This window comes from Erinaceus europaeus, chromosome 4 (genome assembly GCF_950295315.1).
Source record: "Erinaceus europaeus chromosome 4, mEriEur2.1, whole genome shotgun sequence".
Classification (NCBI taxonomy): domain Eukaryota; kingdom Metazoa; phylum Chordata; class Mammalia; order Eulipotyphla; family Erinaceidae; genus Erinaceus; species Erinaceus europaeus.
In genome coordinates, this window is record NC_080165.1 from 44,091,139 (window position 1) to 44,163,227 (window position 72,089).

Sequence of the window (72,089 nt, forward strand, 5' to 3'; positions counted from 1 at the left end):
CACCAGGTTTCAGATGCTAGCATGATGCCGACCAGACTTCCCTGCACAGACAACCCCATCAATGTGCCTTGGAGCTATGCTTCCCCAGAGCCCTTCTCCACTAGGGAGAGAGACAAGCTGGGAGTATGGATCAAGCTGTCAATGCCCATGTTCAGGAAGGAAGCACAGAAGCCAGACATTCTACCTTCTGCATCCCACAATGACCCTGGGTCCATACTCCCAGAGGGTTGAAGAGTAGGAAAGTTATCAGCAGAGGGGATGGGATACAGAGGTCTGCTGGTGGGAATTGTGACAAATTGTACCCCTCTCATCCTATGGTTTTATCAATATTTCCTTTTTATAAATAAAAAACTTTAAAAAAATGGCAGCTTCATGTTTTTAGCCCATCTTGAATGGAGCTTGAAGAAATCATGTTAATTGAGATAAGTCAGAAACAGAAGAATGAATATAGGATGATCCCACTCATAGGCAGAAGTTGAAAAACAGGATCAGAAGATAAAACAGTAAACAGAACTTGGACTAGAGTTGGTGTATTATAACAAAGTAAAACACTCTTGACGGTTCAGGTTCTGGAATATAAAGGCATAGGATTCAATGGGGTTGTATTGCTCATAATATTGAAAACTGGAAAATGTTAATGCACTTACAAACTATTGTATTCACTGTTGACTGTAAAACATTACTCCCCCAATAAAGAAAGAAAAGAAAAAAACAGACCATGTGGTCTGGAAGGTGGCACAGTGGGTAAACCATTGGACTCTCGAGCATGGGGTCCTGAGTTCAATCCCGGCAGCACATGTACCAGAATGATGTCTAGTTCTTCCTCTCTTTCCTTCTTTCTCATTAATATCAAAAAAAAAAAAAGAAAGAAAGAAAGAAAGAAAGAAAAGAAAAAGACCTAATTTGGGGGTGGTGGGTTTGGAGACTTCTATCATAGGAAAATGAAAACTAAGTGCTGGATTAGTATCTATGCAGTGAGTATAGTGACTTTATCACCAGTGAGGTTGTCAGGAAAGACTTTATGTAGAAGCAGGAGCTGGACTGAGGATTAAAGATCTGAGAAGTGAAAAGGGTTAGTGGTAACAGTTTAATAGTATTGATAAGTGATGTTAATAATATGTCTTCTTTACTTCTCTTAGTAAGGAAATGTTCCAAAATCAATCAAATAATTGGGCCCCAATTGATGCATACCAATAGAAAAATTAATAACATTGCTGTAATTCTCTTCCTTCTTAGCTCTCCAACTGTCATTAACAGAATCCTTAAACATATGCTTAATCATGCTTTTAGTTACTTCTCACCCACTCTAATGTGTTTTCTTAAAAGATTAAGGCAATTAGACATTTCCCCCCTTACTTCCCAATTATTTGATTCCTTCGATACAAATGTAGTTTCCAGGGCCAGGTGGTGGAGCACCTGGTTGAGCACACATGCTACAATGCACATGGACCCAGGTTCAAGTCCTCAGTCCTCACCTGTAGTGGGAGTGCTTCTTGAGTGGTGAAGCAGGGCTGCAGATGTATGTCTCTTTCCCTGTCTCCCCCTGCCTCTCAATTTCTGGCTGCCTCTATTCAATAAATAAAGATAATAAAAATTTAAAAAGAAGCTAGGAAATCTAAAAAATATATACTTTCACATCTAATAACTACCAGGAAATCATTTTAGGTATGAACTTAATGTCTTAGAATTTTTAGATGAGATAGTATTTTTCTAGCTCTCTGAAACACATGCAATTTATCTCATAAGGACACTTCTCTCATAGGTCAGTGAAGCTAAGGAGGCATTTAGAGTTCTATAACCCCTCATTTACTATACTTCTTAGTTGTGCTCATATTTACTTCTCATTGTGATTCCTAGAATATTATTTATTTTCACATCTTTCATAAGCTATAATATGTTTAGCAATTATGATCACTGAACTCAAAATCACCCATATGCTTTTACATTGAAGCATTTTCATCAATTACCTTCCTATGAACTACCTTCAGAAAGCTATTCTGGAGAACATCCAATTTGTAAACTCTACTCTCATCTGATAAAGTCTCATTGCTATTATTGATTCTGATTTGCCACTTAAGAAACATATATACCCTATTTCATCAATATCCTTTTACTTTCTCATGAATATTCCATGGGCAAATTATGTCTCTGACATGCAAAGACATAATTTTTATTAATGACATGTCTCAGATTCTAGCCTTTATTGTTTTGTATGAATAGATTGCAAGAAAAATCTATAAAAAGTAACAGTAAGACCTTTTGGGAAAATACATATACTTAGAGATACCATTTATGTAAGTCAGTATACAGTAGATTGTTAAAGTATATTATTTTGGAACATTAAGCACTCAAGAAGAAAATTTATAATGCCATTTTGGAAACAGAATACAAATAGGATAAAACTTAATGAACCTTTATTTTATGTAAATGCAACTAAACATTGGATTTACAGAACTGATAGCATCAGGAAATTCATTTAATTTTATAAAGCCCAAGATCTCAAACTTAAGTAATTTATCTGCTAAATTATTACTTTATTAAACAAAGGGCCAGTAACTTTGTAAAAATTGTATGTCAGAAAACTACCCCTGAGTGGCAAGGAGCAGGCAGAAGTTTCAGCTAATGTAGGCCTGATAGGGCACAATGCTTTTCTCATCGGCAAAGATGGGCTCACTTGCAAAGATTTTCAGACTGTAAACACGGAAAGGGACATAGGAATTTTCCATTCTTTTAAAATAGATCTCTTCTTTTTTATTTTTTAAACTTCAGTTATTTTATTTGATAGAACAGAGAGAAATTTAGAGGGATAGGGAGATAAAAATAAAAAGAATACTGCAGGAAAGTGAGGCCCACCCTAGAGGTTTCAGGACTATGAGGAATATGGAAATAAATTTCTTTATAGAGAAAGGGGAATGTTCCTGTTGTCTTGGGCTTTAAGAAGGCAATGGCTAGTTATAGGTATACACAAATTATTAGACAATTGGGTTCATTTTTCAAATACCATTGTTAGGATTTGCTGTGGCATAAAAGACCTCACCATAACTTATGTTCCTTTATGCTATTTACATATATTTGTATCTTATAAAGGAATACCACCAGTTGCTTCTGTTCTCCCTGGTCTAAGCTTTTAGGAGATTTAATATTTCAAAGAACCAATCATTATTAAAAATATATTAGCAACTTGAACCTACTGTTAAAATTCAATCTGGTTGCCTATTTGAAATCTTAAGTGCTTAGATTGAAGAAATATATACTCAGAGCTATGGTCTATGCATCAAAAAGTTTGAGACATTCAATCCATTTTTCCCCTCTCATATAAATTCAGTAGTGGTTTGTGAGACTATAAGTTAACAGTAGTGTATATTAACACCATTACCACCACTCAGCAATAATACATACCAACTGATACCTAACCTGCTGATCCCCACCCAATCAAAGCAACCAGTAGCACCTCGGCATATTTCACCTCAGACTGCATCCAGAGACATCAGGCATGGAATATCAACTCTTCAGCTTCATTACTCTGTCACTGTTGGAGGATGGGTCCACTGTCCTGGAAAGTCCAGGCCATTGTTTCCATGAGGTCTGAGCAGGTTGACCTCAGGCTCTCCCTCCAAATTGAGACAAGGGCAGCTTCCCCCAACCTAATGAACTAATGATGGATGGCTTCTCCAGAATGGGGGCTAACTTCCTGCACATGTCCCTCCTCTCTTCCTAAAAGAAAGGCCATGAATTACTGTACATTATCTTTGGCCAAACTTGAAAAACCACCAGAAACTCCTATTACTCAGCACGCCTCCTCCTTCCCTCACCCTGAGGTGCCTGTAATTTACCCCCAGGGAAATATGCATTGTGAAGCTTGTGATCAAACTTTGTACGGTAACTTTCTACTTGTGATTAAATAGTTTGCAGGTCAAACTGTGACTATGCATTGTGTTGCTTTATGTTTGGGTTAATGATTACCTTGACTTCTCCCTGGGTAATGGGTGTATGTACATGCTTTCTCTTTCAATAAATGAGTTGCCCCACTTAGGCTTTCCCAGAAATGACTGCTTGTCTCTCTGAGCACTTTGCCCTTGGCATGTGGGGCTACCCCAGGACTCCCAGGGGGCCATTCTGACATCCATCACCCAATGGCCTGGGAGGTGAGAGACTCAGAGTGGCAGCCCACATGCCACCAGGGTCCAGACACTATCATGATGTCAACCACACTTCTCTGGGCAGACAACCCTGCCAATGTGTCCTGGAGCTCCACCTCCCCAGATCCCTACCCTACTAGGGAAAGAGAGAAGGCTAGGAGTATGGATTGACCTGCCAACACCCATGTTCAGTGGGGAAGAAATTACAGAAGCCAGACCTCCCACTTTTTGCACCCCATAATGATCCTGGGTCCATACTCCAAGAGGGACAAAGAATAGGAAAGCTTTCAAGGGAAGGGACTGGATACAGAGTTTTGGTGGCGGGAATTATATGGAATGTTCCCCTCTTATCCTATGGTCTTGTCAATACATCCATTTTATAAATAAATTTTAAAAAATAGAAAGAGAGACATGTGCAGCACTGCTTCACCACTAGTAAAACTTTTCTCCTTGCAGATGGGGACTGGGGACTTGAACCTCCAGGTTCATGTGCCTGGTAATACATGCAGGTGCACCACCACCCAGCCCCTAGGAATTTTTCATTCTTTATGAACTAAAATTTTTCGGAAAGCTATCTTTAATACCACAAAGAAGATTCTAGGAGATGCTGGGCAGTGTAAAGGAGATAAAACCATTTCAAACAAGATTGAACACCGGTAGAGAAGATAACATCACACAAGAATGAAACCTGGAGTTGAGGGTAACGTACAAAGCAAAATAAACAAGATGTAAAGGTAAATGACAGAGCTGAAGACATAATCAGAAGACAGAGTTAGAGCATTGTTCAAAGAGAGCAATACTGCAAATGTATGGAGCAATGATTCCAGTAACTTCATACTTTTTTTTACATGATGGACCTAGACCTCTAACAGATCCCTCTTTCCATCATCACTGGTTACTTCTATCAGATACATCATCATAAGCACTCTTGTGGGCCTCTACAGGAGCTTATTCTCAATGTAGAACAGCAATGGTAAGGAATCCCCCACTCTCTGAAGGGAGGCTGTGTCATCATACTCCACTATTCGAGGAAGACTGGTCCTGAATTGAGTACAGCCTTGAATGTCCCTAGCTGTGACCATATTATGAGCCCTAGGTCAGACTGATGGGGTTTATAGTTAACAGTATTTATATACTTTCCTCATATTTAGGAGGTACTCTCTGCCCTGATCCAGCTCTCAAGTCCTATCCCAAATCTAGCACCATCATCCCAGACAATACTTTTGGCCTACCTGCCTGTTAGCTATTGGGCTTAGATTAAAAACTACTAAAGTCACAAGTCCCTTGGAATATAGCTAAAATAGACTTTCTAGCTTCTTCCCACATAAGTACCCTTAGTTACATCTGCTGTACCCTTACATTTAGTTTCCTAATTATTATTTATTTTATTTTATTTTATTTATTTTTTATTTAAGAAAGGATAAATTAACAAAACCATAGGGTAGGAGGGGTACAACTCCACACAATTCCCGCCACCCAATCTCCATATCTCATCCCCTCCCCTGATAGCTTTCCCATTCTCTATGCCTCTGGGAGCATGGACCCAGGGTCCTTGTGGGTTGCAGAAGGTAGAAGGTCTGGCTTCTGCAATTGCTTCCCCGCTGAACATGGACGTTGACTGGCCGGTCCATACTCCCAGTCTGCCTCTCTCTTTCCCTAGTAGGGTGGGTCTCTGGGGAAGCGCAGCTCCAGGGCACATTGGTGGGGTCTTCAGTCCAGGGAAGCCTGGCCAGCATCCTGATGGCATCTGGAACCTGGTGGCTTTTCCAGTAGATGTAGTTTCCTAATTATTAAACATTTTGTACTGCTTTATATATTACTGCTTTTCAGCTACCAAGTTGCAGATGCTACCATGACACCATATGACCTCCTTGGGAAGATAACCTCAGCAGTGTGTCCTGGAACCTCACCTCTCCAGAGCCTTTCCCCACTAGGAAAAGATAGAAACAGGCTGGGGATATGGATTGACCTACCAACAACCATATTCATCAGAGAAGCAATTACAGAAGGCAGACCTTCCACTTTCACACCCCATAAAAAAATTTTGACCCATACTCCCAGAGATAAAGAATAGGGAAGCTACCAATAGAGTGGGTGGGTTATGGAACTCTCTGATGGTGGAAATTATATGGAATTGTATCCCTCTAACTGTACAGTCTTGCTAATCACTATTAAATAATCAATAAAATAATAATAATAAAGAATCTAGTAGCATTGGGTCCAAGAAGAGACACATGTCACATTAAAACTGGTGTGATATAATGGAAGGGGTAGTAACAAACTAGATACCAAGTGGGCAGGATGTAGGAAAACAACAGAAGAGAGTCATTATCTCTTCTGGATAGAATAGAATAAGAAACAGGAGCACATGGGTACTTAGAAGGGAAGAGTAGGGATCAGAATACAGCCTTGAGACTGTATGCTGAGCAACACAGACCAATTTGAAAAAACTTTTCAGGGAGGAAGATAGAAAAGTAAATACATTTCAGTCTCCTCCCACCAGCACTCATCTTTGACTGAGTTTAACAAGACACCTAAGGGCATAGGAGATTAACTGTTGGTTAGGAATCAATCAACTTCCCATTACATAAGCAAAGTGAAAAAGAGTGAAGAACAAAAATAGAGAATATAACTGACACTGCTTGCCTTAAATAGAAGGCTCGCTTGAGAAAGCCTGCTATCTACTAAGAGGAAAAACCCAAAATATACTAGAGTCACCAAAACATCCCAGGAGCAGTCTTGTCATATTACCAGGTATATATTATTAGATAGCCAAACTGTAATATTATCTCAAACCACCAAAAAATTAAATCTGCACTCAATACTAGAAACTGAAGAGTCTGACATTTTTCTTGTGTCCGAGAAACTTTAAAATCTAGGTTGTTCATACGATGAAATATTTGTTGGATTTCTAACATTTTTCAGAACAGAGATATTACATGTAATTTTTTAAAGACAATACAAAATTTTATTCTTTAAAATTCTTAGAGAACGGTATATTGCACCAAAGCAAAGTGATCTGTGGAGGTGGGGCCAACTTTCAAGTTCTGGTGCATGTTGGTAGAGGAGGATCTAGACTGGGAATGAGAATGTTTTGTAAAAAATTGAGAATTTGTACCCATGTGTCAACAGTTGTATTTACTTAAACCACTAACCCCGCCTAATAAAATCTTAAGTGTTAAAAAGAAAAAATTTGTTATTTAATGAAATGTTACTACTTCTAAGAATATTATGAGTTCACCTAAGAGAAGTAATGTGGGGACAGGAAGGAAATATCAGTTCTAAGATACTTGTCTTGATTCCCAATCTGTTGTTAGGAGCTATGACTTCAATCAACACTTTGAAAGGCTACGTGGCAGAATATATACTTCTGAGTGAGTCCCTGACCCATTCATCACAGACTTCACATATCTTTGCAGCTAATGTACATAAAGACAGTTTGCATAAAGCAAATTAGGAGAAAAAAATGCACCACAGAATATAGACCAATTAGGAAACTGGACCTTATTCACAGTGGAATCATCCACATATTTGGAACTTTATTTGACAACCACAAGACAAGCTAGGAATGTCATTCAATCTATACCTCTTGACTTGGGCCCCTTGTGGCAGGAATCACCTACAAATAAATGACAGTGTTACATTCATTCATGCATCATGCATTCAAGAAATATTTACTGAGCTGGGACTTGGGGTGGGGCCAGAGGTCCAGACAGACAAACAGACCTGGCCAGTCAAGCTGCTTGAAACCAGGAAATTCTGAATGAGGGCAAGATTTCCAGGCCACTGGTGAAGGAAGTGTGCAAGAGAGATCAGAGTGGAGCCAAAGAAGAGAGCACCAGATCACATACAGGCTGGAAGGAGCTACAAAAGGAGAAAGCACGTTGAGCTGAGCTTCTGAAGTTTCTATGAGTTAAAATTAGTGTCTTTATGGAGGGTGGGGTGGGATGCACCACATCCCCCTCACTCCAGACAGGTAAGGGAACCAGTCACAGACAAAGAGGCAGCCTGTGGAGACAACCTCATTCTCAAGATTCCAGACACAGCAGGGAACCATCAGAAGGAGCTGTTTTTTTTGTTTTTCTCCTACTTCTCTCCATAAGGGGGCTGGAACACTTTCTGATCTGTCAACTTCCTTGACCAATCTTTTGCCTCTTCTAGGGTCAGAACATTCTACTCTAGCCTTTTTTTTTTAAAAAAAAACTCTAGCTCTTTAGCTTATTAAACTAATGGCTTTTTGCAATTAGTTTTTGCTTCATTTAGGAAGGTAGAGAGGTTTAGGATAGAGAATTTGGAGGTTAAACTGCAGACTGATCTTTAGGTGTCTTTTATTTTTGTGTCTTTTTTTTGGGGGGGGGCTGCTGTTAGTCAGATTTTTTTTTTATTGATATTAGTTTACTTTCCCTTCTTATCCCTCTGACCAAAATCAGCTTTGGCTGTTGGTGCGTTGCATTGCAATTACTGGTTGTGCTCTCTGTTGTGGTAGTAACATTTTCTTTTTTCTTTACTCTCTCTCTCTCTTCCCCTCATTTCTTTTTCTTTCCTTCTCTCTGATTTGGAAAATCTTAGCCTTTGTCTCTGTATTTTCTGTATTCACTTGAGCATATCTGTGACCTTTCTTGTGAAAGAAGACTGACATGGTAAGGTTTTTCTTTATTTATCTCTCACTCAATCTCTTCCTTTATTTCCTCTCCCTTCCCAAAATCTCTTAAATTTGTGTTTGATAGTGGATAGATAGCTTTACCAACTACTTCTGCAAAACCTTCAGAAAACAGTTAATACCTATACTTTTAAAGCTCTTCCAAAAGATTGAAGAAACAGGAAAACTCCTTTCCACTTTCTATAAAGACAACATTACCCAGATACCAAAAGCATATAGGGACAGAACAAAAAAAAAAAAAAAAAAGGAAAACTATAGACCAATATCTTTGATGAACATAGACTCTGAAATATTGAACAAAATCTTAGCCAATTGGATACAACAGTATATCAAAAAGATTGTTCATCATGACCAAGTGGGATTTGTCCCAGGAATGCAAGGCTGATTCAATATACGTAAGTCAATCAATGTCATTCACCATATCAGGTATGGAATGTCAACCCTTCAGCTAAATTACTCTGGTAAAACCTTTCCTAGCTCATAGGACTCCTTAATTCTATTTTGGGTGGCACATTTATTAACAAAACTTCAGGTAGTCAGGTGGTAGCACAGCCCGTTAAGCACAGGTAAAATTCAATAACCACCGTGAAGGATCCCGGTTCGACTTCCTGGCTCCCCAACAACAGGGGAGTGTTGTTAAAATTTCGAAAGGCTCTTGCCGGCAGGTTGGCTTCACGGGCGGGTAACAGAGACGCGGAGACAACGGCTGGGCAGGGAAGCTGTATTTCTTTATTCAGGAACAATGATTCATAAACTAAGACAAACTAATCACCAAACAGAACTCTGCTGTCTCTTTGCGGCGGCGCAAGCACTCTCTCTCTTACTCTCGAACTCAGGAACCCTCCAACTCTGGCACTCTGGAACTCTTGTACTCAGGAACCCTCTGAAAGTCTGGCACTCTCGAACTCAGGAACTCTCTCTCGGGGTTCCTTCGGGCGGGGCCAAGCGGGCCCGCGAAATTAACTGGACTGATCCAATTCTCTTGGCGGGGGAGGGCTAGAACAAACCAATGTAAAGCATACGACAGGGGAGTCATTTCACAAGCAGTGGAGCAGGTCTGCAGGTGTCTGTCTTCTCTCCCCCTCTCTGTCTTCCCCTCCTCTCTCCATTTCTCTCTGTCCTACCCAACAATAAATGGCATCAGTAACAACAACGATAATAACTACAACAAGGGCAACAAAAAGGAAATAAATACAATATAATAAAACTTCAAAATCTAGATATATACCAGGCCCCATGAGATAGGGAATATGTACATGTATTCACAAGTTATGGGGAAATATGTACCTTAAAGCAAAGTGCATAATAGTTTTCAGTGAATCAATAAATGAAGCAAGCAAGTCGAAAGACCTAAAAAGATACCTTAATGTACCTAATGGAAAAGTTTCTACATAGAGCTAGATACCCTCCTCACCTACCTCCTATTACACATCCCTCAGTCAATTCAAAGCTAACTTTGTCAGACAACGTAAGGACTACAAAAGCTGAATAAGGGCAAGAGACTGGCATACATTAATGATGAATCTTTAGTCACTACCAAGCCACCCCATCACCTGGGGTCCTAGTCAGGAAGTCCTGGGATTCCCACACAGACATGATGGGCCTAGACCTCTAATAGACCCCTCTCACCACTGTCACTGGTAATCTCTACCAGGAACAACATAACAGACTCCTTTGTGGTCCTCTGTAGAATCTTACTCTCAATGTGGATCAATAGTCGTAGGGTATCTTCCATTCTCCGAAGGGAGGTTGAACAACATAATCTACCTACTACCCGAGGATGCAGCCTGGAATGTTCCTAGCCATGACTACAGAATGTGAACTCAGACCTCAGACAGGGATGCAGAGGTTACATAGGCTCCTGTGCTATGTGCCCCAGATCAAACTGACATGGTTTACAGTTAGCAATATTTGTAAACTTTCTCCATAATTGGGAGCTACTCTCTTCTCTGATCCAGCTTCCTAGTCCTTTTTCCAACCATGACACCATCTCCCCAGACAATAATCTGGGTCCACCAGCACATTAGCTGCCAAGATAAGGCATGAACTGGTAAAGTCAATGTTCCTCTGGAATATACCTAAAATAGACCTACTATTTCCAAAATGAAGACTCCAAATCCTATCTGCAATATTCTTGACTTTAGATTCATTATTAGCCAACAACTTCTTCTGCTTTATATCTTAACTCTTTTTCCAGGTTCCGGATACTACCATGACACTGGACTTCCCTGGGCAGACAACACCACCATGTGTCCTGGAGCCCCCCCTCCACAGATCCCTGCCCCACTAGAGAAAGAGAGAAACAGGTTGAGAGTTTGGATCAACCTGCCAAAGCCCATGTTCAGCTGGGAAACAATAACACCAGACCTTCCACTTTCTGCACCCTACAATGATGCTCAGTCCATACTCCCAGAGGGATAAAGAATAGGTAAGTTATCAAGGGAAGGAACTGGATATGGAGTTCTGGAGGCTGTAACTGTGTGGAAATGTACCCCTCTTATCCTATAGTCTTGTCAATATTTCCATTTTATAAACAAAAATTAATGAAAACAAACAGAAAAAAAGAAATATTTACTGTGTTTATATTACATATTGAGCTCCACACTTGAGCTTAGGGCAGCAATAAATAACTATGGATTGAGTAATCATAAAATAAGCTTTAAATTAGTCCTAAAACAAATCCTTTCAACATAAATTTTCAGCTACCAGAAACATGAGAATAAGATTATCAACAAAGGGCCAGTAAAATAGCTCACTTGGTTAGTGTGATGCTTTGTCATGTGCATGACCAGGTTCACTTTCAGCCCCCACCACACTGAAGGAAGCTTCAGTCCTATGATCTCTCTTCTCACTCCTCCTCATCCACCACTTCCTCCCCCTTTCTTCCCTCCTCCACCTTCTCTTCCTCTACCACCTCCACCTCCTCATTCTCTTCTTTCTCTTCTTTATTCCCTTCTTCCTCTAACTCTTCTGTCTAGATATCTTTCTTCCTTTTCCTGAAAAAGCCAACAGTGAAGCTCTGGAGATGATCCCTCCCATCAACACCAAAAAAGAAATTAAATAAATAAAAAGAATAAGTCACTGAGTGCTGGGAATACTGTGAGAAACAGGTTGAGCCTGGTGAGGCTTTTCCCATTGAAAAATGGGGAACTGAGGAAACTAATCTCACTGTCAGACTTGCTAAGATTGAGCTGGGGAGAGGTACGGACCTCAGTTTTTGCTTCCTTGTCAGTTACTCTCTGTCTCCAGAGACCCTGCATTTTTCTGCCTTCAGGGGCTTAGAATTCCTTAAAACATTAAGCCAGCTCCCCTGCTTCACACTGCATTCCTTGATACAATGGCCTGCTATCTTATTATCTACATATCAATGTTCTGTTTTGTCTAACAAATGACTTAAGGTTTCCTCCTTATAACCCCACCCATTCTTCTCATTTGATATATTCTCTTTCTACCCTCAAGGCCCTCCCTACCTGTAGGGTATTATTAATCCTACTGTTAAACCCCTCGCAACAGTTGCCAAGGAAGTTCCTACCTTTCCCAGCCCCTTTCACCTTTCTTCACCCCTTTCCTAACCATGTAAGGTATTGTCAAGCCATTTCCTTTCCGACTTGCCAATTCCGTTTTATAGCCTTGAAGAGCACAATCACTTGTACTGTGATACTTAAACTGGCCCTTGGGCTTTGCGCCATGTGTGCTTAACCTGCTGTGCTACTGCCACACTCGGGGTCACTCGAATGAATAAAGATTTGAACCACCTCGCCACCACCAGGTTGGTTCCTGAGTCATCTCTCTCACTTTGCTAGCCTGAGAACTGAGATTAACAGTAACTACTGTGAAGCTTTCTAAACCAACTAATTTTCCTTCTGTAGGAGATTACCCTCACATTCCCAGAGAGATGTTTCCAAATTCTAAAGCTATGGGCTGCTTTATGACTACATTCTGTTTTGTACTCTACATATGTTTGTGAGCCTTCTATGATTGTGAAGAAAAGATACTTTGAAATTCTCCCCACTAGAAGTGAAGCATGGTGCAGAATCTTGATGTGGGTCATCAGGGAGGCAATTGAGAACAGTGGTTTGGAGACAAGATACGCTGCCATATGGTCTTCTAAAATATGTAATGGAAATGGAGACTGCAGGCTTAGATTTTACATGTGTCCACATTACTTACTTAAACTATATTGAGGAGTGACTTTTCTATGCCCCAGTTCCCTTATCTATGTAATGAGTTTAGTTCGATTATCAAGAGCTCCTTTAGTTCTCCTTTTCTGTGGCTTTCTTATGATTAGAAAACGAAACTGTGATTTTTATAAAGAGAGTGCCAGACTTTCTATTTAGAGTATTCTCTAAGTGTATCTGTAACTGTATAATCATTACTGTTTTAAGTTTTGTCCCCCGTTTCTAAAAATCAAGCACCCAATGTCATTTTCTCGATTTTTTGTATAGCTGAACTTCTACTTCTCTGACTTACATACTCCCCTCAGTGAGAGGGTTTTCCCTCTTGCCCTCTAAGCCACCTGCTAATTGGCATGTGATGGAGCATCCCACCTGTATGATGCCGCTCTCTGCTAATAAATGACACAAATTAAAATGATCACACTTACCACTTACACATATATTCCACTTGAGGTTAAATAAGGGAATTTTTTATTCCATGTAAGTATCTTCCAGCTGTAGGAAGAAAATGTTAATCAGACATTAAAGATGTCAAGAAAAATAAATTCAGTATGTAAATAGCTACTTTGAGTAATTAGCTATTTACTATTTAATAAATGCTAAATAAGATCTCCCAGTTCACCACAACACTGGAGAAAAGTACTTTGAAGGGCACCATAATAGGTTAGCATTGACAAGAGCCTATAGTCCCAGTGAAATGTTTAAAAGTTGAATAAGGTTCCTGTGGCATCACCCAACATCAGAGCATGAAGCAAGTAGAATCAGTTCAGGTGCTCAGAGAGAAATATAGTGAAATAAATTTTTAAAAACCAATAGTGAAAACTTCAAATACTTTATGAAAAGTTACACCTAATAGCTAAAGGGGACAATAATAGATTTAAACCCTGATAACAGATTTTTACTTGGGTGTGCAAGGCAAGTTTTACTTATATTGATTAGTTTATCCAGTCTCACCTTTTTGTTAAGACACTGGTATTTGCTGATAATAACATTTCAGGTGTGACGATTACTGTTGTTTGTCAACTTGATTAAGCTAAGTGTGATTAGACCAGTGATGAGCATTATTTCTAGTTGTATCTATGAAAAGGTCTCAGGAAGAAATTGTTTGAATCAAAATATCAAGTAAAGAGCTAGAGTGTTCACTGGATAGGGAGTATATTTTCTTGTCATATTTGTATCCCAGGTTTAAATACCAGCACCACATAGGATGTAGCATGGAACTCAGTATCTCTAGTGCTATGGCATCTCTCTGTCTTTCTGAGCAAAATTTATACCCAGGGCCATGAAACTACACAAGATATAGTACACACCCTCCCTTACCCCCTCCCCGCTCCATACACACACACTAAATGTGGTAAAGATGATTGCCTTCACCAACATGAGCATCAGCATCTAATCCTTTGAATAAGGACTCTAAAAAAACAAAATAAATAAGGGAAATTTTATGTTTACTCTGAATCCATATCCAGCTTCTGCCCTGGACCATAGGTGCTACCAATGTAGAATTCTCAACTCTGATTAGGATCTAAGTCCTCAACACACCCAGTTCTAGACCTTAAAACTAGAACTAACTTGTATGACTAGATTTCCAGTTTCAGGTTTCCAGTCTTATAGACAACATCAATCATAAGACTATTTGACCTTCTCAACTGATTTCTATAGCAAAAACCAATTTCTGTAGCAAATCTATAAACAGACTAATAGGGTGACAGATACAGATGGTTATATCTATTGGTCCTGTTTCTTTTAATAACCCTTGTAGATGCACTGGGTATCAATAAATTGCAGGTAAATGAAACAAAAGTATTAGGACAATGGTTTAACTAGAAATTTGCTACACAAGGAACTGGTCTAGGGATTGAGGAGGTTTTGTCTTACCAGTCAATTTTGGTGCCACATTTTCATGGAAGATGAGGACCTGGTGTCTATGGATCACCTCGAGGGTGAAGAGATTTTTGTTCAGTGACCTCATCAAGATAAAATTCTCACTGAGTATTTGTTACATCAAAAGGTATTACATATAGTTCTTACTGACAAATTATACACTTTTAAGACATTTGTATGACTAACCCTAGATGTATATATCTCCTTTGCTCATCTTGTTGAGCCCATTCTTTTTTAGTTTATTAGTGACATAATATTGATTTACAAAATTATAAGATAATGGGGGTATAATTCCAAACTCTTCCACCACTAGAGTTCTGTCTTCCCATTCCCTCTATTTGAAACTGCAGAAGTTCTCCCAAAGTCACAGATATTATATATATTGCCCATTTCTCTGTGCTCTTGCCTTCTTTTCCTTTCTAAGTTATACCTACTAATGAGTGTCTTTACTTTTTAAAAAATATTTTATTTATTTATTTATTTATTTTAATGAGAGATACAGAGAGAGGGAAGAGAGATCAGAGCATTGCTCAGCTCTGGCTTATGGTGGTCCTGGAGATTGAACCTGGGACCCTGGAGCTTCAGGTATGAAAATCTCTTTGCATAATGATTATTCTGTCTCCCCAGCCCCAACCTCTTTTTTTCCCTCATCTTTCTTTGGGTCCTAATAAAATTGGAGCTCAGAGCCCTCTGGTCATTTCCCTCTAACATTTCTCTCTCTCAGGGAGTATGGACCAAAATTCTTTATGGGGTGCAGGATATGGGAGTTCTGGCTTCTGTAATTGCTTCTCCACTGGACATAGGCATTGACAGGTTGATCTATACCCCCAGCCTGTTTCTATAATTCCCTAGTAGGGTAGAACTCTGGAGATGTGAAGTTCCAAGACTCATTGGTGAGATCAACTGTCCAGGAAATTCAGGATGGAATTATAGTAGCATCTGGAACTTGGTGGCTGAAAGGTAATATGATATAAAGCAGGACAAAATAATTAATGAACAGGAACAAAAAGGTAGTAGTAGAGCAGATGAACATAGGGATCTTATAGTGAAAAGAAGGTAGGAATTCTATTTTAGGTGTGATCCCAGGGGCCCACGACTTTAGTAATTTTTGCTTGAGCTTGAGATCAACATGCAGGTGGACTAAAAGTATTGTCTGGGAAGATGATGTCAGAGTTGAAAATAGATCTATAAAAAAGGATTAGAGCAGGAATAACTACCAAACTTGAAGAAAATGCATAAATACAATTATCCCATTTATGTGTGCTAGGGCCTATATGTATTCACACTGAACACAGGAGCCTGTGTAACCTCTGAGTCCGTGTCTGTCTGAGCTTGCAGTCCATGGTCACAGCTGGGAATGTTCTAGGCTGCACTCACTCTAGGACCAGTCTTGAATGGCAGGGTAGAATGACCCATGCTCCCTTCAAAGAGTGGTACAGTTCCTACCATTGCTACTTTATAGTGAGGGCATGGTCCTGGTTTATGATGGCACTACTGATTGAAGTGACCAGTGATGGTGAAGAGAGGGATATATATATAGAATTCTAGGCCTATCATATGTGTGGGAATCTAAAGATTCTCTAACTAAGGTCCCACATGATGGGGGGGGGGGTCTGGTATTGACCAAAGTGTCCATCATTAATTAAATTAGCCAGTCTTTTGCCCTTATCCAGCTTTTGTAAGTCCTTTCTCTATCTGACAAGCTTAGACTTTCTCTCCCACTTATAAAAGCATTAAGTGTCATTTGTTGTATCCAAACTGGTATTAGGTTTATGGGCTCTGGCCTTGCTGAGGCCATTCTGCTTTAATATTGCTTATGGCCATGGGAAACAGACTTATTTACATATTTAATTATTTCAATCTAAATGTTTTTTTAATTTTAATTTAATTTCTTTATTGGGGGATAAATGGTTTACCGTTGACAGCAAAATATAATAGTTTGCAAATGCATAATATTTCCAGTTTTCCACATAACAACACAGTCCCCACTAGGTCCTCCTCTGCCATCATGTTACAGGACCTGAATCCCCTCCACTCCATCCCATAATCTTTTACTTTGGTGCAATACACCAACTCCAGCCCAAGTTCTGCTTAGTGTTTTCTCTTCTGATCTTGATTTAATTTATGCCTATGAGTGAGATCATCTCATATTCATTCTTCTGTTTCTGACTTATCTCACTTAGCATGATTCCTTCAACGTTCATTCAAGATGGAGTGAAGAAGCTGAATTCACCATTTTTAATTGCTGAGTATTTTTCCATTATGTATATAGACTACAACTTGCTCAGCCACTCATCTATTATTGGACACCTGGGTTGCTTCAAGGTTTTGGGTATTACAAATTGTGCTACTATGAATACATGTGTACACAGATCTTTTTGGATGGGTGTGTTGGGTTCCTTAGGATATATCCCCAGGAGAGAAATTGAAGGGTTTTAAGACAGGCCCACTTCCAGCCTTCTGAGAGTTCTCCAGACTGCTCTCCACAGCCATTGGACCAATTGACATTCCCACCCGCAATGCAGGAAGTTTCCTTTGCTCCCACAACCTCTCTCTCTCTTTTTTTTCTTCATTTTTAAAATTTTATTTATTTATTTATTTTATTTAAGAAAGGATGAATTAACAAAACCATAGGGTAGGAGGGGTACAATTCCACACAATTCCCACCACCCAATCTCCATATCCCACCCCCTCCCCTGATAGCTTTCCCATTCTCTATCCCTCTGGGAGCATGGACCCAGGGTCATTGTGGGTTGCAGAAGGTAGAAGGTCTGGCTTCTGTAATTGCTTCCCCGCTGAACATGGGCATTGACTGGTAGGTCCATTCCCAGTCTGCCTCTCTCTTTCCCTAGTAGGGTGGGTCTCTGCAGAAATGGAGTTCCAGGACACATTGGTGGGGTCTTCAGTCTAGGGAAGCCTGGCCGGCATCCTGATGACATCTGGAACTTGGTGACAGAAAAGAGAGTTAACATACGAAGCCAAAAAAATTGTTGAGCAATCATGGACCCAAAGCTTGGAATAGTGGAGAGGAAGTGTTAGGGGGGTACTCACTGCAAACTCTAGTGTACTTCTGCTTTCAGGTATATATTTTGCAGTAGTTTATGGATACGTGTGCAAATAAGCTCTCTCTCACAGAAACTGGTGTATATCTAGGTTTTGGGACTTTGTTAGAAAGTGAACCACCTGAGATGGAATTAGAGAATACTATGAAAGGAAAGGTCTCACCCGAGCAATGAAGCTGAAGGGTTGTCATTCCACACTTGAAGTCTCTGGACACAGTCTGAAATGAAGCATGTTTAGGTGGCAATCGTTGTGTTGGTTCGGTTGTGATCGGCAGATGCAATATTATTTGATATGGATTGGGAGAGGCATACGGGAAAGTGGGCCCTATCCAAGGGTTCCAGGACTGGGGGAAGTAGGGGCTCTATAGTGGAGATGTGAGGTTCCTGCTCTCTTAAGGTTCCAAAAGACAATCGATAGTTAATGTTATCATCACAATATTTGGTAATTGGGTTAACTTTGAAAAGTCCTTTTGTTATGGTTTGCTGTACAGTACCCAGTATCTTGTATATAACTGTGCTATTGGTTGCTTCTGATATACTTGGTCTAGGCTTTTGAGAGAGTCTGCATATCAATTACACAGCCTATATATTAAAAAGATTCAGTTTGTGTTTTGAAAAACTTCAAGACATACAATTAATTTTCCCCCTCTCGTATTAATTAACTAGTGATTTATATGACTACAGTTTACTAGGAGTGTACATAAACACCATTCCCACCACCAAAAGACTGTGACCCATCCCTCCCACCCACTCTCACCCCCCACTGGCCCAGGAGGCTGCATGTCTACCCCTCACCACACGGTTTTTACTTTGGTGCCCTACTTAGAATTTGGTCAGGTCCTGCTTTTAGTTTCCCTTTCAGATCTTCTTAGTCAGCTTCTGTTGATGAGTGGGATCATCCCATAGTCATCTTTATCTTTCTGACTTAGTTCACTTAACATAATTCCTTCTAGCTCTGTCCTAGATGGATCAGAGAAGGTGGGTTCATTGTTCTTGATAGCTGCATAGTATTCCATTGTGTATATATACCACAGCTTTCTCAGCCACTCGTCTGTTGTTGGGCACCTGGGTTGCTTCCAGGTTTTAGCTATTATGAATTGTGCTGCTATGAACATAGGAGTACACACCTCTTTTTGTTTGGGTGTTATGGAGTGAGTCCTTGGGGTATAACCCCAGGAGAGGAATTACTGAATCATATGGAAGGTCCATGTCTAGCCTTCTGAGAGTTTTCCAGACTGCTCTCCACAGAGGCTGGACCGATTTACATTCCCACCAGCAATGTAAAAGGATTCCTCTGTCCCCACAACCTCTCCAGCATTTGTTGCTGCTGTCCTTTTTGATGTATGCCATTCTTACAGGAGTGAGGTGGTATCTTAGTGTTGTCTTAATTTGCATTTCTCTGACAATCAGTGATCTAGAGCATTTTTTCATATGTTTGTTAGCCTTTTGGATCTCTTCTGAGGTGAATGTTTTGTTCCTATCCTCTTCCCATTTTTGGATGGGGTCATTTGCTTTTTTGGTGCTAAGTTTGCTGAGCTCTTTATATATTTTGGTGATTAGTTTCTTGTCTGATATATGGTATGTGAAGATTTTCTCCCATTCTGTGAGGGGTCTCTTTGTTTGTTTAATAGTTTCTTTGGCTGTGCAGAAGCTTTTCAATTTGATGTAGCCCCATTGGTTTGTTTCTTCTTTTGTCTTCCTTGCAATTGGGTTTGATTCATCAAAGATTGGATGGTAGTTTCTTTTGCTTATGAGTTTGAAATTGTTTCATGGGGGGTGGGAGGATCAGAGCACCACTCATGTGTATCATCATTGGAGACCAAACCTAGAGGCTCAAGCATGAAAACACTGGATTTATTGATAGAGACTTAAAAAAATTATATTTATTTATTCCATTTTGTTGTCCTTGTTGTTCTATTGTTGTAGTTATTATTGATGTTGTTGTTGTTGTTGGATAGCACAGAGAGAAATGGAGAGAGGAAAGGAAGACAGAGAGGGGGAGTGAAAGATAGACACCTGCAGACATGCTTCACCACCTGTGAAGCAACTCACCTGCTGGTGAGAGCCAGGGGCTCAAACTGTGATTCTCACGCTATCCTTACGTTTTGTGCCATGTGCACTTAACCTGCTGCGCTACTGCCTGATATTTTATTTTATTTCCTAATGTGCATTTCTTAAAACTTTTCTAGGTACATGTTAAATTCCTACTTAGAGTTTTTACTTGGCTGCTGCTGTCTTGTCAGCCTCTATTAACAATAGTTTTAAATACTATAATAAGCTTTAGATATGATGTATCTACCAGTGTTTAATTTTATCTAGAATGCATATCAACTTTGACTGATAGATTGCAGCTTTCCAAATGCTACCTAGATTTTCCTGAATTGAGAAGAAAATTTAGATATACCCCACACTTGTGGTAAACTAATTTATAACAAGAAGATCCAGACCATAAATGATGGAAAGTCTCTTCAACAAACGGTGTTGGGAAAATCGGGTTGAAACTGGCAGATGAATGAAGCTGGACCACCACTTAAATGCACACAGTCAATTCCAAATAGATCAGATATGTGGACATTAGACCAGAAACTATAATATGCATAGAAGAACACTGACAGAAAACTTCATTATTTATGCTTTCAAAACAATGCCTTCACAGACTCAAATTTAATAGCAAGGAAACACACACACAAAAATAAACCAATAGGACTGCCATCACCAAATCAGAAAGACACCCTAGAGAAGGGAGAATATTTTCATAAAGCATAGATCAGATAAAGGGCTAACAACCAAAAGACATAGAGGTCACTATAATTAACACACACACACACTGAGGACATGGACAGAATCTTCTCCAAAGAAGAGGTCAAGATACAGAGGGCCATTAGATAAATGAGAAAGTGCACAAAGTCACTGATTATCAGAGAAATGCAAATAAAGAAAACAATGAGATGTCACTTTAATCAGAAGAATGGCATATGTTAGAAAGGACAGAAGCAACAAATGTATACAGGGATGTGGAAATAAAGGAACTCTTCTACAATACTGGAGGGATTTTAAATTGAATCAACCCATATGAAATTAGTCTGGAGATTTATAACACAAGAAATGTACACACCCTATGACTCAACAATTTCTTTCCTTCAGATTTATCCAAAGGAAACAAAACACCTACACAAAGATATTTATGTACAGCTATGTTCACAGCATCTCAATAGCCCAAACTTGAAAGCAACCTAGATGACCAATGGCAGGCAAGTGGCTAAGAAGATTGTAGTGTAGTTACACAATGGAATACTACTTAGCTAATAAAAATGAAGTTATCTTCATTGCTTTATCTTGGGTGGACTTGTGGGAATTATATAAAGTGGGATAAACCAAAAGAAGGACAAGTATTGGATGATCTCACTTGTGGGTAGAACTTAGGAAACAGGGAAAGAAAGAAATCACAGAGTGGTACTTGAACTGAGTGTGATGTACTGTTGCAAAGCAAAGAACTCTGTGGAGATGGGAAAATGGATTTGTAGACAGGGTAGCAGGGTCCTGGTATATAATGGTGGGAAAGGACTAAAGTAGAGGTTAGAGGGTTTTGCAAACATCTATCATGGGGAAGTGAGGAGTGGTATACATGTGTAAACAACTCTACTATAAATCATAAATCTTTCAATAAAATCATTAAAAATATAATTTAGATATAATTACGTGAAAAATAGAATTTCAATTATGTGAATTTAGGGAGCTACATTTTTTTTTAAATTACCCTGTGACTGGGGCCCTACCAGCTATTCTTAAATATTTAAAACAATATCTCCAGAGTTACCCTGGGAATCTAAAATAAAATGAAGATTTTTTTTTTTGTAAGGAAGTGCTCCACTCTAAATATACTAAGTCAAAATGCCTGTGAGCAAAGTTTAATTACCTGTATTCTTTATCAAGTTTGATTTTTCTTGGGAGTATTAATAATCCTGTCACATCTTGAGTCCTAAGTAAACTGAGAAATATGAAAAAATATTCAACATACTATATTGATTGCTTTTAAGATTTAGATTGTTCTGCACAACAAAAGAAATCACCACCCAAACAAAGAGAACTCCCACAGTGCCGGGATAGCCTGAGGGTACTTCTTCCCGAGCTAGTGCTCTCTGGCTTGGAGAGAACTCAACTGGAGCTGATCTAGGCTGTTGCGTGGGAGAGGGATCAGGAACTCGTGCTGCACTAACTTCCGCAGGAGATACACTCTGGAACTCTCGGAGCCGGAAAGCAATTTCCAAGTGTCTTTAATCAGAAGAGCAGCTGTTTTTATATTCTCCAAGTAGGGTGGAAACAGGATGTGATATAGAGAGGGTGGAGAGAAAAGTGACTGGTGAAAATCAGAGTGTGACAAGGAGGGGGCGGAACAGGCGAGAATCCTATCACTGAACCACCAATGCCCTGGAGGGAGTGCTTTATGTAAATGTAAAAGTGATTTATGTAAATAGACCAAAGCTTTGAATGGGTTCAGTAAATCCCTATATAGGCATATGGTTAAGCAGAAGCCAGGGGGAGGTGGCATACTACCCAACACCACAGAGTGGGAGAATATCTTCACATGCCATACATCAGAGAAGAGGCTAATAACAAAAATTTATAAAGAGCTTACCAAAATCAGCAACAAGAAAACAAATGACCCCATTCAAAACCGAGGAGAGGATATGAACAGAATATGCACTCCCTGGCCAGTAGTTGCAGGGTATCAGAGCATCCCCTGGGGTGGCCCCTGGTATTGAGGGTGATGTGTTCAGAGAGGAAGAAGCAACACCAGCTCCAGGAGAAGCTTCTGAGGGACAACTTGTTTATTAGGGGTGTTCAGGCAAGCAGATATACCCATAGTACAGAAAGAAGGTTGAGGTAATCATTAACCCAAACACAATGCAACATAATGCATAGTTACATTTTGACCTACAAAGTATTTGATCACAACTGGAAAACTACCATACAAGGCTTGGTCATGAGCTCAACAATGCAATTATCTCTGGGGGAAAATTACAGGTACTTCAGGTTGGAGGGAAGGGTGCAACTGAGTAAGATCAGGACATTTGCGGCAGTTTTCAAGTCAGCCAAACACAATACACAGTAATTCAAGGCCTTTGTTTTAAGGGGACAGAGTGACATGTACAGAAAAGTAACCCCGGACACAGTCTGAGGTGAAGCATGTTGAGGTGGCAATCGTTGCATTGGTTAGGTTGTGATTGGCGGATGCAATATTATTTGGTATGGATTGGGAGACACATACGGGAAAGTGGGCCCTATCCAAGGGTTCCAGGACTGGGGGAAGTAGGGGCTTTATAGTAGAGATGTGAAGTTCCTGCTGTCTTAGGGTTCAAAAAGACAATCGATAGTTAATGTTATCATCACATTATTTGGTAATTGGGTTAACTTTGAAAAGTCCTTTTGTTAGGGTTTGCTATATGGTATCCAGTATCTTGTATATAGCTGTGCTATTGGATGCTTATAATCTATTTGGTCTAGGCTTTTGAGAGAGTCTGCATATCAAATACACAGCCTATATATTAAAAAGATTCAGCAACGATTGCCACCTCAACATGCTTCACCTCAGACTGTGAACAGAGACTTCACGTGTGGAATGACAACCCCTTAGCTTCATTACTCGGGTGAGACCTTTCCTTTTATAGTACACTCTAATTTCATCTTAGAGTGTACTATAACTTTCTAACAAAGTCCCATAACCTAGATATACACCAGTTTCTGTGAGAGAGAGCTTATATTCACACGTATCCATAAACTACTGCAAAATATATACCTGAAAGCAGAAGTACACTAGAGTTTGCAGTGAGTACCTCCCTAACACTTCCTCTCCACTATTCCAAGCTTTGGTTCCATGATTGCTCAACAATTTGTTTGGCTTCGTATGTTAACTCTCTTTTCAATCACCAGGTTCCAGATGCCACCAGGATGCTGGCCAGGTTTCCCTGGACTGAAGACCCCACCAATATGTCCTGGAGCTCAGCTTCCCCAGAGACACACCCTACTAGGGAAAGAGAGAGGCAGACTGGGAGTATGGACCGGCCAGTCAACGCCCATGTTCAGCGGGGAAGCAATTACAGAAGCCAGACCTTCTACCTTCTGCAACCCTCAATGACCCTGGGTCCATGCTCCCAGAGGGATAGAGAATGGGAAAGCTATCAGGGGAGGGGGTGGGTTATGGAGATTGGGTGGTGGGAATTGTGTGGAGTTGTACCCCTTATGGGTACAACTACCTTATGGTTGTACTCCTACCTTATGGTTTTGTTCATTAATCCTTTCTTAAATAAAAAATTTTTAAAAAAAGAAAGAAAATTAACCCCATCTGGAGAAGCCATCCATCATTAGTTTGAGAGGTCAAGGGGGACCTGCCATTGTCTCTACCCGGGAAGGGGGAGAACTTGGGGTCTACCAGCTCAGACTCTCATGGAAACAATGGCCTGGACTTTCTGGACAGTGGGCCCACTTCCCACAATCTATGTTTGAATTAAGGGTTCCCTAACTAGGGTCCCAGATGATGGGATGGCCTGGTAGTGACAAAAAGCGCCATCATTAAAGTATGCTAGTCTCTTACCCTTATCCAACTTTTGTAGTCCTTACTTTATCTGACAGGGTTAGAGTTGGAGTGATTTAGGGAAGCGAAATAGGAAGTAGATAAGGAGGGCATCTAGGTCTAAGTAGAAATTATTTGATTAAGTACTTTATGTTGTCTTTTTAAAAAGTCTTTCTATTTGCTTGTTGCACTTATTGAGTCACTGTAGACTATTCCATACTTTTACTTTAAGGTATATATTTCCTCCTAACTTGTGGATACATATGTGCCCTATTCATGTACCCTGGTTTATATCTAGCTTCTGTAACTTTGTCATTTTTAATTGTTGAGTAATATGCCACTGTCTATATATACCACAACTTTCTCAGCCACTCATCTGTTGTTGAACATTCCATGTTTGTGCTATTGCAAACTGTGCTGCTATGAACTTAGGTATACACAGACCTTTTTGGATGGGTGTGTTTGGTTCCTTAGAAGAGGAATTTCAGGGTCATAGAGTAGGTCTATTTCTAGCCTTCTAATAGTTCTTCAGACTGCTCTTCACAGGGGTTCAACCAACTGACATTACCACCAGCAGTGCAGAAAGGTTCCTTTACCCCCACAACCACTCCAGCATTGTTGTTGCTATGACATTCTCATCAGGATGAAGTGGTATCTCATTGTTGCTCTTATTTATTTGCATTTCTTGACAATCAATGAATGATGTGGAGAATTTTTTTTTTTTTTTGCCTCCAGGGTTACTGCTGGGCTCAGTGCCTGCACCAGGCATCCACTGCTCCTAGAGGCCATTTTGCCATTTTGTCACCCTTACTGTTCTCATTATTATTGTTGTCATTGTTGTTGTTGCTGGATAGGACAGAGAGAAATCAAGAGAGGAGGGGAAGACAGAGGGGGAGAGAAAGACTGACACCTGAAAACTTGCTTCACCACCAGTGAAGTGCCCTCTCTGCAGGTGGGGAGCTGAGGGCTTGAACCAGGATCCTTATAACCCACTGTGCTACTGCCTGGTCCCAACTTGGAGCATTTTTTTATATGTTTGCTGGCCTTTTGGATCTCTTATTTGGTGAATATTCTGCTCGTATCCTGCCAATTATTTATTGGATGGAGAAAGACACAAATCAAAAAGGGAGAAAGAGAAAGGGAGCACCTGAAGCATTGTCAGTAAGTCATGAAGTTTCCTACCTGAAGGTGAGGACCAGGGGCTTGAACTCAGGTCTTGTTCATTCTAATATATGCATTTAACAAAGTTCTCCACCTCTGGCCTCCTTTCTCTCCCTCTCTATTCCCCTTCCTTCTCAATTTATCTCTGTTATTTAAAATTAAACAAAGTATAAACACTCTATACATAAAATAGAAAACCACAATATTGCAATTGTGTTCGTTTGATTACAGTTACTCCCACTTAAAGAAGTTCATAGGTAGTATGTTTTCTCCCTATCTGAGTAAGTATAGGTTGACCTCTGAATAAGGAAAAGGAGTAAAGTTTTTCTACCTTTACATCTTCTCATAAGGTGGTATAAAATGTTATAAAAAATGAAAGCAGAACATTTGTTATGATATTGAAAAGAAAGAGGCCCATCAATATATTTCTAAGTTCCTAAGTAAAGAAAGACCCCCAAACAATGTCTCTGATTCAGGGCAGGTAAAGTTACTACCATGGTGGCCACCAGGGCCTTGTTAGTGAGATAATGTCTGACTACTCCCCAACCGTGTTAGTCTCACTCATTCTGTCTCAGTAGCTTCTTCTAGAAGTCACATCTGGTTATTCAGGATCTTCAGGCACAGACACCTCAAAAATCAAGAATCATCTTTAGATAAATGAGCTCTCCTGATAATATCAATCTATCAGACACACACTCTGCAAACTCTTATTGCCTCTGGGAATCATGAATTCCCTGCCCAGGTCTCCACCAATACATTCAATCTAGTTTATGATATTAAATGGCTTCAAAATACTACTACTACACATGTTGAAATTCAGTCACTTTTATGAGTCTGATCAAGATTTGGATTTTACATGCTCGTTATCTGCACATCTAAATGATACATTATTTTTCAATACTTCCTGATCCAGTTCTTGCACCACCCTTATTGTACTGATGAAACAGCATTGCATGTTACACTTCTGAATACTCCCACATGTGATATGTATTTTTCCTTTGTTGATAATATACATTTTCCCCCACCTGTGACCCAATGGGTTTAAGTTGTTTGCTTGCTAATTGACATGAAATTCTTGTCTACTTAACCCTGGACATGACCCTCCACTGCCTCATGTGCTAAATCCTAATCATTTCCCTTGTGTTCTAGTTACAGCATGCACCTGGTGTTTCCTTTATTACCAGAAGCTTCCTAGCATCATAATCCTGTGCTACATTCAAATGCCAAAATTCAACATGCTTTAAGGATAAAAGTCAGGTAGTCACAAAATGTAGAATTCAAGAACTCCCTGTCCTTCCCTGCCATACCTATCCACACAGAACACCTTGCGTGTGCTTTTCCTGACAGTTTTAAGGGGCCTTTGAGGTTTAATCAGTAGATAGTAGCAAAAGGATAACACAGAGTTCATAGTGGGAATTCTTATCTCCCTGCTCCTGCTGGCCAAATACCAAAGACTGCATGCTTTGCAGTTTACTTAGCTGTAAGAAATAAGGGCCAGGTGATTCCTGGGTTACTACATATAAAAATGCAACTTCTTCAATGCAAAAGTGATCTATAGGCAGTATGGAACAGAAACTTGTAAGAAGATCAAGGTAAAATATTTCTGCAAAGAGGATCTATACTTTCCCTCTATAGTTACTATATATAATAAGTTATATTATAATAATTCCCAATCTATAAATCTCAATCTTTTATTTTTCCATCAATATGTGTATTTTACCAAATCATAAATGCTATTTACTTCAGTGATCAAAAATAAAAACTTTAATCTCTACTGATATACCAGAATAAAAAAGTAATAACCCATGATTTGTAGTGACTAGGCAAATACTGATTTTTAGAGCAGACCTAGACATATAAACACAATTCAAACATTCTGTGAAAATTCTGACCTAAAATAATACAAAATCATATGTACCTAACATGTTTACATGATATATTTTTTACATAACTGTTCTTTAGGCCTATGTTGGAAGCCTTTATTAATTATTTTAGCATTTTAAATTATTTGAAAAACACTAAAAGTTGCTTTATTAATCAGTATTGTGGGTAATGCAGATATACATGAAAATGAAATTTGGGAGACAAACACAAAAGTTTTGTAGTCCTATAGACAAAATCTCAGATTCAATATTTATGACTTTTGACTTTTAGACATGCTTCAAATTTCTATGTCATATTGCTTCATAGGAAAAAATATGGTAATACATATTACTGAGTTGTAAAACATATAGAGATTTAATTAAAATAATATCCAGAGTTCTGACATTTTTTGATGCATATTTGTTACCACCTTCCTAAAAGTTTGGGTTGCCTAAATCAGACATAGGGTAATCTCTGACTCTGAAAACTTAATCTGTGTTTTTCCCCCCTTGCTTTCTTATTTTAAAATTATTATTGTGATATTTTATGTGGGTACATTAATTTTCTATAGGACACCATCTTAACCTTTATAGAAAATGAACAAAATTAACACAGGAAATCCAATCCTTTAGATAGTAGTAGGGAAAGATCTTTATAACCCTGGGTCCATACTACCAGAGGGATAAAGAATAGGAAAGCTATCAGGAGAGGGGATGGGATACGGAGTTCTGATGGTGGGAATTGTGTGGAGTTGTACCCTCTTATCCTATGGTTTTGTAAATGTTTCCTTTTTATAAATAAAAAATCAAATTAAAAAAGAAGTAGAGACTAAATGTAACAACCAATTTTTGTTCATGCATGCTATAAAGTGAGTATTCACTCTGCACCATTTATTCATTCATCAGCTATTCCGTATTCTATACCAGATACCTAAACCACAGCAGAGTTTTAAAAATGCACTTTTGCTCCCTTTACTCAACAGGGTATTGTAGGATCTCACAGGGCCCCAATTTGGTTTTAGGCCTGTAGAGGGAGTAAATGTCATTCCCCATAGAGAAGAAAGGAGTAGATGGGCCATAATGCACTGAGGTAGGGATGGCTTAGAGAGGAGCAGAATCAAGCCTGAGGCTCTGCTGCCAGACAGCTCTTCCCAAATGAAGTCTGATCTCAAGAGAGCTAGAGGAATCTCTAGAATTCTACAGGGCCTAGCAAGGGAGTCTGAGATGAGAAACACTGGGTTGCCCTGTGAGCTCCAGGTCTTATCTCAGACTACATGACAATGAGTTTGGCTCATTCTATAAACCTCACAAAACAAACACCCTTCAAATCTCTGGTCCCCTCCCACTGACCACAGTGCCATGCAGGATATACTGACTGAAGAAGTCAAAGCAGATTTAACATTTCTCAGTTTTCCACATAAGAATCTAACCCCCATCCCAACCCCCAGATACTCCTTTGAAGATACTTAATTTCTGTTGTGTTAAGCCACTGGAATTTTGAAATTGTTGATTACCTTTCACCATTTTTCCTTTCCTCTAGATAAAGGGTAAGAGAGGAAGAGAGACACACAGAGAGGTACAATACGGCACAACTCCACAGCTTGTGAAGCTCTCCTTACCACACACTTTCACTCCTACTACCCTCCACCCCCACCATTGCATGTGGTGGCCTTTATGTGACAACTTAAAGGCTAGGCCCTGTGGAATTCTAGAGATCCCCCTAGGTCTCTTGAGATCAGACTTTATTTGGGAAGAGCTATCTGGCAGCAGACTTTCAGGACTGGAGCCTCAGATATGGAAATTTTTTGCATCACAAGTGATCAAAGTACTCAAAGTCAGCAGAAGTAAAGGCTGTTATCACTTGCAGACATTTTCTTCTACCTTTTTTTTTTTTCTTCAGAGCTTGGGATTTGCACATTTATGATTTTTCTACTCCCTGGCCAACATTTTTTTTTATTCAGACAGAGAGACAGAGAAGAGAGACAGACAGACAGAGAGAAGAAGGAAGAGACACTAGAGTGCCAGACCGTCCTGTTGTGCCGTTGTAGTTCCATGTGGTGCTGGAGCTTACACCAGGCACATGCCATATCCAGTGAGCTACCTCCACAACTCCCTAAGTTTTATTTTGAATAGATAGCTATATGTAACTGAATACAGAGTTTGCATTTATAATCATATTTTACTTTAAATCAACCCATCACTCTATGTGTGTTATTTCAGTTTCTTGTAAGAAAGACAGAGAAACCAGAGCATCACTCTATCATTTTAGGCCGTGCAAGGGATCAAGCTCAGGGCTTCACCCATTCTATAGATGCACTCTATCTCAACTAGTTTTGCCATTCATTTGCAACTGTCTTCATTAATTCTTTTAACATATTATATATAGAGATATTTTCCAGTCAATGCTGCAGATCTAGCTCATAATTTTCAGCAATAACTTTGGAATGTAGAAATGCCAAAATATTTCTTATATGGTGAATTTCTAGTTTGCATATTTTTTAATTTATATACATTTTGATCCTATAGTAACTGGTGTTATTTAAAAAGGTAGAATGTAAATCACTTATCCTTTCATTTATGAATTTGAATTACTACTATTTTGTTTTCTTTCTACTCTATGTTCAGAAATAACAATTTGGCTACAGTGTACCTTGAGGTGGTTTCCTTTTAATTTAGTGTGTATGAGAAATATAAATTTTTTAATTTATTTTTTATTTAAGAAAGAATAAATTAACAAAACCATAGGATAGGAGGGATACAACTCCACACAATTCCCACCACCCAATCTCCATAACCCACCCCCTCCCCTGATAGCTTTCCCACTCTCTATCCCTCTGGGAGCATGGACCCAGGGTCATTGTGGGTTGCAGAAGGTAGAAGGTCTGGCTTCTGTAATTGCTTCCCCGCTGATCATGGACATTGACTGGTTGGTCCATACTCCCAGTCTGCCTCTCTCTTTCCCTAGTAGGGTGGGGCTCTGGGGAAGTGGAGCTCCAGGACACATTTGTGGGGTCTTCAGTCCAGGGAAGTCTGGTTGGCATCATGCTGGCATCTGGAACCTGGTGGCTGAAAAGAGAGTTAACATACAAAGCCAAACAAATTGTTAAGCAATCATGGACCCAAAGCTTGGAATAGTGGAGAGGAAGTGTTGGGTGGGGGGGTTCTCACTGCAAACTCTAGTATACTTCTGCTTTCAGGTATATATTTTGCACTAGTTTATGGATACTTGTGAACATATGCTCTCTCTCACAGAAACTGGTGTATATCTAGGTTTTGGGACTTTGTTAGAAAGTGAACCACCTGGGATGGAATTAGAGAATACTATGAAAGGAAAGGTCTCACCCGAGTAATGAAGCTGAATGGTTGTCATTCCACACCTGAAGTGTCTGGACACAGTCTAACCTGAAGCATGTTGAGGTGGCAATCATTGCATTGATTAGGTTGTGATCGGCAGATGCAATATTATTTGATATGGATTGGGAGAGGCATGCGGGAAAGTGGGCCCTATCCTAAGGTTCTAGGACTGGGGGAAATATAGGCTCTATAGTGGAGATGTAAGGTTCCTGCTGTCTTAGGGTTCAAAAAGACAATGGATAGTTAATGTTATCATCACATTATTTGGTAATTGGTTTAACTTTGAAAAGTTCTTTTGTTAGGGTTTGCTGTATAGTACCCAGTATCTTGTATATAGCTGTGCCAGAGAAATATAAAATGTTAAAGCATTTAATCTGATGCAATTAATCAGTCTTAGAAATTTTCATGCTGTTTTTTTTTACATATTTTCTTTCTTTTTATAATCACATAGCTATTTTACTTTTATTTTATTGCACATGTCATATATCATATAAAATGCAAATACACATAGTGATTTATTATTTATTTACAAAATTATAAGATGATAGGGGTACTACTCCACACCGTTCCCACCACCAGAGTTCTATATCACCCTCCATCAGAAGCTACAGCAGTTCTTCCAAGGTTGTAGATATGGATTAACTATTACTTCTACAACTGTCTGTATTTGTATATATTTGCCCATTTTTTCCATGTTCCCATCTCTTTCCCTTTCTAAGTCACAGCTACACCTATTACTACTTCTGAATGTCCCTCCCTTTTTCTTCTTCTCTCTCTGGGTTAGGATGGAATGGAATTAGAGAAGAATCTGTTAGAGGTCTAATCCCATCACATCTGTGTGGGAATCCTGACTAGGGCCCCAGATGAAGGAGTAGCCTGGTAATGACCAAAAGGGCCATTATTAAGGTGTACCAGTCTCTTACTCTTATCCATCTTTTGTAGTCCTTACTTTATCTGACAGTGTTAGACTTAGAGGAGGCTATCTAGGTCTAAGCAGAAACTATTTGATTAAGTACTTTATGCTGTCATTTTTAGGACTTTCTACTTGCTTGCTGCACTTATTGAGTCACTGTAGACTACGCACTTTTACTTTAAGGTATATATTTCCTCCTAACTTATGGATACATATTCATATGTGCCCTATATCATGTGCCCTGGTCTATAAATAGGTGCTGTAACTCTGCTAGAAAGTGAGCCATCCAAAATGGAACTTAGTCCTATAAGCTAGGAAAGTTCTCACCCATGTATTAGAGCTAGAGGGCTGACATCCTAGGCCTGTTGTCTGTGGACACAGTCCCAAGTGAAACATGTTGAGGTGGCCCTGGTTGCATTGATTTGGTTGAAATAAGCAGATGTAGTTCCAAATGGTCTGGATCAGAAGAAGCATAAAGCAAAATGAACAAAGCTCTAGAGGTTCCATATAAGACCTCCCCATGATTGATGCCATTTAATATTATTTACAAAAAATTATATCTTATGTACCAACAAGACTGCTTGCTTCTGGCCTCCCTGGTCTATTATATGTGACTTAATATTTAAAAAAAAAAGAAAGAAAGAAGTTATTATTAAAAATGCATTGAGGGCAGGGGTAGATAGCATAATGGTTATGCAAAGAGACACTTGCACCTGAGGCTCAGTCCCCAGGTTCAGTCCCTTGCACCACTATAAGCCAGAGCTGAGCTTATGTGCTCCTGTAAAAATAAAAATAAAGGTTTTTAAAAAATGCATTGGCAATGTGAGCTCAGTGTTGAAATTCAATCAGTTTACTAATCTGAAAACTTAAGTGCTAGGATTGAAGGAATATATACTCAGAACTGAAGTCTATACATTAAAAAGCATAAGACATTCTATTTTCCCCTATCATATTGATTAAATAGTGATTTATAGATTATAAGTTAGTAGGACTATATATTAACACTATTCTTGCCACCAAAGATCTGTGTCCCTACACCCACCCCTCTACAGAAGAGCTGCAAATCTAAAGGTCTTACATTCTCTTAGAAGTAGTTCATTTATAGGTCTTTTCCTTTCTTGTCCTTACCCAAGTATAACAGTTTGTCAAAGTGTTAACTTCACCTCCTTGCCATAACCAGCTCCATGAAAATGATTCATAATTTAAAATATGCCCAATATTTTATTACTTCTCTCCCAGAAACCAAATACAGTATTTGATGTTATGATTATAGACTCACAATTTACATGTTTTGTCATTACCATTCACCACATACCTTCATAGTTGTACACAGAACAATACTTGAAACATACTGATATGAAAGAATTGAGTTTGAACTCTTGTTTCTTTTGTGATCTGAGCTAATATTGCATTAGTGGAAATATAGCATTATCTGACAGAGGCCTTTTTGTATTCTGACTATGAACCCAAACAAATTGCAATGTGAACCATCTTATTTATACACAATTAGCATTGGGTTGACTCACTTAATTGTCCTTGAACATGCTTCTGAATACTTTTATTTCAGTGTTTGTAGAAAAGGTACATTGTGTGATGCAGGCAATCACATTTACTTGAAAATGACCTTGGTTTGCTTATTATGTTCACGGAGATGAGGATAGGAAAACACCTTCTCGCATCTCCTGCAACCTTGGAAAGAAAATCAAAAGTAATCCACAGAAACTTCTTTCAATAGATTTCCACTGCAATATTCAGTGTCATATGTTTGGTTACTAAAGGGAAGATTTGACCATGCATGAGCATGTGAAATGTATCCATAGCTTAGTCCAGTTTAGCTAAGATCTCAGGAGTTGTGTCTAGTTCAAATTTAAAATATGCTTATTATGGTTTACTCATATCCCATGTGCTGTGGGTGGTGATAATTTCTGAAAAAGCAGTTCTTCTGGCAGATTAAGAGAATAGTTTGCTTTTGCCTCAGGCCACTAACATTTTAATGAAATGGCCATCAACTGTGATAACAGTTTATCTTCAAGGGACTTTGTCTATTATTAACCCCATTAAATAACAAGTTTACTATTGTCGACATGTAGATTTTCCATCCCTCATCAAATATGTGCGTCATTTCATTTCTCTTTCACTCTCTTAAACATTCTGGTTGAATTTAACTGAATTTCTGTGCCAAGTACATGTTTACAAGTTTGTTGGTTTGTTTTCCTTTGGAGTAATTTGAAAATGATTTTTGTTTCCAATAACAGTTCATTAAATAGCTAAACACACTTTATGTGCTTTTTTTGAGGAAAATAATCTCTTACACAGGAATAATTTACTACCTTTGACCAATTTTGGTGAAATAGATAACTGTATATCTTTAAAAAATGCAGTTTAGGAAAGAGTAGATCAAAAAATGCAAGTTAAATTTTATTTTCATATGGAAATAAAGTCATAAAAATATGCAATCACATGTCTCACCATAACTGTGATGCCAAAATTTCTACTAAACTAATCATAGACATCCTGTGTAATTCATAAGTAACAAAGGAAATCCTTTCAGCTTTTATCTTCTAAAATGTGTATAGAAGAAAACAAAGTGTTTGATAATTATCCATTACAATGAGAATCAAAGACAGGGACAGGAAGATTACCTAAAGTGTAGGTTAAAGTATTATTTGGGGACCAAATTTGAAATAAACAAAGTCATAAATATTTAATCAAAAGTAAGAGGAAGTCAGGAAGGAAGCACTGATTAATTTATGTTAAATAGGGGAAACTTTGATTAGATTGGGGTTTTAAAAAAAATTCTGCAGAAATATAGAAAGTCAGCTTTGGCTGTAAAGTCTCAGAAACAGGTAAACTTTGTGGAAAGCAGTCACAATATATTATGGTTAGAGATGCTAAGGATATAAGTTTAGGATACAGCGTAATAAGAAGACAAATGATACATTAAGTTAGAATTTCAGAAATTGGTAAAGATGAATAATGGTGATGAGAAAAAAGTCATCTGAGATTTTCACTTTAAATGATTGTATATTGGATGTTGTCATCTATGACCAGTTATGACAAAAACTATAAATACATTTTAATGAAAACTTACTGACTTCTGTTGATTTATGTGTATTCTTGGAATCTGTAATTAATAACTAGATGCTATAACATTTCTTCTTTTTATTAAACTATCTCTATTTATTAAATAGAGATAACTAGAAATTAAGAGGGAAGGGGGAGATAGAGAAGAAGAGAGAGAGAGAGAGACACCTGCAACACTGCTTCACCACTCCTGAATCTTTCCCCCTGCAGGTGGGAACTGGGATCTCAAATCTGGGTCCTTGCACATTATAATATTTGCACCACCAGCTGGTCCCCGATGCAACAAGATTTCTACTCTAAGAGTGAAAATAAATGCAATATTTGCATTTCTAGGAGTCAGCAAGTGTGGGTCTGATGTGTGCTTGAGCATTTATGGCTGACCCCCCAGACGTTCATCTGTTAGTCTCCCCTTGGCATCCCAGCCTTGTGGTCGAGTGAGATGTGACAAGAGTAAGGGGGAGCTCTTTTTTTTGAGCCGGAAGATGCTGGACTGAGAAGTCGCTAACAGCGAGCGCTCGGATCGCATCGTCGGCAACGGTAGGGTTTTCTGCCTTTAGCAGGCCAGTTAATAAGGGGTGACACCAAAAAGTGAGTACAATTTAATTTGGGTTAAGAATTAGAGTAAAGGTGACACGGACTAGCGGGGTTCCAGAATTCCCAGGCTGAGCCTGGCAAGGCGAGTGCGCCGGGCATTGTCCTCCGCCCGCCCAGGAAGGCGGCTCCTTCGCCTGTTGCAGAGCACTGCGGGCAGAGGACCCGGAGAGAGCACTTTAGCTCGGGGGCTTTCTCTTGGGAGTCTGCAGGGTCCACCGCGACCCTGAGGGCAGATCCAAAGACTCCTTGAGTATAGCTCTCATTGGATCAAAGGACTTGGAGCTAGTTTTCATTTTTGAGAAATCCTTTAAAAAAGTCTGGAGGGGGTGGTTTCCCGGAAGATGGAGGACTGAGAAGTGGCTAGGCTTTGAGCTCCGGACACATCTTGTGTAAACAATAGGATTTTCTGCCTTTAGCAGGCCAGCCAATAAGGGGCCATAGCGGTAACACCAAGGAGGTGTCTATAACTTAATTTGGGTTAAGAATTAGAATAGGGGAAAAAATTCTTTTTTCTTCCTTTTAATTTTCAAGCATACATCCTTCCCGCCGCCCCCCCCCCCCCCATAAGCAGTACCTGGGACCAGCTACTAGCAGGATACCCCATACCACCAAACAGGGTTTTTTTTTTTTTTTTTTTTAACTCACTGATACACATTTGGGAAGTTCCTCGCACTGCTCTTTAATTACAACCCTTCTTCTTATCTTCTCCCTTTTCTCTCTCTTATCTCTCTCTATCTCTTTTTTTTTTTATCTTGTCATACACTTCTTTCTTCTTTGCCTTTCTGAATTTGTGAATTACTTTGGGGAAGAAATCTGACCCAGAGTGGACTCTCTATGTGTGTATCTCTGCTCTAGTTCCCTTTACACTCTTGTTACCCCTAGAATATACACTGGATAGTAGATTTGCATAACTGTCTATTCTTGCTATCCTCTCTTTCTTTTCTCTTTCTTCACTGGGATTTGGTTACTATTTTTTCACGGACTGGAGAAATTTTTTGGCTAACTGGTAACGATTAAACTCCTTCAATACTTACTTCAGTTGCTACTGTAATTCCGGAGGTTGGTGAGTGTAATTGTCATAAAGGTATTTAGTACAGTGTTACTTGTGCTCAAAACACAACAACTGAGGAACAACGGAGCATTAAAAAAAAGAGAGAGAGAGAGAGAAACACATAAATAAAAAAAAATGGGTAGATTAAAAACAAATAAAACTGCTACCCCAATGAATGAAGACAAGAGCCCAGAAGAAACCACAAATCAGTCAGTAGTAACCATAGATAAGAAAAGTATGCAAGCAATAATAAACTTATTAATCACAGAAATGAAAACAACATTGGAGGAAAGGAATGGCAGTATTAGGGAAACAACAGTTGAGACCCCCAAGGAAAATACTGATTATCTTGAGACAATTAGAGAACTGAAAGCTGAAATAGCTGTAATGAAGAAAGAAGCTGAGGCAAGGGAAAGCAGACGAACAGAAGCAGAAAACAGAATTAGTCAGACAGAGGTTGAGTTAGAGAAAACGAAGAAAGAGGTGAAAGAGCTTAAAAAGAGATTGAGAGACACTGAAAACAACAACAGAGACATATGGGATGATCTCAAAAGAAGTAACATTCGTATAATTGGCCTGCCAGAGGAAGAAAGAGAGGAAGGGGAAGCAAACATTCTAGAGGAAATAATACAAGAAAATTTCCCAGACCTGAATAACAGAAAGGATATCAAGGTGCAAGAGGCCCAGAGAGTACCAAACAGAATCAACCCAGACCTGAAAAAACCAAGACACATCATAGTCACAATGAGAAGAAGTAAGGATAAAGAAAGGATCCTAAAGGCTGCAAGAGAGAAACAAAAAGTCACATACAGGGGAAAACCCATAAGACTTTCTGCAGATTTCTCCACTCAAACTCTAAAAGCCAGAAGGGAGTGGCAAGATATCTATCGAGCCCTGAATGAAAAAGGGTTTCAACCAAGGATAATATATCCTGCCAGACTTTCATTCAAGCTAGATGGAGGGATCAAAACCTTCTTAGACAAACAACAGTTAAAGGAGGCAACTATCACCAAGCCGGCCCTGAAAGAGGTACTAAAAGACCTCTTATAAACAAGAACATCACTAACCTAGATATACACCAGTTTCTGTGAGAGAGAGCTTATGTGCACACGTATCCATAAACTACTGCAAAATATATTCCTGAAAGCAGGACTACACTAGAGTTTGCAGTGAGTACCTCCCTAACACTTCCTCTCCACTATTCCAAGCTTGGGATCCATGATTGCTCAACAAATTGTTTGGCTTCATATGTTAACTCTCTTTTCAATCACCAGGTTCCAGATGCCACCAGGATGCTGGCTAGGCTTCCCTGGATTGAAGACCCCACCAATGTGTCCTGGAGCTCAGCTTCCCCAGAGACACACCCTACTAGAGAAAGAGAGAGGCAGACTGGGAGTATGGACCGACCAGTCAACGCCCATGTTCTGCGGGGAAGCAACTACAGAAGCCAGACCTCCTACCTTCTGCAACCCACAACGACCCTGGGTCCATGCTCCCAGAGGGATAGAGAATGGGAAAGCTACCATGGGAGGGGGTGGGTTATGGGGATCGGGTGGTGGGAATTGTGTGGAGTTGTACCCCTCCTACCTTATGCTTTTGTTCACTAATCCTTTCTTAAATAAAAAATTAAAAAAAAAAAAACAAGAACATCACTATAATACTTGTAATATATGGAGTAAACAAATTGTTTTTTAGAACAATGGCACTACAATACATTAAATCCATAATATCAATAAATGTCAATGGCTTAAACTCACCCATCAAAAGGCACAGGGTGGGGTGATGGATCAGAAAACATAACCCAACCATATGCTGCTTGCAAGAATCCCATCTGTCACAACAAGATAAACACAGACTTAAAGTGAAAGGATGGAAAACTATCATACAGGCTAACAGTCCACAAAAAAGGGCAGGAACAGCCATTCTCATCTCAGACACGATAGATTTTAAATTAAATAAAGTAATAAAAGATAGGCAAGGACATTACATAATGATTAGAGGATCAATCAGCCAAGAAGACTTAACAATTATTAACATCTATGTACCCAACGAGGGACCATCTAAATACATTAAACACCTGTTGAAAGAATTTCAAAAATACATCAATAGTAATACAATAATAGTGGGAGACTTCAATACCCCACTCTCACACTTAGACAGATCAACAAAGCAGAGAACCAATAAAGATACAAGAGAATTGAATGAAGAGATTGACAGACTAGACCTCTTGGACATTTTCAGACTCCTCCACCCCAAAAAACTGGAATACACCTTCTTTTCAAATCCACACAACACATACTCAAGGATAGACCACATGTTAGGCCACAAAGACAGCATCAATAAATTCAAGAGCATTGAAATCATCCCAAGTATCTTCTCAGACCACAGTGGAGTAAAACTAACTTTTAACAACAAACGGAAAATTATTAAAAGACATAGAATTTGGAAACTAAACAACATGCTCCTTAAGAACCACTGGGTCAGAGACTCACTCAAACAGGAAATTCAAATGTTCCTGGAAACTAATGAAAATGAAGACACAACCTATCAAAATATTTGGGACACAACTAAAGCAGTACTGAGAGGGAAACTTATAGCCATACAATCACATATTAAACACCAAGAAGAAGCCCAAATGATCGACCTTACTACACACCTCAAGGAGTTAGAGGAAGAGGAACAAAGGAACCCTAAAGCAACCAGAAGGACAGAAATCACTAAAGTTAGAGCAGAAATAAACAACATCGAAAATAAAAGAACCATACAAAAGATCAATGAAGCCAAATGTTGGTTCTTTGAAAGATTAAACAAAATTGACAAACCCCTAGCCAGACTCACCAAACAAAAAAGAGAGAAGACTCAAATTAATAGAATTGTAAACGATGCAGGAGATATCACAACTGACACCACAGAAATCCAGAGAATCCTGCGAAACTTCTATAAAGAACTATATGCCACCAAGCTAGAGAATCTGGAAGAAATGGAACAATTCCTAGAAACCTATGCACTTCCAAAACTGAACCAAGAAGAACTACAAAATCTAAATGCACCAATCACAGACAAAGAAATTGAAACCGTTATTAAGAATCTCCCCAACAACAAAAGTCCTGGACCAGATGGCTTCACAAATGAATTCTACAAAACTTTCAGGAAACAGTTAATACCCATTCTTCTTAAGCTATTCCATAAGATTGAAGAAACAGGAATACTCCCTTCCACCTTTTATGAAGCCAACATCACCCTGATACCAAAAGCTGATAGGGACAGAACAAAAAAGGAAAACTACAGACCAATATCTCTGATGAACATAGATGCCAAAATATTAAACAAGATCTTGGCCAACCGGATACAGCAACACATCAAAAAGATTGTTCATCATGACCAAGTGGGATTCATCCCAGGAATGCAAGGCTGGTTCAACATGCGTAAATCAATCAATGTCATTCATCACATCAATAAAAGCAAAGCCAAAAACCACATGATTATCTCAATAGATGCAGAGAAAGCCTTTGACAAAATCCAACACCCATTCATGCTCAAAACTCTACAAAAAACGAGAATAGACGGGAAATTCCTCAAGATAGTGGAGTCTATATATAGCAAACCTACAGCCAACATCATACTCAATGGACAGAAGCTGAAAGCATTCCCCCTCAGATCGGGGACTAGACAGGGCTGTCCACTGTCACCGTTACTCTTCAACATAGTATTGGAAGTTCTTGCCATAGCAATCAGGCAAGAGAAAGAAATCAAAGGGATACAGATTGGAAGGGAAGAAGTCAAGCTCTCACTATTTGCAGATGATATGATAGTATACATAGAAAGACCTAAAGAATCCAGTAGAAAATTACTGGAAGTTGTTAGGCAATATAGCAAGGTATCAGGCTACAAAATCAATGTACAAAAATCAGTGGCATTTCTTTATGCAAACACTAAATCTGAAGAAGAAGACATCCAGAAATCACTCCCATTTACTGTTTCAGCAAAATCAATCAAATACCTAGGAATAAAGTTGACCAAAGAAGTGAAAGACTTGTATACTGAAAACTATGAGTCGCTACTCAAGGAGATAGAAACTGATACCAAGAAATGGAAAGATATCCCATGCTCATGGATTGGAAGAATAAATATCATCAAAATGAATATTCTCCCCAGAGCCATATACAAATTTAATGCAATACCCATCAAAGTTCCACCAGGCTTCTTTAAGAGAATAGAACAAACACTACAATCATTTATCTGGAACCTGAAAACACCTAGAATTGCCAAAACCATCTTAAGGAAAAGAAACAGAAATGGAGGCATCACACTCCCAGACCTTAAACTATATTATAAAGCCATCATCATCAAAACAGCATGGTACTGGAACAAAAATAGGCATACAGACCAGTGGAACAGAATTGAAAGCCCAGAAGTAAATCCCAACACCTATGGGCATCTAATCTTTGATAAGGGGGCCCAAAGGATTAAATGGAAAAAGGAGGCTCTCTTCAATAAATGGTGCTGGGAAAACTGGGTTGAAACATGCAGAAGAATGAAATTGAACCACTTTATCTCACCAGAAACAAAAATCAACTCCAAATGGATCAAAGACCTAGATGTCAGACCAGAAACAATCAAATACTTAGAGGAAAACATTGGTAAAACACTTTCCCACCTACACCTCAAGGACATCTTTGATGAATCAAACCCAATTGCAAGGAAGACCAAAGCAGAAACAAACCAATGGGACTACATCAAATTGAAAAGCTTCTGAACATCCAAAGAAACTATTAAACAAACAGAGAGACCCCTCACAGAATGGGAGAAGATCTTCACATGCCAGACATCAGACAAGAAACTAATCACCAAAATATATAAAGAGCTCAGCAAACTTAGCCGCAAAAAAGCAAATGACCCCATCCAAAAATGGGCAGAGGAAATGAACAAAACATTCACCACAGAGGAGATCCAAAAGGCTAACAAACATATGAAAAACTACTCTAGGTCACTGATTATCAGAGAAATGCAAATCAAGACAACACTAAGATACCACCTCACTCCTGTAAGAATGGCATACATCAAAAAGGACAGCAGCAACAAATGCTGGAGAGGATGTGGGGACAGAGGAACCCTTTTACATTGCTGGTGGGAATGTAAATTGGTACAGCCTCTGTGGAGAGCAGTCTGGAAAACTCTCAGAAGGCTAGACATGGACCTTCCATATGACCCAATAATTCCTCTCCTGGGGTTATACCCCAAGGACTCCATAACACCCAACCAAAAAGAGGTGTGTACTCCTATGTTCATAGCAGCACAATTCATAATAGCTAAAACCTGGAAGCAACCCAGGTGCCCAACACCAGATGAGTGGCTGAGAAAGCTGTGGTATATATACACAATGGAATACTATGCAGCTATCAAGAACAATGAACCCACCTTCTCTGACCCATCTTGGACAGAGCTAGAAGGAATTATGTTAAGTGAACTAAGTCAGAAAGATAAAGATGAGTATGGGATGATCCCACTCATCAACAGAAGCTGACTAAGAAGATCTGAAAGGGAAACTAAAAGCAGGACCTGATCAAATTGTAAGTAGGGCACCAAAGTAAAAACCCAGTGGTGAGGGGTAGGCATGTAGCTTCCTGGGCCATTGGGGGGTGGGAGTGGGCAGGAGGGATGGGTCACAGTCCTTTGGTGGTGGGAATGGCGTTTATGTACACTCCTAGCAAAATGTAGACATATAAATCAGTAGCTAATTAATATGAGAGGGGGAAATCAATTGTATGTCTCAAAGTTTCTCAAAAGACAAACTGAAACTTTTTAATATATAGGCTATGTATTTGATATGCGGACTCTCTCAAAAGCCTAGACCAAGTAGATTAGAAGCTTCCAATAGCACAGCTATATACAAGATACTGGGTACTGTCCAGCAAACCATAACAAAGGGACTTTTCAAAGTTAACCCAATTAACAAATAATGTGATGATAATATTAACTATTGATTGTCTTTTTGAACCCTAAGACAGCAGGAACCTCACATCTTCACTATAGAGCCCCTACTTCCCCCAGTCCTGGAACCCTTGGATAGGGCCCACTTTCCCGTATGCATCTCCCAATCCAAACCAAATAACATTGCATCTGCCAATCACAACCTAACCAAAGCAACGATTGCTACCTCAACATGCTTCACCTCAGAATGTATCCAGAGACTTCAAGTGTGGAATGACAACCCTTCAGCTTCATTACTCGGGTTCCTGATGCCACCAGGATGCTGGCTAGGCTTCCCTGGATTGAAGACCCCACCAATGTGTCCTGGAGCTCAGCTTCCCCAGAGTCACACCCTACTAGGGAAAGAGAGAGGCAGACTCGGGGTATGGACCGACCAGTCAACGCCCATGTTCAGCGGGGAAGCAATTACAGAAACCAGACCTTCTACCTTCTGCAACCCTCAACGACCCTGGGTCCATGCTCCCAGAGGGATAGAGAATGGGAAGGCTACCATGGGGGGGGGGGGTTATGGGGATTGGGTGTTGGGAATTGTGTGGAGTTGTACCCCTCCTACCTTATGCTTTTGTTCACTAATCCTTTCTTAAATAAAAAAAATAAATAAAATTAAAAAAAAAAGAGTAAGGGGGAATTTCAACCTTCCTATCAGTCTCGCCACCTCACCCACCCCTCCCCCTTTCTGGTGGGTTTTGCCTTCCTTATATTTCTATTTCCCTCTTCCTGCATCACCCATCCATACCCTCTCATTACTTTGCTCTCTTTTCCCTTATAAGGAGCTATTGACCTCATTGGACAGCTGGCTACTTCCCCTGCACAGCTACCCCTTTATAAACTTGTAACTGGCTCAATAAAGATGTTCTGTTCTCTGCAATAGGACCCTAAAGAGGTCTGTGTATTGTCCACTGCCATGGTATGCTAGAAGACCCCTTTATTGATCTCACTCCTGCCTTGTTCCTCTTGACAATTCTCGACATCTGACACCCAACGTGGGACACTCCAACAAGCAAGTCTAATACCATGGGTTAAATCCATTTTGTATGCTTGAAATCTTTATAGGACAAACTTTCCCAACTTGGATTTTTCCCAGCTTCTATTCACTTTATATTTTCCTCTTCATCCTACCCAACAGAGTTGTTCAGAACCATTTTCTGTATGGTCAAATACAAAAGGCACTCAACTGGCCATCCTACTTTCACTTGTATCCCTGTTGTATATATTTACCAAACTACTTACTATCAAAAGAATTTTTACAGAGTGAAAGTATACATGTCACAATAATGTTACCTCTTGACTGAATATTTACATACCTAAATTAAAAATCAAAGAAAGATCTTATATGAATAATCAGTGAATGTTTATTTTAAATATCTATAAAACAACATAAAGTAATGAATAAAAGTAATTATATATATGCATATATATTAATAAATAAATTGGGGGTCAGGTGGTAGCGCAGAGGGTTAAGCGCATATGGTGCAAAGTGCAAGGACTGGCTTAAGGATCCCCATTTGAGCCCTTGGCTCCCCACCTTCAGGGGAGTTGCTTCACAGGTGGTGAAGCAGGGCTGCAGGTGTCTGTTTTCTCTCTCCCTCTCTGTCTTCCCCTACTCTCTTGATTTCTTTCTATCTTATCCAACAATGAACGACATCAACAACAACAATAATAGCCACAACAAGGCTACAACAACAATGGCAACAAAAGGTGGAAGAAAATGGCCTCTAGGAGCAGTAGATTCATGGTACAGGCACCAAGGCCCAGCAATAACCCTGGAGGCAAAAAAAAAAGAAAGAAACTGTCATTCACCCATAAATATAAGACACCATCTGGCATACATGAATTAATAAATGAATTAATAGATGAATTAATAAACCATTACCCATGCACATGACTCAGCTTCAACCCTGGTCTTTACTACATTGGAGGTAAAGACCTTCTCTCTTCTCTCAGTCTCCATGTATTTCTATCTACAGTATTTACACCTATGGCCATGAAGGCCTGGTTGATGACAGAAACAAAATTAAATACAGTATTGATTACTGAATATATATGGGCTCCCACTGAATAAATGAACAAATGTCTGTGTAGATATGTATAATGCAGACACACTTCTATGTACAACACTGTAATTAATATAATTTATTTAGAAATATATAAAACTTATGGCATGGGAGGTGATGCAGTGAATGAAGTGTTGGATTCTCAAACATAAGGTCCCAAGTTCAATTCCCAGCATTATACATGGCAGGGTATTGCACTGGTTCTCTCTTTTTCCTCCTGTTCTCTCTCAGTCAGTTCATCAGTTGATCAATCTAATCAATAAATCAATCAGTCATATATACTTTTTGGGCTAAAACTATCAATAGCTGACATATCAGGTCATATCTGTGACCTGGCTTTGAGCCCCAACATCACATAGAAGTGCCATGACACTATCAGAATCTCTGGTATTCGTGTCTCTATCCTTCTCTCTCAGCTCCTCTTAGGTCCACACATGCATGAGGTCCTAGTGCCATATTCTTTCTTTCTCTCTTACACATATGCTATATAAAATGAACAATCTCACACTGTAGTTGCATTCCTGGCATATGTGATGTATATTATAATAAAGTGTATGAGCATAAGTGTGAAGTAGATTTGATGGAGGTTTAGTTCTTAAAAGTTCAGCTTTAGAGTAAATGAGTGTCCACCAAAACATTTCAAAATTTCAAAAAAGGATTATAACAGCCTGCATTATTTGTGGGAACAAGTCTATATATTGCAGGGAGTATAATAACAGGTTCTCTCCTTCTACATGATGTGAAATCTTAAAATTCCTCTACTGAAAGTCAGATGACCGCATTATAAGAACATACTGAATATTTCAAAGGTCTTACAAGTTACAGAATAAGGGTTTAATTTTTTCCATTATATGATGTGTCCTAAAATTTGATTCCAATTGCTTTTTTCATAATTCCTATATAAACTTTCATGTCCAAATCACATATAATTTTTATTCAGGTTAATTTTTTTCCTATATGAACCATTATGTCTAGAGTGATTATAGTTATAAAACCGATATTTAAATAGCTAGTATTTACTATCTCCACATGTTAAATAATCAGATATTTCTTACTTATTTTTCCTTTTCTTATTTCATTAGTGATTTAATAATAATCAACTAACTGTGGTATAAGAGGTATACAATTTGATTTTCCCCCGTGTCTGAAATCTCGTATGCAGGCAGATCCAAGTTATTGTCTGGGGAGATGATGTCATTGCTGGAATAAGGAACAGAAAGCTGGATCAGAGAAGAGAGTAGCTTCCTAATATGGGAAAGGGGTAAAAATAGACTGTAAACCCCGTCGACTTGATGGGATGTGGGTCCCATCTTCAAGTTAGGAGCCTATGTGACCTCTGCATCCCTGTAGATCCCAGCTCACATTCTGTGGTCATGAGTAGGAACATTCCATGCTGCCCCATCTTCCTCAAGTGTAGCATAGAGTATGCTGTCCATCCTCCCTTTGGAGGATGGAACATTCTCTACCACAGTTGATCCAAATTGAGGGAAAGGTCCTATGGGGACCCACAAAGGGGTTTATTTTGTTGTTCCTGATAGAAATGACCGCTAACAATGGAGAAAGGGATGTATTTGAGTTCTAGGCCCATCAAGTCTATTTGGGAATCTCAGGACTCCCAAGCTGATGGGGTGGCCTGATAGTGACTAAAGAGTCATCGTTAAAGTATGCCAGTCTCTTGACCTTATTCAGCTTTTGCAGTCCTTGCTTTGATAAGGTTAGCTTTGGAGTGAGTGAAAGAACTGTAATAGGAAGTAGATAAGGAGGGTATCCAAGTCTAAGTAGACACTATTTTATTATGAACTTGATACTGACTCACTACAGAGTATTGTGTATTTTTGCACAATAGTGTATTTTGTGTATTTGTTGCACCTAATCAGTGCAACAAATACCACCTCAGCATGCTCCACTGCCAACCCTTCACCCTCATTACTCTGGTGAGACCTTTCCTTTCATGGTATTCTCTAATTCCATTCCAGGAGGTTCACTTCCTAACAAAGTCTCAAAACCTAGATATAGACCAGGTCCCATAAGATAGAGCATATGTTCACATGTATCCATAAATTAGGACATAATGTATACCTGAAAGCAAAAATACACAATAGTCTGCAGTGAGTCAGTATCAAGTTCATAATAAAATAGTGTCTATTTAGACTTAGATACCCTTCTCACCTACTTCCTATTACAGTTCTCTCACTTACTCCAAAGCTAACCTTATCAAAGCAAGGACTGCAAAAGCTGAATAAGGTCGAGACTGGCATACTTTAACGATAACTCTTTTAAAAAAATTATTTATTTATTTATTCCCTTTTGTTGCCCTTGTTGTTTTATTGTTGTAGATATTATTGTTGTTGATGTCATCAATATTGGATAGGAGAGAGAGAAATGGAGAGAGGAGGGGAAGACAGAGAGAGGGAGAGAAAGATAGAAACCTGCTTCACTGCCTGTGAAGCGACTCCCCTGCAGGTAGGGAGCTGGGGGCTCGAACTGTCATCCTTATGCCTGTCCTTGTGCTTAACCTGCTGAGCTACCACCAACTCCCATGATGACTCTTTAGTCACTATCAGGCCACTCCATCAGCTGGGGACTTAATCAGTGATTCCTGAGATTCCCAAACAGACCTGATGGGCCTAGAACTTGAATAAATCCCTCTCTCCATTATTACTGGTCATTTCTATCAGGAACAACAAATTGACACCTTTGTGGGCCCCCATAGGAACTTGCCCTAAACTATATCAACAGTGGTAGAGAATGTTCCGTCCTCCAAAGGGAGGATGGACAACAAACTCTATTCTACACCTGAGGAGGGTGGGTCAATATAGGGGCAGCATGGAATGTTCTTACTCATGACCACAGAATGTGAGCTCAGATCTAGAGGGATGTAGAGGTCAAATAGGCTCCTAAACTAATTATGGGCCCCAATCACATCAAATAGATGTGGTTTACAGTCAACAATACTTATACCCCTTTACCATATTGGGGTGCTACACTGTTCCCTGGTCCAGCTTTCTGGTCCTTTTCCCAGCCATGACATCATCTCCCCAGACAATAACTTGTATTCACTGATCCACTGGCATATCAGACTTCAGGCTCCGGGGCAAAAAAAAAAAAAGGGGGGGGGGAGTAGTATAGCCACAGACCCTTTGGAGTATAACTAAAACATGCCTAGTTCCTATCTCCAAAATGGAGGACCTCCAACTCTTCATCTGCACTATTACATCCCTTAGGTCCATGATTGGTCAACAATCTGTTTGGCTTTGTAACTCTCTTGTCAACCACCAGGTTCCAGATGCTGGCATGATGCCTATCAGATTTCCCTGTACAGACAACCCCACCAATGTGTCCTGGAGTTCCACTTCCACAGAGCCCTTCCCTGCTAGGTAAAGAGAGAGACAGGTTGGGAGTATGGATCGAACTGTCAATGCCCATGTTCATTGAGGAAGCAATTATAGAAGCCAGACCTTCCACCTTCTGCATCCCACAATGACCCTGGGTCCATACTCCCAGAGGTTTAAAGAAAAAGAAAGCTATCCTGGGAGGAGATGGGATACAGAGTTCTGGTGGTGGGAACTCTGTGTGGAGTTGTACCCTTCATATCCTATGGCTTAGTCAATGTTTCCTTTTATAAATAAAAAAATTATTTAAAAAACTGGGGAAAAAAAGGTGTACAATTCCATAAAACTCCCACCACCAATGTTTTCACACCCCATCCCCTCCATTTGAAGCTTCCCTATTCTTTATCCCTCTAGTGGTATGGACCAAAGATCTTTATGGAGTGCAGAAGTTGGGAGATGTGGTTCCAGAACTCATCAGTGAAGTCATCTACCCAAGGAAGTCAGGTTGGCATCATGGTAACATCTACAACTTGGTGGCTGAAAAGCATTAAGATATAAAGCAGAACAAATTGTTTAATAATCAAGAAACTACAGGTAAGATTATATAAGGTAAGATTTGGGGTCCTTATGCTGGAAGAATCTAGGAAGTCTATTTTGGGCATATTCCAAGGGGCCCATGACTTTACTATTATTTGTCTAAGCCTGATAGCTGACATGCAGTTAGGCTGAAAGTATTGTCTAGGAAGATGGTGTCAGAGTTGGGAATAGGATTAGAAAGTTGGATCAGGGAAGAAAGTAGCTCCCAAATCTGAGAAAAGTATATAAATACCTAGGACCTATATCTATCCATACTTAGTACATGAGCCTGTGCAATCTCTGCATCCCTATGAGTCAGCGTACATTCCATGGCCACAGCTAGGAACATTCTAGACTGCACTCATTTCAGGACTCATCTTCCTGAAGTGGCAGAGTCTGTTGACCCAGCCTCCCTTTGAAGAGTGGGACAGTTTCTACATTTCTACCATTGTTGTTCTACAATGAGGGCAAGGTAATGTAGAGGCCCACAATAGGGTTTATAATGTTGTTCCTAATGGATATGAGCAGTAATGGTGGAGAGAGGGATCTATTAGACATCAATGCCTATCATATGTGTGTGGGAATCCCAGGATTTCCTGATTAGCAGCCAGTCTTGTTAGTATTATAAGATATAGTTATTTGTAAATAGCATTAAATGTCATAAATCATTGTAGGGACTTGTATGGAACCTCTGGAGCTTTGCTCATTTTCCTTAATGCTTCTTTTGATCCAGACCATTTGATACTACATCTGCTGATCTCAACCAAATCAATGCAACCAGGGCCACCTCAACATGTTTGACTTGGGACTGTGTCCATTGACAACAGGCCTAGGATTTCAACCCTCCAGCTCTAATACTCAGGTGAAACCTTTCTTAGCTTATAGAACTCCTAAGTTCCATTTTGGGTGGCTCACTTCCTAGCAGAGTTAAAGAACCTATTTATAGACCAGAGCACATGAGATAGGGCACATATGAATATGTATCCATAAGTTAGTAGGAAATATATACCTTAAAGTAAAAGTGTGTAATAGTCTACAATGACTCAATAAGTGCTGCAAGCAAGTAGAAAGTCCTAAAAAAGACAGCATGAATTACTTAATCAAATAGTTTCTGCTTAGACCTATATAGCCTCCTAATCTACTTCCTATTTCATTTCCCTCAATGATTGTAAGGATATTCCTGTCAGGTAAAGTAAGGACTACAAAGGTTGGATAAGAGTAAGAGACTGTCAAACTTTAATGATGTCCCTTTTGTTCACTATCAAGCCATACCAGCTTTCAAGGTTCTTTGTTACTTTTTAAAAAATATTTTCTTTAATCATTATTTTTTATTTATTTATTTTCCCTTTTGTTGGTCTTCTTTTTTATTGTTGTTGTAGTTATTATTGTTGTTGTTGATGTCGTCGTTGTTGTATAGGAGACAGAAAAATGGAGAGAGGAAGAGAAAACAGAGGGGGAGAGAAAGACAGACACCTGCAGACCTGTTTCACCCTCTGTGAAGCGACTCCCCTGCAGGTGAGGATCCGGGGATCCAACCAGGATCCTTACTCTGGTCCTTGTGCTTTGTGCCACTTGAGCTTAACCAGCTGTGCTACTGCCAGACTCCCCTCTTTCTTACTTTTTAAGCACTACTATAAGTAATAGACTTAAAGTTTTATTTCTGGGTGAAAACTCACTATTAAGAAAATTCTACTTTCAGTGGCAGATGTTAGACTTGTCTGTTAAAGAGAAGTTATTTTGTTGAGGACAACTAAATAATCTAGGGGGAAGAAACAAAGAACATCAATTTGCATACATTGAAGAAATACAGGTGCAGTAAAGGCACAGTCCATATCTGGAGAGAAAGGGAATCTGGAGGGGTAACTCCAACAATCATTTTACTACTTTTCCTTTGGAAACATTTCTTGATTTTCAAGCAGTAGCTGAGGTGCTGAGAATCAGATAAAGTGATAAGTGAGAGAAACTAAATGGGAATGCCAGCAATCTCATGGGGTTAGAAGATAAATATCAATCAGCTCAGGATCCACCAAAGAGAAAGAATCTGATATTGATAACAGAGATTTGATCGAGAATCTCAGAAATAGCACTAGAAACAGACCATCCTTTATAGAAGCTGAATCCCAGTTTCAGATCAGCTCAATCATTAGAAAGGAGTTTATAAGCATCATAAATACTACTTAGAAGAATATATACAGCCTGTCTGAAGGGGAACAGCATCTTTCGTAAGCTTAGCCTCTCCGCCCCGCCCCCGCTTTGTGGACCTAGGGGTTGAATACATAGTCTCACATGCGCAAGGTATGTGTTCTATTGCTAAGCCATCTCCCCACTTCTGCCTTCAATTTGTTTAGCTTAATGCAACATTATGAAAATATAAATATACTTTGTTGTATATGAACATTCTATGAATGCAAGATATACTTTATTATATATTAATATTTGGGGGATAATATTAATATTATATATTAATACTTGGGGGATAATATTAATATTATATATTAATATTTAGAGGACAGTGTTTTAAGAAAAAAATTACAAAAATGAAAGCCATAACCAAAAAGAAAAATATAGGTAGAAATAGACAAAATAACTGTGGTGGTACTTGCATTATTATACACAGAATCTGCTATTTTCAATTAATATATGCTATGAAATATGGTACTATATTAAATATATTATAAGTATCACTATATACTATAAAATGCAGAATCTCAACAAACAGCAATATCTATAAAATGGGAAATTTAAAACTGCATAAGAAAATTTTCAGAACTAAAATGAGATTTCAACTACTGACATGACTACAAAAGTTTTATCTGTTCTAACTGGGTTACTTACCTGTTGTTAAAGGAGAATGACAAGATAACTTTCCTAGAAGGGTGGCATCTTTGCCATGCCCATAGCTCATGTTTATGACTGATCCCCAGACTCTCTGCTTTACATGAAGTTTTAATGATGTGGTGCCTTTCACCCATTGTTTCTCTGTGTTTGAAAAAGTTAGCCTAGAGTGGCAAAGCCCAGTAAGAAAAATAAATAAATAAATAAATAAATAAATAAATAAGGAGAGGATCAAGAGATATTACTTTGATATATATATATATATATATGAGTTTTAATATAATTTACAAGATTATATGGAAAGGGAAGGTATAATTCCACAGCATTTCCATCACCAAGTATTGAAGATTTGGAAATTTAAAATAATAAATCTATAAAAATGCTTTTTTCCTTAACAGTTAAGTATGTATCTATCACTGCTTTTCTAGATATTTACAAGATATATTTGTGACTGAATATATTTTAAATTCATATGCTGTATGCATGATTGAATAGCAAATATTCATATTACATATAAATATTTAGATTATATCTACCTGTTGTTAATTTTCCTTTTAGCATTTGACATGTTCTAGATAAAACCATATTGATTATATCATATTGTACTTTTATTAAGCATTTAAATAATAGTTTTTATATAAATGGAGAGTTACTAGAAATTAAAATTACTTATTGAAGGTCTGTTATATGTCAAGTCTCATAGTGCTATAATATTCAATCTTATTATCACATTGCTAAAAGTAACTGAGAATTTTCTTTACATGGATTTTTTAAAAATTTATTTCCTTATTGGGGAATTAATGTTTTACATTCAACAGTAAATACAATAGTTTGTACATGCATAACATTCCCCAGCTTCCCATTTAACAATACATCCCCCACTATGTCATTTATCATTCTTCATGGACCTGTATTCTCCCCACCCACCTACCCCAGAGTCTTTTACTTTGGTGCAATATGCCAATTCTATTTCAGGTTCTACTTGTGTTTTCTTTTCTGATCTTGTTTTTCAACTTCTGCTTGAGAGTGAGATCATTGCATATTCATCTTTCTGTTTCTGACTTATTTCACTCAACATGATTTATTCAAGGTCCATCCAAGATTGGCTGAAAATGGTGAAGTCACCATTTTTTTACAGCTGAGTAGTATTCCATTGTGTATATATACCACAACTTGCTCAGCCACTCATCTGTTGTTGGACACCTGTGTTGCTTCCAGGTTTTACATGGATTTTTATGTCACCTCTGGGGCTTCACAATTCCAGATCAACTTTTGCAGATAGAAAGGGAGAGACAAAGATCAAGAAACAAAAGCAAAAAAGGAAAGACTCTACAACCACAAAGCTTCCCAGTGCAGCGGAAGCTAGGCTTGAATTGAATTTGGGTTGGGTGAATTACAAAACAGAAGCACACCAGGGTGAGCTGTAAATATACCTACAGCAACAGTCATTGGGCCTTTTTCAACTTGCTAAAAAGTTAAATACAAAATTTAATTTAAATATATTCATTATCATTCATCATTCTACTTGTAATACATACATACATATATATATATATATATATATATATATATATATATATATATATATATATATATATAGGGAGAGAGAGAGAGAGAGAGAGAGAGAGAGAAAGATGGAACCAATTAAGTACTTAATAGTTGATGGATCAAAAGAAAGTTTTCTTTAGAATAATTTATACTTATGGTTCTTACTTGGGACAAATTTATCCCTTAGGGAACAGTTAACCTCTGGAGTCATTTTTGGTTACCATAGTTGATAGTATTCTACTGGCATCTAGTGGGTAGAAGCCAGGAATGCTACTAATATTCTACAATACACAAGAGTTTCCCACAACAGAGATTATTCTAGCCCCAATATTAATAGTGTCTCTGAAGTTGAAGAAACCTTTCCATGTTAGAAACATAAGCCAAAAAATCTCCTCTTCACTGGAATTACACCCTACTTACATTTTTTTTTTTTTTTGCCATGGCCCTATCCTCCTTTTTATGATTATCTTTACTAACAATAAAGGAGAGAGAGAAAAGCAGACTATGAACATGTTCTCTATTGCAGAAGCTTACCCTATGTATTAACTCTATGATATTTTTTACTCTCACTGTTTTTTCTCATAGATGGTTCAGGATTAATGTGTTCTACTTCTGTTATACCTAGATACCCACTCTACATAATTCACTCCTTTGCATGAATCCTTGAATTTTGAAAAGCATAAAAGAACACAGACAAGTACAAATATATTGAATGGGAAGTTGTTTAGAAATTTAAATGTAGATATCTCATTCTGAATGTTAACCCACTGTAATGTCCAATCAAAACAGCTTTGATATCTTTTTCAGTTAACCCAGCATTATTTTTTTTCCCCTCAGGGTTACAACACCACTAATGGACTTGGAAGTAGAAAAGCATATTCTATGTCAAAATATTATTCATTTCAAGCTTTCTATCTTTAAAAATACCAGAACTGGAAAATTGTTTGAATGGGCTATTACAAAGTCAACTTCCAAACAGTTGTTAATGTAACCCATATCTTTTTTTTTTTATTTAAGAAAGGATTAATTAGCAAAACCATAGGGTAGGAGGGGTACAACTCCACACAATTCCCACCACCCAATCTCCATAATCCACCCCCTCCCCTGATAGCTTTCCCATTCTCTATCTCTCTGGGAGCATGGACCCAGGGTCATTGAGGGTTGCAGAAGGTAGAAGGTCTGGCTTCTGTAATTGCTTCCCCGCTGAACATGGGCGTTGACTGGTCGGTCCATACTCCCAGTCTGCCTCTCTCTTTTCCTAGTAGGGTGTGTCTCTGGGGAAGCTGAGCTCCAGGACACATTGGTGGGGTCTTCAATCCAGGGAAGCCTGGCCAGCATCCTGGTGGCATCTGGAACCTGGTGATTGAAAAGAGAGTTAACATACGAAGCCAAACAAATTGTTGAGCAATCATGGACCCAAAGCTTGGAATAGTGGAGAGGAAGTGTTAGGGAGGTACTCACTGCAAACTCTAGTGTACTTCTGCTTTCAGGTATATATTTTGCAGTAGTTTATGGATACGTGTGAACAATGATTGCCACCTCAACATGCTTCACCTCAGACTGTGTCCAGAGACTTCACGTGTGGAATGACAACCCTTCAGCTTCATTACTCGGGTGAGACCTTTCCTTTTATAGTACACTCTAATTTCATCTCAGGTCGTTCACTTTCTAACCCATATCTTAAGAACTGAAAAGATCATACCATGACATCATCTCCCTGACAATAACTTGAATGCACTGGCACATCAGATTTCAGGCTCAGGGGCAAAAAGAAAAAGGAAAAAGAAAACAACAACAACAACAACAACAAAAACTAGTATAGCCACAGGACCTTTGGAATTTAACTAAAATACGCCTACTAGCTATCTACAAAATGGAGGACCCCCCCCCCAACACTTCATCTGCACTATTCCAGCCCTTAGGTCCATGATTGGTCAACAATTTGTTTGGCTTTATATGTTAACTCTCTTTTCAGCCACCAGGTTCCAGATACTAGCATGATGCCAACCAGACTTCCCTGGACAGACAACCCCACCAATATGTCCTGGAGCTTTGCTTTCCCAGATCCCTTTCCCACTAGAGAAAGAGAGAGACAGGCTGGGAGTATGGATCGACCTGTCAATGCCCATGTTCTGAGGGGAAGAAGTTAGAGAAGCCAGACCTTCCACCTTCTGCATCCCACAATGACCTTGGGTCCATACTCCCAGAGGGTTAAAGAAAAAGAAAGCTATCCAGGGAGGGGATTGGATACAGAGTTCTGCTGGTGGGAATTATGCAAAGCTGTACCCCTCTTATGGTTTTGTCAATGTTTCTTTTTTATAAATATAAATAAATTTTTTTTTAAGAACTGAAAAGGAAAATAGCAGTCTTCTGTGAGAGTACATGCCCTTCTCCTACAGTTAAAAGGATATTCACAAGAACTTCAATACTGGTAGAAATAGTTTCTTTTAGCAAAGAACTTGAAGATAGTTTAGCTAGAATTTCAGAAAACCATGAACTTTAAGTCCAAATTATGTACCTTGATGTCTACAGGGATTTCTAAATAGCTAGAAATACCTCAATATCTTTATTTTAATTGATGAATAAACAGTAAGAATTCTAACATTTTCATTTTTCTAAAATAGAGTAGTGAAATAGAATAAAGTTCCAAAGCTCTACCTGTAGCAACCCTGTTTGTGTTTAAGTATTGCCCTGTTCAAATCATGCTTACTACATTTCTTATATTTTCATTGATTTACCTAAAAGTCTTAATCTCGGGCAGTTATAGTTTGGCTTTTAGTCGCTCACATCACTATAGGTATGAGCCATCTGAGAAAGTAGTACAAATATTAAACTGCAAGTTTGTATTCACTCTATTTCTTTCAAATAATAATTCTTATTAGTATTCTTAGGTTGTCAAAACAATCTTTATATTAGTGAACTTACTAATACCCAAGTATTGGGTCTAGAATAAAGGAAATGAAGCTGAAGTTGAAAACTTAGTAAGGATTTTAGATAAATTAATAGTTATTCTTGATTCGTTTTTCTTCTTTTTATTTATAAAATGGAAATATTGACAAGATTATAGGAAAAGAGGGGTACATTTCCACACAATGCCCAACCCCCCCCCCAGAGCTCCATATCCAATCCCTTCCTTTGATAGCATCCCTATTCTTTATCCTTCTGTGAATATATATACATATACAGGTATATATATATATATATATGGAGAGAGAGAGTAATATATATATATATATATATATATATATATATATATATATATATATAGGGAGAGAGAGAGAGAGAGTAATAGTTATTTAGTTATTACTCTAACATTCAATATTAAATGGAAGTATAGTAGGGGTGAGGAGTAAGATATTAATCAAAGTAGCCTTAGAAATGAGCTGAGTATGTTAAAAATCAAGGCAAAGTAACTGTACACAGGAACTGTGTGTATAGTTGATAAAGTTCTCACAGGAGTGCAGGTTAACAATTCTGAATTGAACTAAGTATATGGCATATGGTAGGAGTCAGCTTTCTCTCTCTCTCATTTTTTTATAAATTTTTTAAAAAGTAACACTGACTAAAACCATAGGATAAGCGGTGTACAACTCCACACAACTCCCACCACCAGAACTCCACATCCCATTCCCCTCCCCTGATCGCCTTCCTATTCTTTAACTCTCTGGGAGTATGGATCCAGAGTCATTACGGGGTGCAGTAGGTGGAAGGTCTGGCTTCTGTAATTGCTTCCCTGCAGAACATGGGCATTGGTAGGTCAATCCATACTCCCAGTCTGTCTCTTTCTTTCCCTTGTAGGGCAGGACTCTGGGGAGGTGGGGCTCCAGGACACATCTGGAGTCATCTGCCCAGGAAAGTCCAGTTGGCATCATGTTAACATCTGGAACCTAGTGGCTGAAAAAAGAATTAACATATAAAGCCAAACACATTGTTGACTAGTCATAAACCTAAGGGCTGGAATATTGCAGATGAAGATTTGGGGGTCTCTGTTTTGGAGATAGCTAGTAGGCCTATTTTGGTTATATTCCATAGAGCCCATGACTCTACTAGTTTTTGCCTGAGACTGACATCTGATATGCTGGTGGACCCAAGTTAGTGTCTGGGGAGATGATGTCATGGCTGAAAAAGGGCTAGGAACAGAGTAGCTCTCAAATATGGGAAAGGTATATAAATATTATTGACTGTAAACCCCATTAATTTGATCTGCAGGTCATATTAAGCTTAGGAGCCTATGTAACCTCTGCATCCCTGTAAGTCTGAGTTTCTCTGGTCATGAGTAGGAATTTTCCACCCTGCCCCAATTTCAGGACCCATCTTCCTCAGGTGGTAGATAGAGGATGTTGACCAACCTCCCTTCAGAGGATGGAACATTCTCTACCGTTGTTGATTCACATTGAGGGCAAGGTCCTATGGGGTCCCACAAAAATTGTATTGTTCCTAATGGAGATGATATGAAGACAACAGACATTTTTTATGTGGATTTTTCTCCAAATTCTGTAATTCTGGTCTAATCATGGGAAAAACATTAGGTGACTCCCAAGGGAGGAAGCACCTATAAAATATCTGAACAGTTCTCAAAATTGTCAAAGTCAATTATAAACAAGGAAAAAAATCTAAGAAACAGTCACAACCAATTGAAACCCATAACTTCACAACTAAACAAAATTTGATTTTGTTGATAAAATTTGGAACAGAAAAAGATCATCAGAAAAAAAAAGGAAACAAGCATAATATATAAAAGTTAGCCAATATTAGTATATCAATATTATTGGGAATGAATGTAGCTAATGTAATTATGTTAGAGGAAGTTGAGTATGAGGTATATATGAACTGTCTAAACTAACTTTATAATAATAATGTAAATCCAAATTGTTCTGAAGTAAAAATTTTATTTTTAAAAACAATAAAATACCAACATTACTATTTTTGTGGAAAAGCAAAATAATATCTAAGCAGTAAAATACATTAATACATTAATCCATAATACCAAATTTACCACTCGGATATTTGTTCCAGAACATTTAGTCTAAACTTTGTATCCATCTCTCAGCAGCCTTTCTTAATACAGTTTGTGGTTACCATTTATCACATTCTTTCTGTCTTCCCATGCCATACATTGCTCCATGTATCATTTTTATTTTATTTTATTTTATCAATTTATTTAAAAAAGGAGACATTAACAAAACCATAGGATAAGAGGTGTACAACTCCAAACAATTCCCGCCACCTGATCTCCATATCCCATCCCCTCCCCTGATAGCTTTCCCATTCTCTATCCCTCTGGGAATATGGACCCAAGGTATTGTGGGATGCAGAAAGTGGAACGTCTGAATTCTGTAATTGCTTCCCCAATGAACATGGGTGTTGACTGGTCAATTCATACTCCCAGCCTGTCTCTCTCTTTCCCTAGTAGGGTGGGGATCTGGGGAGCTCCAGGACACATTGGTGGGGTTGTCTGTCCAGGAAAGTCTGGTTGGCATAATGCTGGCATCTGGAATCTGGTGGCTAAAAAGAGAGTTAACATACAAAGCCAAACAAATTGTTGACCAGTCATGGACCTAAAGTCTGGAATAATGCAGATGATGTGTTGGGGGGTACTCACTCTAGACTATTGTGTACTTTTGTTTTCAGGTATATATTTTGCACTAGTTTATGGATACGTGTGAACATATGCTCTATTTCATGGGACCTAGTCTATATCTAGGTTTTTGGCCTTTGTTAGGAAGTGAACCTCCTGGAATGGAATTAGAAAGTACTATGAAAGGAAAGGTCTCACCCGAGTAATGAAGCTGAAGTATTGTCATTCCACACCTGAAGTCTCTGGACACAGTCTGAATTGAAGCATGCTGAGGTGGTACTCCTTGTATTGATTAGGTTGGGATTGGTGGATGCAATATTATTTGGTATGAATCGAAAGAAGCATGCAGGAAAGTGTGCCCCACCCTAAGGTTCCATGACTGGGGGAAATACAGTCTCTATAGTGGAAATATGAGGTCATATAAATCACTATTTAATTAATAAAAGAAGGGAAAATTGATCATATGTCTCAAACTTTTAAAGCACAGACTGAGCCTTTTTAATACATAGGCTGAGTCTTTGATATGTTGACTCTTTCAAAAGCCTAGACCAGGGAGAACAGAAGCAACCAGTGTTACAGCTATATACAAATAATGTCAAAGGACATAAATTATGGTGATGTTGGGTATTATACAGCAAATCCTAACAAAGGGATTTTTCAAAGTTAACCCAATTACCAGATAATGTGATTAGAACAATAACTATCTATTGTCTTCTTGAACCCTAAGACAGCAGGAACCTCACATTTCCACTGTAGAGCCTATATTTCCCCCAGTCATGGAAGTTTAGGATTGAGTAGCTTATTTATATTGTAATGCTAAGTATTCTTTTTAAAAATATTTATTTATTTATTTTATTGGATAGAGACAGAGAAATTGGGAGGGGGAGATATAGAGGAGAGAGACAGAGAGATACTTACAGCCCTGCTTCACCACTTGTGAAGCTTTCCCCCTGCAGGTAGGGACCAGGGTATTGAACCTGGATCCTTGCACACAGTGAATTAGGTGTGCTTAACCAGATGCTCCACCACATGGCCCCACTAAGTATCTATTCTATAAATAGTTGTGTACCTAAATTAGGTCTACCTTTCTGGAAATGCAATGGAAAGTTAACAACCAAATTTCTGATACTTAGAACCAGTCAGTCAGATTACATATAAGTAATCACAAAAATAGATTAAATTCAATTCATCTTCATAGAAGACAGTACCATGGACCTTCCCTATTTCAGTCTTTCCTAGGAAGATCACATGTGAGTGCATGCATCCTACTATGTTTTTTTAGGAAACCATATAATTTTTCTATTTCCTCTACAAGGTCCATGACAAAAACAGCCTTGTGGATGGTGTTGTATTAATACATTGAGGAGAAAATTACATTCAAAGAACCATGAAATATCAGGAGCAAATTACACTGGCTTTCTGAAGCAGGCATACCTCATCCATTTCATCTTAGCTAGTTATTCCAGTAGCTGCCTCTTAAAAAATCATTTAAATCAAACCACACTTCCCCTTACAGACAGACGAAATCACTTGCAGCTAATCTATCTCCTACTTTATTGCCCATAGAAATGAAGAACAGGTTGCACAAGCACAGTGTATAACAGGAGGCTGGAAGACAGCACTCATCCATTTCCTCATAGTATACAAGTTTGATCGTGTTTGCCTAATTATCCCATTAACCTGTACCTAAAGATCCAATTACTCCAGCTGTGGGTGATTGAATAAAGGGCAATTGCAACAGATACCAAGCAGGGGACATATGCATTCCTCATCTGTAAAGTTTGTAATTGCTAGCTCAGTCATTCACCAAGAAATCCCTATGTTAACAACTGGAGTATTTCTGAAGCACAGTTTCTCAATTAATAAATGCTCGTTACATTTTAAATGTTTAATATGAATGAAAGTTCTATTCCTTTTTCTGTCTTCACATTTGTGCTACTCCCATCACTTTCTTGGTGGAGCCTAAAAGAAATCCACTGAATCATATTCTTTCTTTGCAAGCACTGTTTCTCCAATTCAACTATGAGTAGACAATCAAAATTCATAACCAATTAACACTCACCTTACCATCCTTGAGGTCCCAGGCATGAGGATATAACATATATATGGAGGGATAGAAAGGGTGAGAGAAAGAGTGGGAGAGACCACAGCAGCAAGCACTGTAGTTCTCCTTTGTAGTGTATAGGGGCTCCTACCTGGACCATTCATATGGCAAAGAAAGCACTTTAGCAGGGGGACTTTCAATCCAGGCCCACCAACAAAGTCTCTTTCAGTGTAATTAAATGCATGCAAATTGTCCATCAAATTATAATTTTCCTAGAAAGCATAATTCTCTACTCAATAGCTAACATAATCACAAAATTTGTCTTTTATCACAAATGTGCTCTCAGCATTGTCCAGATATCAATTTTATTCCACCTAAAATGTATTCTTAAAGAAACTCACATTTTATTATGTTAAGTGAGATAAGTCAGAAACAAAAGGATGAATAGGGGATGATCTCACTCATAGACAGAAGTTGAAAAATAAGAACAGAAGGGAAAACATAAAGCAGAACTCAGATTGGAGTTGGTAGAAGACTTCTACTCCAAAAGACTCTGAGGGTAGGGTGGGGTGAGGTTCAGGTCCTGGAACTTGATGGCAGAGGAGGACCTAGTGGGGGTTGAATTGTTATGTGGGAAATTAAGAAATATGGGGCCAGTTGGTGGTGCGCCTGGTTAAGCATTCATATTACAGTGCACGAGGACCCAGGTTCAAGCCCCTGGTCCCCACCTGCAGAGTGGTGAGGCAGGGCTGCAGGTGTCTCTGTTTCTCTCCTTCTCTATCTCACCCTCCCCTATCAACTTCTCTCTGTGTCTATCCAATAATAAATACATTTCTAAAAAGAAAACTAAGAAATGTTATGCATGTACAAACTATTGTACTTTCACTAGCAGGTGGGGGCTGGGAGCTCAAACCCAGGTCCTTGGGCACTATAAAATGTATGGTAAACCAGGTACACCACCACCTGGTCCCTAATTTTCTTATTTCTTTATTGATTCTTTTTATTTAATTATTTTTAAATTACAGAATTACATGTCGACAGGGGGTTAAATACAAACCATTCCCACCACCAGAGTTCTGAATCATCATTCTCCCACTGCAATCCACCACAGTTCCCCTAAAGTTGTAGATATGGGCCAACCATCTTCTCTACAACTATCTGTCCACATTTATACAAAGTTCCCCCTTCTTTTCTTGATTCAATCCTCTCTTTCCCTCTAAACCACTCATGACATCAAAGCTACCTCCATGTGTCCCTCCATCTTTCCCAAATGGATGAGAGCTCTGGTGATGCGAGAGTCCAGGACATACTGGTGAGATCCTCTGTCCAGAGAAGTTGGGGTGGTGTCATGGTAGCATCTGCAGCCTGGTATCTGGAAGGTGGCATGACCTAAGTTGAGACAACATGTCTAATGAACAGGAACCAGAAAGTAGGATCAGAGCTGATGAGATTAGGGACTTTAGGGTAGAAGAAAGCTAGGGAAACCACTTTAGGCATGTTCCTGGGGGCAAACAACTATCATAGTTTTGCTTGAGTTTGGTAACTAACCTGAGGCTGGATGAGAATGTTCTCAGATTGAATGGTGTCAGAGTGGAGCACCAGATTTGAAGAGTTGCAAGGTTGACTTCTCAGTCTGGGATCTCAGGTTACAGTCCACAGTAGGGTTTCAGTAGCAGCATAATGCGGGGTGGCAGCACCAGTAGCGATTTGGTTAAAATTGACAGGGTTGGTATGGCGGTAAGGAATCACAGAAAAGGAATTTCAAGAGGTATAGGCATATCCTAGAGGTACCAGGACTAGGAGAAATGCAGGTCTTACAGAGGATGCAAGGGATTTCTTATAGTCTTAGAGAACATTAAATATTAATAATTAATTATTATAGCCAGGTTAGTTGGGGGGCTAAGTATCTGTGTTATTATACTTAACTACACTATGATCTGAATGCTTCTGCTTCTAGTGGTAATCAAACCTCCTTATATTTTAAATACTTACAAGGTTAAAAGGTCTTGAACTATTTGGCCTAAAGCTGTAATTGATTTTTTTAAATTTTTTATTTAAGAAAGGATTAATGAACAAAAACATAAGGTAGGAGGGGTACAACTCCATACAATTCCCACCACCCAATCCCCATAACCCACCCCCTCCCTTGATAGCTTTCCCATTCTCTAGCCCTCTGGGACCATTGACCCAGGATCATTGAGGGTTGCAGAAGGTAGAAGGTCTGGCTTCTGTAATTGCTTCCCCGCTGAACATGGGCGTTGACTGGTCGGTCCATACTCCCAGTCTGCCTCTCTCTTTCCCTAGTAAGGTGTGTCTCTGGGGAATCTGAGCTCCAGGACACATTGGTGGGGTCTTCAATCCAGGGAAGCCTAGCCAGCATCCTGGTGGCATCTGGAACCTGGTGATTGAAAAGAGAGTTAACATATGAAGTCAAACAATTTGTTGAGCAATCATGGATCCCAAGCTTGGAATAGTGGAGAGGAAGTGTTAGGGAGGTACTCACTGCAAACTCTAGTGTAGTCCTGCTTTCAGGTATATATTTTGCAGTAGTTTATGGATACGTGTGCACATAAGCTCTCTCTCACAGAAACTGGTGTATATCTAGTTTATGGGACTTTGTTAGAAAATGAACTACCTGAGATGAAATTAGAGTGTACTATAAAAGGAAAGGTCTCACCCGAGTAATGGAGCTGAAGGGTTGTCATTCCACACGTGAAGTCTCTGGATACAGCCTGAGGTGAAGCATGTTGAGGTGGCAATCATTGCTTTGGTTAGGTTGTGATCGGCGGATGCAATATTGTTTGGTTTGGATTGGGAGATGCATACGGGAAAGTGGGCCCTATCCAAGGGTTCCAGGACTGGGGGAAGTAGGGGCTCTATAGTGAAGATGTGAGGTTCCTGCTGTCTTAGAGTTCAAAAAGACAATCGCTAGTTAATATTATCATCACATTATTTGTTAATTGGGTTAACTTTGAAAAGTCCCTTTGTTATGGTTTGCTGTACAGTATCCAGTATCTTGTATATAGCTGTGCTATTGGATGCTTCTAATCTACTTGGTCTAGGCTTTTGAGAGAGTCCGCATATCAAATACATAGCCTATATATTAAAAAGATTCAGTTTGTCTTTTGAGAAACTTTGAGACATACAATTGATTTCCCCCTCTCATATTAATTAACTACTGATTTATATATCTACATTTTGCTAGGAGTGTACATAAATACCATTCCCACCACCAAAGGACTGTGACCCATCCCTCCCGCCCACTCCCACCCCCCACTGGCCTAGGAAGCTACATGTCTACCCCTCACCACTGGGTTTTTACTTTGGTGCCCTACTTACAATTTGGTCAGGTCCTGCTTTTAGTTTCCCTTTCAGATCTTCTTAGTCAGCTTCTGTTGATGAGTGGGATCATCCCATACTCATCTTTATCTTTCTGATTTAGTTCACTTAACATAATTCCTTCTAGCTCTGTCCAAGATGGGTCAGAGAAGGTGGGTTCATTGTTCTTGATAGCTGCATAGTATTCCATTGTGTATATATACCACAGCTTTCTCAGTCACTCATCTGTTGTTGGGCACCTGGGTTGCTGCCAGATTTTAGCTATTATGAATTGTGATGCTACGAACATAGGAGTACACACCTCTTTTTGGTTGGGTGTTATGGAGTGAGTCCTTGGGGTATAACCCCAGGAGAGGAATTACTGGATCATATGGAAAGTCCATGTCTAGCCTTCTGAGAGTTTTCCAGACTGCTCTCCACAGAGGCTGTACCAATTTAATTCTACCAGCAATGTAAAAGGGTTCCTCTGTCCCCACATCCTCTCCAGCATTTGTTGCCGCTGTCCTTTTTGATGTATGCCATTCTTACAGGAGTGAGGTGGTATCTTAGTGTTGTCTTAATTTGCATTTCTCTGACAATCAGTGACCTAGAGCAGTTTTTCATATGTTTGTTAGCCTTTTGGATCTCCTCTGTGGTGAATGTTTTGTTCATTTCCTCTGCCCATTTTTGGATGGGGTCATTTGATTTTTTGGTGCTAAGTTTGCTGAGCTCTATATATTTTGGTGATTAGTTTCTTGTCTGATGTCTGGCATGTGAAGATCTTCTCCCATTCTGTGAGGGGTCTCTCTGTTTGTTTAATAGTTTCTTTGGCTGTGCAGAAGCTTTTCAATTTGATGTAGTCCCATTGGTTTGTTTCTGCTTTAGTCTTCCTTGCAATTGGGTTTGATTCATCAAAGATATCCTTGAGGTGTATGTGGGAAAGTGTTTTACCAATGTTTTCCTCTAAGTATTTGATTGTTTCTGGTCTGACATCTAGGTCTTTGATCCATTTGGAGTTGATTTTTGTTTCTGGTGAGATAAAGTGGTTCAATTTCATTCTTCTGCATGTTTCAACCCAGTTTTGCCAGCACCATTTATTGAAGAGAGCCTACTTTTCCATTTAATGCTTTGGGTCCCCTTATCAAAGATTAGATGCCCATAGATGTTGGGATTTACTTCTGGGCTTTCAATTCTGTTCCACTGGTCTGTGTGCCTATTTTTGTTCCAGTACCATGCTGTTTTGATGATGATGGCTTTATAATATTGTTTAAGGTCTGGGAGTGTGATGCCTACATTTCTGTTTCTTTTTCTTAAGATGGTTTTGGCAATTCTAGGTGTTTTCAGGTTCCAGATAAATGATTGCAGTGTTTGTTCTATTCTCTTAAAGAAGTTTGGTGGAACTTTGATGGGTATTGCATTAAATTTGTATATGGCTCTGGAGAGAATATTCATTTTGATGATATTTATTCTTCCAATCCATGTGCATGGGATATATTTCCATTTCTTGGTATCAGTTTCTATCTCCTTGAGTAGCGATTCGTAGTTTTCAGTATACAATTCTTTTTCTTCTTTGGTCAACTTTATTCCTAGGTATTTGATTGATTTTGCTGTAACAGTAAATGGGAGTGATTTCTGGATGTGTTCTTCTTCAGATTTAGTGTTTGCATAAAGAAATGCCACTGATTTTTGTACATTGATTTTGTAGCCTGATACCTTGCTATATTGCCTAATAACTTCCAGTAATTTTCTACTGGATTCTTTAGGTCTTTCTATGTATACTATCATATCATCTGCAAATAGTGAGAGCTTGACTTCTTCCCTTCCAATCTGTATCCCTTTGATTTCTTTCTCTTGCCTGATTGCTATGGCAAGAACTTCCAATACTATGTTGAAGAGTAACGGTGACAGTGGACAGCCCTGTCTAGTCCCCGATCTGAGGGGGAATGCTTTCAGCTTCTGCCCATTGAGTATGATGTTGGCTGTAGGTTTGCTATATATAGACTCCATTATCTTGAGGAATTTCCCATCTCTTCCCATTTTTTGTAGAGTTTTGAGCATGAATGGGTGTTGGATTTCGTCAAAGGCTTTCTCTGCATCTATTGAGATAATCATGTGGTTTTTGGCTTTGCTTTTATTGATGTGGTGAATGACATTGATTGATTTACGGATGTTGAACCAGCCTTGCATTCCTGGGATGAATCCCACTTGGTCATGATGAACAATCTTTTTGATGTGTTGCTGTATCCGGTTGAAAAGATCTTGTTTAATATTTTGGCATCTATGTTCATCAGAGATATTGGTCTGTAGTTTTCCTTTTTTGTTCTGTCCCTATCAGCTTTTGGTATCAGGGTGATGTTGGCTTCATAAAAGGTGGAAGGGAGTATTCCTGTTTCTTCAATCTTATGGAATAGCTTAAGAAGTATGGGTATTAACTGTTTCCTGAAAGTTTTGTAGAATTCGTTTGTGAAGCCATCTGGTCCAGGACTTTTGTTGTTGGGGAGATTCTTAATAACGGTTTCAATTTCTTTGTCTGTGATTGGTGCATTTAGATTTTGTAGTTCTTCTTGGTTCAGTTTTGGAAGTGCATAGGTTTCTAGGAATTGTTCCATTTCTTCCAGATTCTCTAGCTTGGTGGCATATAGTTCTTTATAGAAGTTTCGCAGGATTCTCTGGATTTCTGTGGTGTCAGTTGTGATATCTCCTGCATCGTTTACAATTCTATTAATTTGAGTCTTCTCTTTTTTTTGTTTGGTGAGTCTGGCTAGGGGTTTGTCAATTTTGTTTAATCTTTCAAAGAACCAACATTTGGCTTCATTGATCTTTTGTATGGTTCTTTTATTTTCGATGTTGTTTATTTCTGCTCTAACTTTAGTGATTTCTGTCCTTCTGGTTGCTTTAGGGTTCCTTTGTTCCTCTTCCTCTAAGTCCTTAAGGTGTGCAGTAAGGTCGTTCATTTGGGCTTCTTCTTGGTGTTTAATATGTGATTGTATGTCTATAAGTTTCCCTTTCAGTACTGCTTTAGCTGTGTCCCAAATATTTTGATAGGTTGTGTCTTCATTTTCATTAGTTTCCAGGAACATTTGAATTTCCTGTTTGAGTGAGTCTCTGACCCAGTGGTTCTTAAGGAGCATGTTGTTTAGTTTCTAAATTCTATGTCTTTTAATAATTTTCCGTTTGTTGTTAAATGTTAGTTTTACTCCACTGTGGTCTGAGAAGATACTTGGGATGATTTCAATGCTCTTGAATTTATTGATGCTGTCTTTGTGGCCTAACATGTCGTCTATCCTTGAGTATGTGTTATGTGGATTTGAAAAGAAGGTGTATTCCAGTTTTTTGGGTTGGAGGAGCCTGAAAATGTCCAAGAGGTCTAGTCTGTCAATCTCTTCATACAATTCTCTTGTATCTTTATTGGTTCTCTGCTTTGTTGATCTGTCTAAGTGTGAGAGTGGGGTATTGAAGTCTCCCACTATTATTGTATTACTATTGATGTATTTTTGAAATTCTTTCAGTAGATACTTAATGTATTTAGATGGTCCCTCGTTGGGTGCATAGATGGTAATAATTGTTAAGTCTTCTTGGCTGATTGATCCTCTAATCATTATGTAATGTCCTTGCCTATCTTTTATTACTTTATTTAATTTAAAATCTATCGTGTCTGAGATGAGAATGGCTGTTCCTGCCCTTTTTTGTGAACCGTTAGCCTGTATGATAGTTTTCCATCCTTTCACTTTAAGTCTGTGTTTATCTTGTTGTGACAGATGGGATTCTTGCAAGCAGCATATGGTTGGGTTATGTTTTCTGATCCATCCCCCCACCCTGTGCCTTTTGATGGGTGAGTTTAAGCCATTGACATTTATTGATATTATGGATTTAATGTATTGTAGTGCCATTGTTCTAAAAGACAATTTGTTTACTCTGATATATTGCAAGTATTATAGTGATGTTCTTGTTTATAAGACGTCTTTTTGTACCTCTTTCAGGGCCGGCTTGGTGATGGTTGCCTCCTTTAACTGTTGTTTGTCTAAGAAGGTTTTGATCCCTCCATCTAGCTTGAATGAAAGTCTAGCAGGATATATTATCCTTGGTTGAAACCCTTTTTCATTCAGGGCTCGATGGATATCTTGCCACTCCCTTCTGGCTTTTAGAGTTCGAGTGGAGAAATCTGCAGATAATCTTATGGGTTTTCCCTTGTATGTGACTTTTTGTTTCTCTCTTGCAGCCTTTAGGATCCTTTCTTTATCCTTACTTCTTCTCATTGTGACTATGATGTGTCTTGGTGTCTTCAGGTCTGGGTTGATTCTGTTTGGTACTCTCTGGGCCTCTTGAACCTTGATATCCTTTCTGTTATTCAGGTCTGGGAAATTTTCTTGTATTATTTCCTCTAGAATGTTTGCTTCCCCTTCCTCTCTTTCTTCCTCTGGCAGGCCAATTATACAAATGTTACTTCTTTTGATATCATCCCATATGTCTCTGTTGTTGTTTTCAGTGTCTCTCAATCTCTTTTTAAGCTCTTTCACCTCTTTCTTAGTTTTCTCTAACTCATCCTCTGTCTGACTAATTTTGTTTTCTGCTTCTGTTAGTCTGCTTTCCCTTGCCTCAGCTTCTTTCTTCATTACAGCTATTTCAGCTTTCAGTTCTCTAATTGCCTCAAGATAATCAGTATTTTCCTGGGGGTCTCAACTGTTGTTTCCCTAATACTGCCATTCCTTTCCTCCAATGTTGTTTTCATTTCTGTGATTAATAAGTTTATTATTGCTTGCATACTTTTCTTATCTATGGTTACTTCTGACTGATTTGTAGTTTCTTCTGGGCTCTTGTCTTCATTCATTGTGGTAGCAGTTTTATTTGTTTTTAATCTACCCATTTTTTTATTTATGTGTTTCTCTTTTTTTTTTATGCTCTGTTGTTCCTCAGTTGTTGTGTCTTGAGTACAAGTAACACTGTACTAAATACCTTTATGACAATTGCACTCACCAACCTCCGGAATTACAGTAGCAACTGAAGTAAGTATTGAAGTAGTTTAATCATTACCAGTTAGCCAAACAATTTCTCCAGTCCGTGAAAAAATAGTAACCAAATCCCAGTGAAGAAAGAGAAAAGAAAGAGAGGATAGCAAGAATAGACAGTTATGCAAATCTACTATCCAGTGTGTATTCTAGGGGTAACAAGAGGGGAAAGGGAACTAGAGCAGAGATACACACCTAGAGAGTCCATTCTGAGTCAGATTTCTTCCCCAAAGTCATTCACAAATTCAGAAAGGCAAAGAAGAAAGAAGAAGTGTATGACAAGATTAAAAAAAAAAGAGAGAGAGAGAGAAAGAGATAAGAGAGAGAAAAGGGAGAAGATAAGAAGAAGAGTTGTAATTAAAGAGCAGTGCAAGGAACTTCCCAAATGTGTATCAGTGAATTAAAAAAAAAAAAAAAGCACCCTGTTTGGTGGTATGGGGTATCCTGCTAGGAGCTGGTCCCAGGGACTGCTTATGGGGGGGGGGGGGGGCGGCGGGAAGGATGTATGCTTGAAAATTAAAAGGAAGAAAAAAGAATTTTTTTTCCCTACTCTAATTCTTAACCCAAATTAAGTTATAGTCACCTCCTTGGTGTCTAAGGACACCTTATTGGCTGGCCTGCTAAAGGCAGAAAATCCTATTGTCTCCAGGGGAGTGCGTTCGGAGCTCAGAGGCTAGTAGCTTCTCCATCTGCCATCTTCCGGGAAACCACCCCCTCCAGACTTTTTTAAAGGATTTCTCGAAAATGAAAACTAGCTCCAAGTCCTTTGATCCAATGAGAGCTATACTTAAGAAGTCTTTGGATCTGCCCTCAGGGTCGCGGTGGACCCTGGAGACTCCCAAGAGAAAGCCCCCGAGCTAAATTGCTCTCTCCGTGTCCTCTGCCTGCCACGCTCTGCAACCGGCGGAGGAGCCGCCTTCCCGGGCGGAGGACAATGCCCGGCGCACTCACCTTGCCCGGCGCCACCTGGGAAGTCTGGAGCCCCGCTAGTCCGTGTCACCTTTACTCTAATTCTTAACCCAAATTAAATTATAATCACCACTTTGGTGTCACCCCTTATTGACAGGCCTGCTAAAGGCAGAAAATCCTACCGTTTCTCAAAGATGTGATTAGAGAACAGCTGTTAGCAGTTTCTCAGTCCGCCATCTTCCCTCTCTCCACCGCTGTAATTGATTTAGATGTTTGCACAGCTTTATTTTTCCGATACATTTTTAGAGATCCATAAACAATTAAATCCCTTATCAGAGTACAATCATTTTTCAAATCTAAGATAGATATTACCAAGAGCTAGTATTTGTACTTAGGGCTATAGTCTAGGCAGTTGGGGAACTTTAGATATTAAATCTATCTACCCCTCCCACATGTCATATTGCTATTGATAGGACTAAATACTCATAAGACTAGAGTTTCACATCTTCCCCACCACCAAAAGTCTGTGCCCTCTCCCCTCCCAGCTAGGTAAACACAATAGTTTCCCATTTTATATATGGGTTATATTGTGTCTGGTTGTTTATTTTATGTATGTTTGTTCATTTCTCTATATTCCACATATGGGTGAGACCATCCTATAGTTTTCCTTTACCTCCTTGTTTATTTCCCTAAGCATAATGTTTTCAAGTTTCATCCATTTTATCCCAAAGGATGACAAACTATATTTTTATTGCTGAGTAATATTCCATTGAGTATATGTCCCATAACTTTTTAACCAATCATCTGCGGAGGGACATTTTGGTTGCTTCCAAATTTTTGATATTGTAGATAATGTGGCTATGAACATGGGGGTAAATATATTCCTTGAATTACTGATATTATCTATTTTGGATAAATGCCTAGGAGTGGGATTGCTGGGTCATAAGGTATTTCCGTCTGTATTTGCTTAAGGATTCTCCATAATGTTCTCCATAATGGTTGTACCATTTGGCATTCCCACCAGCAGTGTATTAGAGTTCTTTCTCTCCACATCCTTTCCAACACTTGTCTTCTCTTTTGTTGATGAAAGCCATTCTTATAGGTGTGAGGTAGTATCTCAGTGTGATTTTAATTGGCATTTCTCTGGTGATGAGTGAATTAGAGCATTTCTGCCTATGTCTGTGGGCCATGTGCCTCTCTTCTTTGGAGAACTGTCTATGCATGTCCTCTGCCTACTTTTTTATTGGGTTGTTCTTTTTCTTTTTGTTGAGCTGAATGAGTTCTATATAGATGTTTGATAGCAAGTGTCTGTCTGAAGTAAGATGTGCAAATATGTTCTCCCATTTGCTGTGTTTCCTGTTTATCTTTATGGAGTCTTCTTTTGATGTATGCATGCTTTTTAATTTGATATAGTCCCACTTGTTCAATCTTCCTTTTGTTTCCTTTGCTCATGGGGTGAAGTCTACAAATATGTCTTTAGTGATAATATCATGAAATGTTTCACCGATATATTCTTCTATGTATTTTACACTTTCAGGTCTGATATCCAGATCTTTGACCCATTTTGAATTAATTTTGCTGTAGGGTGTTAATGGTGGTCTACTTTCATTTTTCTACATGTGGCTATCCAATACTGCCAACACCATTTTTTAAAGAGACTTTCTTTTCCCCACTGGCCAGATTTGGCCCCTTTGTCATATATAAGGTATCTGTATATGTATGGATTGAGTTCTCGACTCTCTATCCATTCCATTGGTCCATATGACCATTTTTGTTCCAGTACCACACTGTTTTGATTACTACTGCTTTGTAGTATAATCTAAAGTCTGGTGTTGTGATGCTTCCATTTTTCTTCTTTTTCCTTAGGAGTGTTTTTGCTATTTGTGGTTTTTTAGAGTTCCACACAAATCTTTGAATAATCTGTTCAATTTCCTTGAAATATATAATTGGGATTTTAATATGGATTACATTAAATATATAGATTGCTTTTGGCAAAATTTCCATTTTAATGATATTTATTCTCCCAATCCATGAACAGGGGATGTTCTTCCATTTCTTTGTGTCATCCTCTATTTCTTTTAACAATGTCTTATAGTTTTCCTTAAAAAGATCTTTTACATCCTTCATTAGATTTACTTCTAGATATTTGATCTTCTTGGGCTCAATTATGAATGGTATTGCTTCCTTCAGTTTCATTTCTTCTGACCTATCTTTTGCATAAATAAATGCCACAGATTTATGGGTATTGATTCTGTAGCCTGCTACTTTACTGAATGTATTGATGATTTCCAGTAGTTTCTTGGCAAAATTCCTGGGGTCTTCTAGGTATATCAAAATTCCGTCTGCTAATAATGAGAGTTTAACTTCATCCTTTCCAATTTGTATTTC

General features: G+C 38.8%; 2 long non-coding RNA genes across 3 annotated transcripts in view; both read left to right on the forward strand.

Moving 5' to 3' along the window:
• Positions 1-11,002: 11,002 nt before the first annotated feature.
• LOC132538272 (uncharacterized) lies at positions 11,003-50,520 on the forward strand. 2 transcript variants are annotated; one of them, XR_009549671.1, is made up of 4 exons: positions 11,003-11,227; positions 12,428-12,568; positions 48,302-48,481; positions 49,197-50,520. It is a non-coding gene; the product is annotated as an uncharacterized LOC132538272 (long non-coding RNA). The 2 variants fall into 2 exon arrangements; XR_009549672.1 differs by having other exon boundaries at positions 48,302-48,391.
• Positions 50,521-71,901: 21,381 nt separating this feature from the next.
• The window catches only part of LOC132538273 (uncharacterized), an 11,461-nt gene continuing 11,273 nt past the window's right edge, over positions 71,902-72,089 (forward strand). The window contains exon 1 of the long non-coding RNA XR_009549673.1: positions 71,902-72,089. This exon is cut by the window's right edge and continues 1,075 nt beyond it. This is a non-coding gene — a long non-coding RNA (uncharacterized LOC132538273).